The 71,104-nt window shown below is 43.2% G+C and overlaps 2 pseudogenes; both read left to right on the top strand.

Moving 5' to 3' along the window:
- The first annotated feature begins 42,720 nt into the window (after positions 1–42,720).
- Positions 42,721–43,379, top strand: LOC132648552 (sentrin-specific protease 2-like; annotated as a pseudogene).
- Positions 43,380–51,834: 8,455 nt separating this feature from the next.
- Positions 51,835–62,227, top strand: LOC132648701 (ribitol-5-phosphate xylosyltransferase 1-like; annotated as a pseudogene).
- Positions 62,228–71,104: the final 8,877 nt, after the last annotated feature.

Here is a 71,104-nt window from a genome sequence, read left to right as displayed (position 1 = left end):
CGGTTCGTTTTAGGCACCCACGTCCAGTCAGGCCTGCCCCCGACATCTGGTGGATATCTGATCTTCAAGTTACACCCAGAATGTCCTGGATGGGGAGCTGTGGCCATCTGGACCGGTTGCCAGGCACCCTATCTCATACTGCAGGCCTGGACATTCTTCTGCAGCAGGGTGGGTCTTGTCCCCATTCACCCACTTCTCCTTTTTCCTTGTCCTTCTGCTTTCTGGAAAACTACCGGGAGAACTTAGTTTAATTAATATGGGGTATAGAATTCATAAAGAAACCTGTAAAGCTAGCCTGTTCCTTTCACAGATACACACCACAGGGTCAAGAACTTGACTCAGGATACAACTTAAGTGGGGGATGGAAGTGATGGTGAACATTATGTTTAAAGTTACTGTGCTTAAGAGATCTATCAAACAAAAAGCATGTCTAGCCTGTAAGTCCTACTTGTCCAAGGACAGAGGAGGTCTCAGAATGCTAGGCGTTGTTCTTGTGATTGCCTGGTCTTGTTCATGGAGGATACAGACAGTGTGTGGTCACTCCTGTGGACAAGCTTGCTTGCCCTTGACTGCACCTAGATGGAGGTGTCTGAGGACATGCAGGCAGGAAGTCTGCCAGTGTTCCTGCCTCTAGGTGCACAAAGCCAGGATGGGCACAGCCTGTGAGCCTTTATAAACGCATGAGTAATGAACCTTGGGACTGCATCTTGAGAGCACTCTAAGGCACAGTCTTCACACCGTGGGTATCTGGTGCTAGCATCTGAATGAAGTCTCTTCTTTGTTAAAATTTTAATAAATAGATAAACAAATAAAAACATTTTATTTTCTGAAAGTAAGGAGATCTGTCTTTTTGGAAGTTGAGTGAAGTATTTCCAAACGTACATTTTCAACACAGGTATCTTTTAATATAAGTCTCAGCCATATTTTAAGTGCTGTACCGAACTGTTTATTCGAAAAAGGGTACTCAACTTAAAGCTACTTTAACATTTTTGGTACAGGTTAAACTGAAATTAATTTGTTACTCATTAAGAGTATTATTCCCCTTCACATCCTCACTGTGATTTAGTATTTAGCCTCAATAGTTCCAGTTTCAAAATAATCAGTTTTACATGTAATAGTTTAACCTTTTCTGTTCCTTGCATAATTTATAATGGTATTATGAAGTCTTTATTTTATAAAGTCCAGAGATGTCCAGAACATACTTTATAAGATTATGCTCCCACTGTTGCTTTTATGATGCATTCAAGATTTTCTGACACAACCTAGGGAGCAGATAGCTAGGGGATAACCCATCAGCATTCCTGTCATTCAAGCATCCTACATCAAGTCCTGATTACAGCACATAAGGGCTTTGTCGCCTGAAGTTCTCCAATCTTCCACATTTCTTCTGCAACTCACTTCCAAAGTATTAAGAATCACATGGTCAGGGTATTGTAAAAACAGCCCAACTCCCAGTACCGATTTTCCGTATTAGTTCCTTTTCTTGTTTACTATGAAAAAATGTTTTGACAAAGCAAGGAGAGAGTTCATTCTGTATTCCACAATTCAAGGATATAGTTGATATATATAGGAAGACCTAGTTGGTAGCTGGAGCTCAAGCAGTTGGTCACATTGTGAACTGGGACCAGAATAAGTTCCTTTGCGAAGAGGTTTAGTGCCTACATCCATATTTTGACTAACCTGTAGCCCCTGCTCCATTTTTAATTGGATTATTTGCTTTTTTGTTATCTAGTTTCTTGAGTTCTTTACATATTTTGGATATTAGTCCTCCATCAGATGTGGAGTTGGTAAAAATCTTTTTGCATTCTGTAGGGTGCTACTTTAATTGATAGTGTCCTTTGACTTACAGAAGGTTTCTGTAATTTATTCTGTAATTTATCTGTAATACAGATAAATGAGGTCCCATTTATCCTAGTGCCTGTGCGATTGGTGTTCTGTTCAGAAATTCATCTCCTGTGCCAGTAAGTACAGAACTGTTGCCTGCTTTTTCTTCTATCTGGTTCAGTGTATCTGGTTTTATGTTGACTGAACACAGCTGTATCTGTTGGTCTGGACAAGTTGTGAAAGGTATTTACTTGAATAAAAGTACTATTGAACTTTTAGCATGATTTCAGCAGAACCCATTGTAAAAGATTTTAGATCACCTTTTAAATTCCCTCAAGCTTCCCCAAGCATCTATTTTGCCTGTTTCCCTCCTTTTATCATAAATTCAATTCTGAAAAAAGGGATAGACTTGACATCCTTACAGATAAACACTGAAAATCACTCTTTTTTTCTTTTTTCAGCCTGAGATCCAAGGTAATTGGCTGCTGGACTGATGGGACACACAGCAATCACCAGTTAAGATAGTGTTATCAAACCATCTTCTGTAAGAAAGCAAGCAGCAGTAAGCTAACAGCTCCAGGAACATGACCTGTTGCCTCAGGTATTGCCAAGTTGACAACTGTTGGCTCCTAACCTTCCATGCTTACACTACCCTGCCATCTTCCTAGGATGAACACTCACCATCCTGAACTCTACTCACAGCATGGAGTCTGTTCTAAAGGCTGTGGAGCCATTAGAAGGGGACTGGCTGGCAAAGCAAGTCCTGTGAGACTTTTACACACCTCTCTTTAGTCTGGCGTTCTTCTACCTGGTCAGCCGTGATGCAAACAGTTGATGCCTGACAGTTCTGCTAGCCTGGATGCATCCATTCTTGCCTCCTTACTGGCTTTGGTACCCTGAAGATGTCAGAAACTTTGAGCCAAAATAAACTTTCCCCACTTGTTCCTGAACGCTATTTTGTTACTATGTTAAGGACACAAATGCTTTTCATACTGAGAAGAGAGTATGACCAGTTAGTTGGCTTGAGCAAAATCCTCATGGAAACTGAAGTTTTTAATGTTTTTTTTTTCTGACTGCAATAAGCAGTGTTTTAACATATAATGCTGTTTCCCTAAAGTTTGCAATTTCTAATATCGGTACATAAAATAGAACGTGTTATCAAGTGCAATGTTTTGGGACTATATACATTGTATACTAGCCACAACTTGCTAATTCACATACAAATCACCTCAGAGTTGATACAGTTTGTGAAAGTATGTAACATTCACTCAGGCACCTTTCAATTATATTAAAATAATTTCCATGTTGTATAGTAGAGCCATTAAATTCATTTACACTATCTAACTTTGCAGCCATTGATCAGCATATATCCTGCTACTGATATGATCAGATGTCAGCCCTACTAAATAGTACTGTATCAGTTAGTTCTTTATTTTATGTGTCATATGCACTTGTGTGCATGGAAGACAGAAGAACATGTCAGGACCTACTGAGCAATACTTACAGATGGCTGAGTGTGTGCCATGCATGCTGGGCACTGAACTCAGGCTATATGCAAGAATAGTGAGCACTTTCAAACACTGAGCCAGCACTCCAGCCCCTAAAGTGGGTTAAAGTCAGTGAACACGGTCAGTAAATGCTGGATTCTTGATCTCGGTAGAACTGAACCTGAGTCACCTGTCTACCTATCCATCCATCCACCAATCTATCTATCCACCTATTTGATGTGTTTGTGTGTGCACGCTGGTGGGGTGGTCACATGACAGCCCATGAGACTCACTTCTCTCCTACCATGTGGTTTCTGGGGGACTGCACTTAGGTCATCAGGCTTGGCAGTAAGCACCTTTAACCACTTAAGTATCTTGCCAGGTCAGCCTCAGTAAAATATCGCCATTTCTTTGATCTTGTATACAGCAGTAGCCAAAAAGGAGAACATTTGGTCCCTTCTGTGAAACTGAGTTGATGGAGCCACATTATCAAGTGCTGTACATATTCACACTTATGAACACACACTTACAGCTAGGTATGATTAACCTTTATTATTCATAAAAAATGAGCTTTCTAAAATATTAGTAAATTTCCACTTTAGTTCTGTTTTGAAGTGTTGGTACCAGTGAAGTAACATTTTTCTTCTTTGAAACTTTTCTTGAAAAGTTACAGTCTTCTCCTTTTCTAAAATGGCAGGAAGCTCCTTCCAGTCCTTGATGAAGATAAAGGGGGCACCCATGGCCTTGAGTAACTGCAGAGGAGCACTGTGGTGACTGGACATGTTTCCACAGTGGCCAGCTGTCATCACATCTTCTACCACAGGAATGGAGCCAAACGAGTAGGCCTCATATATTCTGTAACATTCTGTGTTCACTCCTACAGGACACAAAGTGAGGTCACTCTGAAGCAAAGCATCTTGGTAATTCTTAAGACTTTCATTTGTCTCCTGAGGCTGGCACCTAGGAAATTAAACAAACAACAAAGAAATCCCTGTAAGGTTTTCTTTCCTATGGCATCTTTTTTGAAGCAAATCTTTTAATGTAAGTTATCAAAAATGTGAACACATCAGAGAGATGATAAATATGAGAGGCATTGAAAATGTTGGACCAAACACATTTCTTAAAACTTCTTTAAGGCTTGGGGGTGTGGGTATAGCCCAGCTGCTAGAACTCAGACCTAGTATTGATCATCATCTATCCATAAACTGGGTATATAATTCTCTAATTCTACAAGTTGGGAGGCATAGGAAGAATCAGGAGTTTAACATCATCCTGGGCTAAATACCGAGTTTGAGGACAGCCTGTGCTACATGAGACTGCCTAAAACAAGTTTTTTGTTTTGAACATTTGAAAATGATCTGAACATTTTATTGCTGTATATTTAAAAACATCCGGTGATCAATCTTCGAATGGGTGTATTCATTCACTCCGTAATTCCCGAGTGTTGAGTTCTCTCGTCTTACTCTGATGCAGCTGTGCTGTATCCAGTGGTGGGCATTAGGTCTTTGAGTTAAGTCAGGACATTTTCTAGAAAGTCTGAAGCCCTGTGAGGAAAAGCACAGAGGGGCTTCTAGAGTTACAGGGCTGCATTTTCGTATGGGTGATTACTGAATGTTTCACTGCCAAGGGCTCAAAATCAAGAGCTGTATGTGAACAGGCAGGCTAGTGCAGACGTGGCTGTGGTCTTGAGAATGGAATGAATATATAGGCCACATACATGCAGAAGCTGATCCTGGCATTCTTTAAGTCTAAACTTATGCACAGCTACGTGAGTATGGATATGGAGTGGGCAGAAAGGGAGACTAGACAGGTAGGGTTCGCTAGATGGGGGAATTAGAAAGGGGAACATATGCTTCTGTCTTCTATTAGGTGAATAGGTGATGTTATACAATGTCAAAAAAGTATAAATATTTCTACAAATGCAGGCTCTTTTCAATAAATACATTTTTCTGAAGGTTGGGTGTACTTACAAAGTTTTTGAAATTTTAAGGCTGGTCCCAGCCTAAACCTGTTCGTCTGGAATGTTGTCCATGTAGAGGTGGGAATACCTGTCCCTGGAATTTCTCTAGTGACATCTATACAGCTAAAGCAGTCTGAATTTACAAATGGTGGTAACCAGTGACATAATAATGAATGTCGGATTTAATTCTATCAGTGAAATGATTCATTTCCTCAACAAATATCTGAGTACCTACTGTGTATAAGCATTATTTTAAAATTTCCTTTTTTTAATGTGTATATTAGTATATTTGTGTGCCTGCTTGTCTCCATGTGTAGCCAAGCACCCACAGAGTTCAGAACAGGGATTCAGAGCCTTGGATGGCTATCAGACACAGCATGTGGGTGCTTAGAACTGAATCTGAGTTTCCTATATGAACAGTAATTGTTCTTAACTGCTGAGCCACCTCTATAGCCCATTTCTACAGAACTATTTTAAATCAGGGAAGAAAACCCCTGACCTCATAAAGTTTATATACTACTGAGAGCCTATCTCTTACTATTAAAAATCTATCCACAGAAAGTTTAAAAAATGTTTTCCATTTTTTTTTAAACTGGAGGATGATTATATATTGAGGACCCTAAACTATCATTTAATTAACCTCTGCTTTTACAGTTGAGATTAACATCAAGTCAGCCAATCACAAACCCAAGGGAACCCTGGTGCTCACTGTCCAGACAGCCTAGCCTAATCAATGAGCTTCCACATAAACCTGTTCTCAAAACCAGCTGGTAGCTGCAGGCTGCCGAGGTGTGTATGTGGGCACACATGTGAACATAAGGTTGAAGGGAGAAGTGGTGGGTTGTACAGAGAAGGAACTGGAGGGGAGGGAATGCAGGTTGGACTGGATCATGTATTCATGATCTAACATGTATTCATGACCTCATGTACTAACATTGTATAAAATATTTAATTGAAGACAAACAGGGACAAGCCAGGTTCGGTGATGTACACCTGTAATCCCAGCACTGAGGAGGCAGAGGCAGGCAGATCGTTGTGAGTTTGAGGCCAGCCTGGTCTTACAAAGCGAGTCCAGGGCAGCCAAGGCTACACAGAAAAACACTGTCTTGAAACAACAATAACAAAAGAAGTAAAACAGCTAATATTTATTTCCATTAAAAGCCAACTGGAAACAGTAACTTCATGATAAAACTATGTTTTTTTAAATTAAAATCATCTTAATTCTATTTGAAAATTAACAATTATACAGTGATAAGTAAGTTAAATAAAAGTAAAATCCTTGAAAGTGTTGGCAATGCACTGGTTTTTTAGAATCTAAAACTCAAAACAGAAACATTTTGAATTTTGGAAAAAAAGGGAGCCTACATAATCAGGTAAATCATAGTAGATATGACATGAAATGTTTTAATAAGTAACAGTTGGACTATGAGTATTTCCAGGTTAACCTAGCTACGAACAAAAAGAAAATCATGAAAGTAATGTTTATTTTCGTCCTCTAAGGCATAGAACATTGTGTTCATTTACCAGTCAAATGTATGAAATGTGGAACATGAAGTTTTCCGTATCATCAGCTAAAACCAAAACAGACATAAGACTACCCAGAATTAATTTACAGACTTTTAATTTCTTTCTTCTCTGCACTGGGGACTGAACCCGGGGCCTGGCACATGCCAGGCAACTGATCTGCCACTGAGGCAGGTCTCCAGCTTTCACTCCAAAATTACCTTGAAATGTCTAATTTAATAAGAAAACGTTTACTAAAGTGTAAGCAGGATCTATTTATTTATTTATTCATTCCCAGGATTGATTTCTGTTTTCTTCCCAAGCCGAAGCATAAAGATATAAAATAGGTTTATAAACGTATAAATATACTGTGCATACTATATGATAAAATATAGAGCATCCTTATGAGAGTATATTCCCTCCGGTAGGTCCATGAGGTGTCACGCGGCAGGCAAGGTCAGTGTTGACTAACAGTACCTGTACTGTGTTCTTCCTACAATCAACTGTCCTTCCCTCCATTGCGCAGTCACGTCTGGGGGATCAAGAGTGCCTTCGAAAACATGTTCCCACAGATACAAACCTGGTAGTCAAAGAACAAAACCAGACACATCTGCTGTCTTAGCCGTTTTAGAATGTCAGGAAAATGTATGTTTTATTCTTTTCTCTTTTTGCTCTGAGCTGAGACGTTTCTCTCCATGATCGGTTGCAGGCAGTGACCGAGACAATCCTCGATCATGTGTGGCAGCTTAATGTATGCGGGGTAGACTTCAGTGGCTGTAGTTGTAAAGATTACAGGACATTTTACTTATACTGAGGAACCCCAAATGTCACTGAACCCTGGCTACCCATCATATTCTGAAGCAAAATGTATATTATAAACTAAAATACCATCATTATTAGAATTAATTTAATTTCGTGACTGGAGAGACTAAGTGTCTTGTGCTGAAGCCACAAGTACACCAAAGCATTCAGTGTGTCAAGAGGATAGATATCACCTCCCCATTTGCTCAGATGTCCTTGAAGGCATGATCCCCTCTGCAAGCTGACAGACACTTCATCCTCTCTCCTAAGGGCAACCAGGATGCTTTGTTTTGTTACATGAGGTAACATTAATATGCAGGCCTACAACCTCTGAGAACCCCTTGTCAGTTATTTTGAAAGATATTCTTTGGTCCATTTCCATTATGCCATGCTCTTTAAGCCACACTAACAACCAGTATGAAAATGTGGGCCATTGTATAAAACATCCAAATGTGTCAGGCTAAATAATGCCCCGCTTCTCCAGGTCATACCCTAATCTCTAGATCCTGTGGCTATTGTCTTACACAGCAGAGTGTCTCAATGTGACCTAGGTGCTGAGATGCAGAGCCTTCCAGAGACACAGACACTCCCGCCTTGAGGAAGGTGGAAGCTGTAACTTTCTCAATCGCTCCATTGGCAGTTCGCTACAGCAGCCTCAGCAAACTGTGCTATGTGGGTAGAACACCTGGAAGGGAGGTGCCACTGTAACAAACAGTTACATGTGGAAGGGGCTTGGAAACTGGGAAATGGGGGTGCTTGGAAGAACTCTGAAGAGTAACTAATTTTTATTTTTATTTTTATAAGCAAAGTCTACTTTAGATTGCCTGAAACAGACTGCAGAATAATTCAGATGCTCACAGTTCAATTAGTGAGCAAGACTCAGAAGAGAGCAAGGAACACAGTAGAGAAAACCTACATTGCCTTAAGAACAGACTCCCTGAAACTGACTTCGTTAAGGGAAATACACAATCTAGCATATTCCATACCAGGACAGGACACAGTTTACACTGTTCAAGCTTTTCCTCTTACACTGACTTACCAATGGCTGCTTTGCCCCACATTTGTACCATGTGTTCATGTTTCTCTTTTGTGGGCTTGTTTAATATTTGCAGATGATCTCCTGGGCTCCTCCAAGGGGCTTGGGTCACTTCTCCAGCCCCACCCCCTGCAGCACACACAGCTTGTCTTCTAAGCTCCAGAAGGCACCATTCCATTGCTGTTGCTCTTCTTGGTGGTCTTCTTATGTTACTGCAACTGGGATTGATTTCCCCAATAGCCTCTCAAAGGCTCTCTGCATGGTCCCTTTAATCCTGGGTCTTCAACTGCTGCTGAGGCTGCACCTTCAGCAGTGGCCTCTCCTGGCTTCTCACAGAGCCAAGTCTCAGCTGATCTCCACACTCCTTCATGCCTTCAAAACCAGTACCACCTGGGTGACTCATACACTACCAAGTTCTGTTGCCAACAGCCTTGGCCACCTCTGGAACACAGCGCCTGTGTGTTGACCCCGAGAAAACACTTTCCAGAAGGCTTTGAATTAATGATGCTGGGCTCCTAAGCACTGCTAGTTACTCAGCTGAGGCTGACCAGCACTGATTGTCTCAGTCACACAAAGCTTCCTCTTCAACGGTGCTGGTCTTTTGTTAATCACAGCTGATTCTTCAGCTCCAGCTGTACAGACACCACAGATTCCTCACACAAATGGCCCAGCAGAGTCTTTGCTTTCCTCTGAAACTTGACAAGCCACGCCTCTGTTGTCAGCACCGCTCTCAACATCCTTATCTTCCAAGCTCCACCAGCTGCCCACTAAGCTGTCAACACTCAATGGTTTTTTCATCCAAATTTTAAGTCCTTCTGCAATCCTCCCAAAACATCACGGTCAGCTCAGTCTCACTGCAACACCCCACAATCCTGGTATCAACTTGTCTTAGTTAGGGCTGCTATTACTACAATGAAACACTGTGACCAACAAGAAAGTCAGGGAGGAAAAGGTTTATTTGACTTACATATCACTGAAGGAAACCAGGACGGGAACTCAAGCAGGGCGGGGACCTGGAGGCAGGAGCTGATGCAGAGGCCATGGAGGGGTGTTGCTTACTGGCTTGCTCCTCATGGCTTGCTCAGCCTGCTTTCTTAGAGAACTAGGACCACCAGCCCAGGGATGGCACCATTCAGGATGGGCTGGGCTCTTCCTCATCAATCACTAATTAAGAATATGACCTACAGCTGTATCTTATGGATCAATTGAGGTTCCCTCCTTTGAGATGACTCTAGCTCAGGTTAACAAAAGACTAGCCAGGACAGATACCAAGGGACGTTGGGGATCTTCCTACCTCTGCCTTTCCATCCCTGGGATTACTGTGTCCTGGGACAGAACTGGGACCTTTGGACCTTGTTCTTCTTTGCAAGCACTTTACTGATCGAGCCTTTTCTCCAGCCTGGATCTTCTAATGTCTTTCATTAAACTCTTTATTTATATGCATATTGGATCTTTTTGTTTCATTTTTTATTTTTTTTCATGTGAACTTAGTTATTTTCTATTGTGATTTCTGAGAAACCTGGGCAGTTTTAGTAGCACAAAAACTTTTATAAATGTTGATAAGAGTAGAAAGGATCTTTAGTCTAAATTTTAAATCATACATTAAAAAATGTTTTCACTTATCCTCTTTATAAAACTACTGGTATTTTGACCCAGAGAACATCTAAAATTCATGATACCATACATTCTATTTTTCAGTACCCGTGGAGTTATTAATCCCCTGTTATTAGTACCTGAGTAATGTTAATTAGTTATTAACATTTTTTCCATCCCCACGGAAGAATCTTATGTAATTGTCCTGTTGTTTGGTCTGATCTGTGGCCATCTAAAATTGCTTTGGTTAAGTTTTGTTTTGTTTTTTGGTCTCATGGCCAGTGTCCAGTAAAACTGACTTGCATCTCTCTTTAGAAAACTGTTGGAATCTGGAGAATGTTCTTAAACACATGTGCAGGCAGCAAGTAGTTATTTAGCATCCTACGTCCTCATCACTTGTTTTAGCAATGTGGCAGAGCAAACAGAACCTTGGTTTTGTCAAAATGCAGTGTGTGGCCACCTCTGTCCTGTAGATGACTCCTGTGTGTACCTGACCGCTACCACGAGCAGGTGCTGGTTAATATTGAGTGGCATAGGTCATCCTACAAACAGGCACCATGCCTGGAAGATGGTAACATAGTCAACCTGGAGAAACATTATTACAAATCATAAATCTTGCGGGTTTTGGCAAAAGAACTCAATCATTGTAATACATTTCTTAGATGCTGTAGCTTCTTAACATAGCAACAAAAGAAGTCAGTAGTACAAAATGAGTAAACTGTAATTGATACAAAAGAAGTCAGTAGAAATAAACTGTCCAAAATTTGCAAAATTTGGCAGCTGAACAGTTCTGCCAAAATAACTTTCTTCTAAAAGGCAGACGGGAAACTGCACTTACCTATAGTTAACAGCAGACGGCACTGCAGGCAGACTTTTAAAATATATGACCATGGTATTAGAGATTTCTGATCTAATCTAACAAATTCTTTAAAAAATAGATTATAGAAGTTGGGTGCTTATGGATCAATGAATTTGTGATGTTTGTTCTGAGTTAAAAAAACAGAATGTTACAAAGAGAATTCTGGGTTTGTTATTAAAGAGATCTGTGTTCTTAAATGTGCCTAATCTTTTATGAGCAAGCTGTTTCTAGGTCACTCCAATTGAGGGAACAAATGGAATAAAAACGATAAAAAGAAAGATTTCTCTGTGTTGGCCCCATCAGCTGTGTACTGAGGCTTGTCCCCTCCCCACTCTTTCTGCTCTCTGATGTTCCAGTGACCTCCTCCTTCATCATGGTTGGCTGTGCTAATGTCTTCCACACGCCACACCTGGCTAAACCCAGACAAATAGCACTGTTCCTCGCTCTGAGAGATGTGTACACTGCCACAGTGATGTGGATGCCAAAGGGCACGTGGCACTGTCAGTTCTTCTGATAAGGCATGCATGCGGCCCTAAGGCGACTTGATATGCTGGCGTGGGTTGGTGATGGTGGGGGCTCCCACTTTCTAAGGAGAAGGGGAGGGGGGCAAGGGAAAGAGTGAGGGGGTGGGATCAGGAGGAGAGGAGGAAGCTGGCTACAATTGGCAGGAAAGTGAATAAATAAAAAGAAACAGCGTTTTTTTTCTTTTTTCTTTTAAACATCAACTCATTTTCATTACAAACAAAACTCTTTAATCTTGTTTTGATGAAGCCTCAAAATGTGCCTAGCCTTGCCTCCATTCTAGAAGAAAGACATTTTGGAATCAAACTTGCAAAGGTAGGGGCCTGTGTGATCTCTTGCCGGTCAGTGGCTTGAGCTCGCTCAGGCAGGTCAAGATGAGAATTAGCACTAGCAGAACATTTCCATGAAAATTTCTGCTCCTTTCATAACAAAGAGGGCTGTGCTACCCTGCACTCAGTCTTAACTGCAGCTGGGCTGTGCATGTCTGGAGAAGCCCAACCTTGAACTCTAGAAGATATATTTATCTGTGTGCTGTGTTCTCACACAATAGGAGTAGGACAGTTGGGATCTCTGGGCACTAATTCACTTTCACACCACACTGCACCAGGACTCACCTTCTTCTGTCAGCTGTTTATTTATTTTTGACACGCTGCTTTAAAAGACAATGGTTTGAAAACTCCCAGGTTGGTGATGCGGCTTGATTTCCATGTTAGTATTCTGGGGCTTCTGACTAAACTTCCCTGTTATTAACCAACATCTAGACTTACGGGTTAGTTCTATAATTTCATAGTGGGCAGGAGAAGTTTCACTTCTGATCCCTACCAAAATGTCGCCAATGTTTGGCGCTCCTAGCTCACACAGTTTGTCTTGTTTGCCCAGGTCTTCTACTAGTGTGACAACATTTCCGGTTCCTTGAACTGTACCTCTTGTGACACAATGTCAAATCATTCCCCTAATACTTTCAGAGAGAGCCACTGTGGAAAACAGCATGTCATTTTCCTACAGCCTGGCAATGTAGAGTTGCCAAAGAAAATAAAGTTTCCATCTTACTATAGTTCCAAAAATGGAAATTAACATAAGTCCAATAGAAGTATGCACAGAATCTTTATGATAAAATACAATGAGAACAAAATGAAAAGGAAAGACCCAAATTGCTGAGGATGGATAGCACATGTATTCATCAGAGAATATGTGCTTGAGGTAACAATTATTCCCTAAATTATTGATGGACTTCAGTAAATCCAAATAGATAACGAATCTTGAGGCTTTAGAAACACGGACAAGCAAAAGCACATGAGGGAAGCACAAGAATGACAACAGTCTGGAAAAGTGAAAGAAATATGGAGGAGGCACAGTACTCCAGACAGATTAAAGCCACAGCGACCAAGGCACTGTGTTGTCAGTGAGCCCAAGCATTCAACAGAACATCTTAATGTCGATGTGCTTGTGAACAGTTAGTTGGTTTTTGACACTGGTATAAAAACAATGAAGAAAAGGTGATTTTTTTTTCAAGAAATGGTGTTTGAATAATTACATATCCATGATCAAAATAGTTATAATTTTCACAGCCTATGAAAAGTTACCTTGAAGAGGACTGTAGATTAAACATAAAATTATTATAAAGTGTTTAAAAGAAATCATAGAAAATGATCTCCATTCCCTTGAGGATTGATGATAAGTTTCCATATATGACTCCAAATCAAAATCTCTGAAAAAAATATCAACAGCAGCAGATTGAAAGAAAATGTTAGCGAGTCATATACACGAACAATGCAAAATGTAGTCTCAGTACAAGAAAACCAATGCCAGGTGGAAAAAATGGGCAAAATACTGGAAGATATTTGTGTCATTTTTTTCTTTGATGTGAAAGACAAACAAACAAAGCAGCGGACAAAAGCAAGCTCAGAGCAGCAAGGTGTCTGTTGGGTCCTGGTCTGCAGGTCCTGGCGAGCGGGAGCCCCAGCCCGCGAGGCCGGCCATGCCAACTCAGGCAAGCGATGGGTGGGGGGTCCGGGGTGGGGGCGGCTCCCGGTCGCTTCCTCTACGGCCGCGGAACGGACGCGGGGACCGCGCCAGCGCCGCGCACCATTGTTGAGACCCTCACAGGGGTCGCGCCCCGCCGGCCGCCGCCGCCTCCTCCCTTCCTGTCTGAGCCCCGGGGCTGGGACGCCGCCGCCGCTGCCGACGCCCGGCAGGCCGAAGGGATGGCCGTCCCCGCGCGAGTCCGATCGGCGGGGCTCGAAGGGCGGCGGCGGCGACGCTCCTCGGACGCGCCCGGTTCAGCGCCGGCGGGGAATGCGTCTCCGGAGCCAGCGCCGCGAGGGTCCTCTGCTGCCTTGGTCGCCCAGCACCTGGGCTCTTTCTCCGCCGCCCACCGCCCGCTGCTGCCCCCTGGCGGCCGCGGCCACTCGCGCACCCGGAGCCGCGCCCCGGATCTGCGGCCGCCCAGCCCTCAGCGCGCGCTCAGCCCTGTGCTCGGGGCACCGGGAGGAAGGCCGCAGCAGCCCCGGCCCCCGGAACTTCGGCGAGGCGGGGCCCTGTCGCCAGATGGGACCGTGCTCCGGGCAAACCCTTTCCCCGCCCTCGCCCCTGTCCCGGCTCCGAGCTCGTCTTGGAAGATGGAGTCCCCTTGTGGCCAACCCGAGTGGGGCCCCCGCACCAGCGGTGACCGCCCTGGGCGGAGCCCGCTGAGCCTTGCTCCTTCACTGGGTGGTCTGCGCCTGGAGACTCCTGTAAACCTCGGGACAGACTGTCTTGCCTCCTTCTGTGTGGGCCCTCGATAGTTTTTTCCAGGGGAGGAAGTCCAGAGTCGGGTGTCCCCCTTAAAGAATCCAAGATGCTAGACCCCAGGAGGCAACTGAACATTGGGCTGTGAAGGACCTGCCTGTCAAAAAGCACAAGAGGGCGAAGCTGTCCAGTTGAGGCAGGGAGGAAAACTGCCTGAGCGCGCGCCATCGCCCTCTCAATCCCAGATGTAGCTCAGGTACTAGGATGACAGGGAAAGAGCGGTATACTTGGCATTGGTCACACTTAAATGTCGCTGGCTTTCATCCGGCTGTGTTTACCCTTTAGGACCTTTTCTGGCTCCTCTCAACCAGTTTAGCAAATGCTGAGTGATAGATAGCAAAGGCGTGTCTCATGCCAAAATGTTTTCACTGCAAGATCTAAGGGTCGGAGAGACTTTTAGACTGCTCCTTAGTCGGTGAACAAACATAAGCCAAGAACGGGGAGTCTGCGTTAGGCAGCTGTCCTGAAGTATCTTAACCGTGTATTGCATGAATAAAGAGTTGCAGGCTGTGGGAATAATAGTGTCATCCAAGTTCAGGACTTGGGGAGATGGACAGGAGGAAAAGCAGACTTGCATGAGGCAGGTTGGGGAAAAAGGTGTTATAGAAAAACAGCTCTTCAACAATTGATTGTTAGTTTGCAGTGGTGGGGAATTAACCAAGGCGTCATACATGCAAGACTATCCCTGAGCCATCACCACCCCTCCTCCACCTCTCTACCCCACCTCCCACCCATCACTCTGCAGCCCCCTGTTCCTGCATTTAAAGGTTGAATAGTAAGTACATGGCCATCTATGAGAGAGGAAAATGCATTCCAGAGAAAAGACAAATTTTACCCTCGGTCACTGCAAATAACTTTTCCAGAGATCCACTCAAAGTTTAGGTATGATAGAAGACAAAAAATATTTCACATTTTTTAAACATATGCAGGTGCACTGAGCTGGCATTTTTTTAACTTGTTATTTGCCTCAATTTAAGTTTTAGCGATGTACTGTTCTATATTAGAATAGGATGTAAGAGTAAGGCTCTTTTATTTTGAAGATTGGGTCTCATGTAGACCAGGCTGGCCTTGAACTTGTTTATTGAGACAAGATCTCATGGAGCCCAAGATGGCCCCAAATTTGCAAAGTAGGAAAGAATGACCTTGAACTCCTGATGCCTCTGTTTTTACCCACTAAATGGTGAGATTATAGGCAGATGCCTCCACAACTGGTTTTCTGTAGTCCTGGGGAACAAACCCAGGCTTTAGGGCATTCTAGCTAAGCCCTCTGGCAGCTGAGCTCCAGCCCAAAGGACTTGTTTTTCTGTATACTGCACATGAGGTTAGACTGTGAGTTTTTTGATGCTAGGACGTGGGGGGGCTAGGACTCACCGCTGATCCCTCTGGGTCTGAAACTCAGTTCTGGGCTGCCCTGATGGCATGTGGATCTGACTAAGGAGCCCGTGGACAGAGGAGCTCCAGAATGCCCAGTGCAGAAGCCAGGAAGGAAGGTCAGAGCCACCCAGGGGAGCCCTCCTGTGCCGTGCAGAGCACCGGGAGTCTTTTAAGCAAAGAAGTGCCATGAAGAGATTGGTGTCCTGTAATGATAACTGGCAGAGAAAGGATGGGTCAGCCTGGAGAGAGCAAGAGCTGACACAGGCAGCCTGAGGGGGTCACAATCAAAGACACATTTAAGTGGGATTCGTTTAAGTGGAACTGGAATTCTTCATTTCGTGTTTTTTTTTTTTTTTAAGGTAATGTGAATACCCCATTTTAAAAAAGATTTATTTATTTATCTATTATGCAGTATTCTGCCTGCATGTGTGCCAGCGACCCAGAAGAGGGCACCAGATCTCATGATAGATGGTTGTGAGCCACCATGTGATTGCTGGGAATTGAACTCAGGAACTTTAGAAAAGCAGCCAATGCTCTTAAACTCTGAGCCATCTCTCTTGACTGGACCTGGGATTCCTATCACCCATGGTGCTGTTGAGGTTTACTCCATATTTGTACCTGAGAAAAGCAATGTGAGAGAAGAGACTGAACTACTAGAGAGGAATTGTTGCCAGAGCCCAGAAGGTACAGAGGGCTCAGGAGTGAATCCTAGCTCTGCTGCTAAATAGGATATTAAAAAAAAATCACTACCTGCCTATGCCTCTGTTTCCTCATCTTTAAAATGTGTTAGTTCCTAGATCCCTGGAATGGAATAAACTCTTATTGAGATGATTATTTAAAATTGCTTAACAGAAGGGCCTCTGGCTTAGGCCTTGTCTTAGTCACTCTTCTGTTGCTGTAAAGAGACACCATGACCAAGGCAGCTTACAAAAGAAAGCCTTTCCCCGGGGGCTTGCTCACAGGTTTGGAGGGTGAGTCCATGGCCACCAGGGTGTCACACAGGGTGGCAGGCAGGCATGGGGGTGGAGCGGCAGTGAGGGCTTCCATACTGAGACAGCAACAGAGAGACAAACAGAAAGAGGCCTAAACACTCAAACAGCAGAGCCTATGGGGACAAATTCAAACCACCTCGGGCCTATAGTTGAAACATCTAGAGGCTAAGAAAGGAGGAGTGCTTCCTCCCGGGGAAGGAAGGAAGAGACCAGCTTAGGTACCACAGGAAGCATCGGCCTACAGCCTCAGCCACAGAAGCCCAGCAGTTTCTACACACCAACTGCATTTGATCATCGCTATACTCTGTGCCTCTTACTGTTCCTGTTGAGAGAGATGCTGTGTGGCTCAGCTGCCCTCAAACTCATGGTGCCACCTCTCCTCGACCACCACACTCAGCTTCAACAGACTTTAACAGGAAACAGTTTAAAAATGAGAGACAATGCCTTACCATGCTTGATTTCACCAGGGTCTCTGTAATGCAAACTTACCTGGAAGTTGTGATAAGGTATCCCGTGAGAAACAGCACAAGAGATAACAGGTTTTATTCTGCATTCCAGTCCATCCTGGGGAAGGGATTTCAGGGGGAACCTGGTGTATTTTGTTCGATCTTGAGAGAATTAAATGCTCAAAGTCAGTTTTGCTTAGCTTTTTATTCAATCCAGGAGCACAGCCTATGGAATAGAGCCCCACACAAGGTTAAGGTGGGTTTTCCCATGTAGGTACTCCCTTACAGGCATGCCTACAGGTTTGTCTCCGGATGCCTCTGGACACCCACAAGTTGACAACATTAACTACTACTGTTTTCACTCAGCAATCAATATGACATGTTGAGTGTTCGTGGCTTAACGTTTCCAAGTTTGGGTATCACTCGCTAAAAGTGAGCATTTTGCACACATTCTCACAAGAACCCTACAAGATGACACCAATATTGCCCTAATATTCCTAAATGGAATCTGAAGGCTAAAGATTCTGTAAATCAGACATAACGAGGATGTAATCCCAGCACACATCTTCCTGCACCCGGATTGAATCTTCTTTCCCACTGTCTGCTGTTTCCTGTGGACCTGTAACTCCTTGCCACTGGGAAGCAGGTTCATGCACGCAAGATGAGCACTTCTGATCATGGCTTTATACCAATGGATCTTGTTCCTCACCTGGCCTTCAGTGCCATCATCTTTCTCAGACTTAAGAACCAAACCGACTCCCAAATTTGAAAATGGTGGACAGCTAAAGTCTGGGCCACCTGAAGTGTGGTTCCCCCATCAGTCCTGTGTGACTTGGCTCCACCTTGTGGTGGCTGTTTTCTTAGCCCTCTGCTCCTCTCTACAGCCTCCTCATTTACATCTTTTCACTCTTCAGAGGTATGTGATGAGAACCTTGCATGCTGGTGAGATTCTAGCCCTCTCTGGATAGTCCAAGTTTCCAGAAGCAGAGCTTCCTGTCCCATGTGACCCTTTACCCCTGGTGGAGGTAGGGGTATTCACCAGGGCCTATGGCCAAACAGTGTCACTTACAGAAGCATTCCTTGCTTCAGTGCTGAGTAATTGAATGGTGTCAGTGTGTGTGTGTGTGTGTGTGTCTGTGTGTGCACTTGCATGTGTATGTATGCATCTATACATGTGAAGGAAATAGGCTGATATCACGTGATCCTCAGCCCCTTTCCACCTCAGCTCTTGATTCAGGGTCTCCCTCCTAACTCACCCCATCACACTGAGGACTTTTTACATTTGCTGGAGATCCAAACTCATGCTTTCACGGTGGGCGCTTGACCAACTGACCCATCTTCCCAGACTCTGAAACAAATTTTATAATAGCAAATGGAAATGCACCATTGGCGCCAAGTTTACATACTTTTTAGCTATAATTGTGGCTTTAATGAATTTCCTGTCTGATGGGCCATCCTGGCACCCCCTTAAATGAAAGGGTACATTCTTTTGCCCCCAAGGGGACTGATTACAAATGAAGCAGGGGAAGCCAGCATGCTCCCTTGTGTTTAGGGATCACTCCGGATCATCACAGCACACATCAGACTCTCAACACACGTCCAGCACTGTCTAGACTCCCAGTGACCCCTGACCTCACAAAGTGCTTGCACTTACACGTTCAGTGATAGTGTTTGGGATCCAGTCCTGGGACATTTCATAACCAACATCAGAGCACTTTAGAGTCTGTCTTAAACTCAGACACACCACTTCACACTTAAGACGACACTTCTCAGGACCAATGTGCATATTGGGCACAGGGAGATCTCCTCCTTCTTAGGAGGAAAGCCTGAGATGCTGAAGTTCCAGTAAGCTCTGAGGAGGTGTGCTAAGAAGGCCATTCTGAGGAGCAAAGACACCATAAGTTCCAAATATTGACTGGAGAAAAGAATTCTCCAGGTGAGTCTACTCATGTGAAGCTCAGAACCAAAGCACATCAAGAGAGTAACCTTATAAAAGTTTTACTGCCTGAGTGCCAGTGACGGTGCTGCCAAGGCATTTTTCATGGAACGCATCTCTAAAAACTAATTGTTTCTTCAGTACACTTTTCCTCTTCACCTGCTCACCTGTAAGAGCATCGGGCTTGTACTCAGGTCCATCTGTTTCCATGCTGCATGAGGAGTCACAGTTCATTATCAATGGATCAGCCTTCTTTCCACTCATCTCAGTAATTCTGAACACATACCCCAACCAGCCTCTCATTAGGATAACTGTTTTCTGCTCTTAGAATCCTACTAAGGTTTCCCATGTGTCTGATGCACAGTGTAGTCAGAATATGAATATTCCAGGAGCCTATACCGATGAAAATATTAAATCCCATCCCTTATTTTAACAAGATGGTATTGGCACTCCAAGGAACACAGCAAGAGTTTGGCCAGACAAGAACTGTCAGATGCAACTCAACAGTCAGGGTGAAAGGTGGGATAGTAAGTATTCAGAGCAAAGAGTGACAAAAAGATCTCTTAGCAGCTACAGATCTCTGCCCATATTCTAGAAGGCAAAGGTCAGGCTCTCTTTTCCTTACACTTCGGTAGAAGGTATTAAGAGGGTGCCTGTTTTTCTAGCCTCTTCCCTAGAGACACAGGCTGTGGCATTAGTCCTGACTTGTTGATAGATATGTGCCCAGGGAGAACAGTCTAGGGTTGGTGAATGGCACATAACCTCCCCCTGAACCCCAGAAAAAGAAGCCCCATACTAACTGGGGCACTGTGTACCCTCACTTGTACAGGCTTATTTGCACTCTTCCGTCACTGACTTTCCAGACCGTTTGATTTTTATACTCATGAGGAGACAACATGGAATTGCACCCATCCCCGTGCAATGGGAATAAGTCCCCGGGAGTGCAAGGGCTGCTAATCCAGTCTCATCCAATTTTGTGGCACTACAACTACAAAGGCAGAGGTAACCTTGCTCTTTATCATTCTTTTAACATGGAAAGCCAAACCTCGGGAGACGAGCCTTGCTCTAGGGCTGCTAGTGCTTGTGTGATCACCACCTTGTCACGTTTTTGTTGGGTTTTGAGTTTGCAGAACAACCAGAGTAAAAAACACTAACCCACAACATAATGCTGCACCAAACATTCCAACCACCACCCGTTCTTTAAAATAAGAAAAGGAGGAAGAAACCCAGGATGATGAGCCATCTGTGAGCAATAAATTCACTCGAGTAGAATTAGTGGTCACCACCGCTGCCCTTAGTTCTTCAAGTAGTTGCAGGAGTATTTGTTGAAAGATCATCTTCAGCTGTAACGAGCTTTCGCGTGAGGCACTCCGGTACCCAGAATGGATTGTTTTCTTGCTGTGGGAAAACACAGACAGCTCCCCTGGATCTTACTAAGATAGGATCAGGGCCTTTCCATTGACCAGTCAAGACATCCTTCCATTTGACCATTTCCTTAGGCCTATCAGGCTCTAAGCAGTGGTGATCAGCCACCGAGTGGCCCTGACTGTCCAAATTTAAAAAATTGAGAGTAAAGAGTGCCAAGGAAACAGTCACTCGTGGCACTGAGGGCAGAGCCTCCTCGACTCCCCCTTTTTGTTTTAAGTAGGATTTTAGAGTGCGATGAGCATGTTCAATAATACCCTGTCCCTGAGGGTTATATGGGAGACCCGTTAGGTGGGTCACTCCCATTTGATGACAAAACTGTCCAAATTTCTGAGAAGTATAGGCCGGCCCATTGTCAGTTTTTAGAATTTCGGCTTTCCCCAGGCACTCCATGCCTCCAGGCAATGTTGAATAACATGGGCTGCCTTTTCTCTAGTCAGGGGAGAAGCAAACATAACTCCAGAGCAAGTATCAACGGAAACATGCAAATATTGAAGTTTACCAAAAGATGAAATGTGGGTAACATCCATCTGCCACACTTGTAGCAGACGGATTCCTCTGGGATTAATCCCAACATGAGGCATAGGTAAGAACTGACAACAGTTTTGACACTGGGTAACAATATCTCTAGCTTCTTTTCTAGTTATGTCAAATCGATGACGCAATGTCTCAGCTGTAACATGAAATTTTTTATGAAACTCCTTAGCCAATTCTAAATTTGAAAGGAGGGCAAATGCAATCATCTTTGTGGCTCGATCTGCCAGGTCATTTCCATAGGACATGGGCCCCGGTAGACCGGAATGAGCCCTAATATGTGTAATAAAAACAGGGGATCTTCTGGTAATTAAGGCAAACTGAATCCTTTGAAAAATTTTTGCAAGCTTGCTAGATGCTTTAATCAATCCAGCAGCCTCTAAGATTTCGGTTGCATTTACCACATAACTAGAATCAGAAACAATATTTAAAGGACCTGGAAATTTTTCCAAAACATTTAGCACTACTAAACATTCCACAATTTGAGGCAAGGTCTCATGATATTGCTTAGAAACAACTTTATTATTAACCACATAAGCTCCCACTCCTGTTTTTGACCCATCTGTATAAACCACCAGTCCATCCCGAAGTGGTTCCTGGGACGTTACATGAGGGAAGACTACCTCTTGAGTTAAAGCAAATTGCAAAACGGGGTGTCGAGGATAATGATTATCAATCAAACCACTAAAGGAGGTAACTAGCACCGCCCAAGTATCAGAGATAGCAGTCAATACCTGAACTTGGTGAGCTGTATAAGGCACTATTAAGAACTTTGGCTCCAACAGAACAAGAAAATTTGAACACAGGGAACTTACCAGAGACTCAATACTCCAACCAAGGACTATTCATGGAGATAACCCAGAACCCCTGCACAGATGTAGCCCAGGGCAGTTCAGAGTCCAATTGGGTTACATAGTAATGGGAAGAGGGACTGCCTCTGACATAATCTGATTGGCCTGCTCTTTGATCACCTCCCTCTGGGGGGGAGCAGCCTTACCAGGCCATAGTAGAGGACAATGCAGCCACTTTTGATGTGAACTGACAGACTAAGATCAGAAAGGAGAGGAGAACCTCCCCTATTAGTGGACTTGGGGAGTGGCATGCAAGCAGAGGGAGGAGGGAGGGTGGGATTGGGAGGGGAGGAGGGAGAGGCTTCTGGGGGGATGCAGAATGAATGAAGTGTAATTGATGACAAATTAAAAAAAAAAGAACTTTGGCTCCTTCCCAAAGTATGTAATGGCTGCTTTTAACCCACGAAGTGCAAGTTGAGCAACTGCATCTGGATACCATTCAATAATTTTTGCAGGAGAAGCATTGGGATGAACCCACAATAAGGGTCCATCTTGCCATAATACAGCAGTTGGTAAATGTTTACTTTTAATGACACACAGGTCAAAGGTCTTAGTTTCATCTACACGTTTTAATTGGGCATCTTGTAAAGCGTTTTCTACCACTTGTAGGGCACGGCTTGCAGCCGGTGTTAAGGCTCTGTGAAGAAATATGAGCATCCCCTTCCAAAATATCAAATAGGGGTTTTAATTCAGCAGAAGGAATCTTTAAAAATGGCCTAAGCCAATTTATATCCCCTAATAATTTTTGAAAATTATTTAAGGTATGCAAATGATCCCTGCGAATTTCTATTTTCTGAGGAACTATTCCTTCCGGATAAATAACAGTCCCTAGAAAGGAACCTACTTCTGAAATTTGGACCTTTTCAGTGGCAATATGCAATCCCCATTGTTGCAGGGTTTTTTGCAACAAAGGATACGCATCTTGCAAGATGGCTAACTCCTCATGGCACAAGAGAATATCATCCATATAATGAATCAGCAACAAGGAAGGAAATTGCTGTCTAACTGGTTCAAGAGCCATCTGCACATACAATTGACACATGGTGGGGCTATTAGCCATGCTTTGAGGTAAAACCATCCATTGATGTCTTTTGTCTGGCTCATAGTGATTAACAGCAGGTAGGGTAAAGGCAAATCTCTGTCTGTCTCGTGGGCACAATGGAATGGAGAAAAAACAATCCTTGATGTCTATTATTATAATTCTCCATTGCTTAGGCAGGGCTGAAAGCAGAGGCAAGCCTCATTGCACTGTTTCAAATAATCGCATCTGTGCATTAATAGCCCTCAAATCATGGAGAAGCCTCCATTTTCCTGATTTCTTTTTTATAACAAAAATGGGTGTATTCCAGGGGGAAGTAGTACAGGTTCCAAATGACCAAGCTGTACCTGTTCTTTAACCAGCCTTGTAGCGGCTTCCCACTTTTCAGAGGAAAGGGGCCATTGAGGAACCCATACGGCTTCCTCTGTGAGCCAAGATATGGGCATGGAACCCTCAATGGCAGCTAATGAAAACCCAGGCCTTGTTTCCCTGTATTACTTTCCTGTGAAATCGGGTGTAATCTCCCTTGTTCCTGTTTACCAAGGCCTTTTCCTTCCTTATAACCCATCCTTTTCATTATATCAACCACTTGTTGAGAGTACTCATTGGTCAATGCTAATCCTAAATCCTGCAAAATATCTCTTTTCCAGAGATTGACAGGGAGAGGAAGAACATATGGTATGAAACTTCCTGTTTGACCTTCCGGTGCTTGCCACATCAAAGAGCGTGAACTAACTGCAGGGCTGGCCTTATATCCCAACCCTTGTAAGGAGTGGGATGATTGTGTAACAGGCCACGCCTTAGGCCACCAGGTGGAAGAGATAATGCTTTTATCAGTCCCTGTGTCCAAAATACCAGTAAAACTTTTTCCTTCTATTTGTATTTGTAGGGTAGGTCTAGTCTTAAGATCAACTACCAAATGAGCAAAATCTGTTCCTGTGGAACCGAGTCCTTTTGTGCCCCTTGGTGTTCCGGTAGATGGAAAACAGTCATGAAGGCTTGGGAGAAGGACTAATTGAGCAATCCTATCTCCAGGAGAAATAGAAAATACGCCTTGGGGGCAGGAACAAAGCACCTGGAGCTGTCCCGTAAAATCCTGATCTAAAATTCCAGAATGGACCATAAGTCCTTTTAAAGTGAGAGAGGAGCGACCCAAAATAAGACCGACACTTCCTTCAGGCAGGGGGTCTTCAAACTCCACTGGGACAGGTCGCACCCCCATGTGTGGCATTAATAAGAATTGGGAGGTGGAATGGAGGTCCAGCCCTGCTGATCCTCTTGTTGCTCTACAGCTGGATAAACCCTCCTGTTTTCTGCCTGTGTCCCATTTTTTGGGGGGCCCTGAGACCCGTTTTTTTTTTTTTAATATTCTTACTCCTCTCATTAGGGGGGGTTTCATGCTGGATAAGTTTTCCCTGAATATCTCTAACTGAATGGCATTCATTAGCCCAGTGATTGCCTTTTCCACACTTAGGGCAAAGACCAGGAACTTTCTTTTGCACAGACACATGACAGTCTCTTTTTAAATGACCCATTTTGCCACAATTAAAACAAACTTTGTTGTTTCCAAAACTTGGGCGGTTATTGATTTGTAATATGGCTGCCGCCAGGCTGGCGTTGGTAAGCGGGCCTCCGAGTCCTTGGCAAACTTTTATCCAATCTGTTAGTCCTTTGCTCTTTCTGGGGGTAATGACTGCCTTGCATTCTGGTGAAGCATTCTCATACACCAGTTGCTCTATCATTGGTCGGACCCTTTCCGGGTCTCCAAATATTCTGCCTGCTGCGTCTGTCATTCTGGCCACAAATTCTGGGAATGACTCCTGAGGACCCTGGATAATTTTTGTTAAATGGCCCTCGGTCCCACCCTTCTTTGAAAGGGCCTTCCATGCTTTAATTGCAGCAGCAGATATTTGGCCGTACACTCCCCAATCATAATCTGTCTGTTGCTGAACATGTGGACCTTGTCCTGTTAGTAGCTCAAATGTCCAGCATCGTTGATTGTCTTCTGCATTGGCATTAGCCCTAGCTTGGGATTGACAGGCATCATGCCATAAGGCTTTCCATTCCAAATACACTCCCATATTAGGGAGGGCAGCTTTCACTACAGTCTGTCAGTCATTTGGGGTCATTGCTGTAGAGCCTAGCCTCTCAAGCTGCGTAATTGTGAAATTAGCATCCACCCCGTACTTATTAACTGACTCTGCCAGTTCCTTGACTAGCAGGTAATCTACAGGTACGTGGACACGGCCTCCCTCCACATCTTCAAATACTGGAAAAGTCTAAAAAATTTTGTGTCTATCTTTTGTTGAAAAGAAGAAATCAGGACAGTGCCTCCCGGTGTAGGGTGGAGGAGCACTAGAGACAACGGGAGTGGCCGACTGAGAAAGTGCGCCCTTCCTGTTCCTCATACTACTTTGCTTCTGATACAACAGTAATGGCTGCTCATCCAGGTGGTATTGTTCTTCCTCATAGTGGGCTGCTTCCCCCTCTAAGTCCTCTTCCTCAGAGGGATTTAGCTGCTCAGATTCAGAGCTATCAAGCCCCAAAGCCTCCAATTCTTTTATCGGATAAAGAGGCTTCTCTTTTGGGTTTCTCCTTCCCTTCTCACCTTTCTCCCCCAGGGCGTTCTTTCCCTTACCTCTCGCTCCTGCAGCTTTAACATCCACAGAAGGGCCTTTTTTCTTAGAGACGTCTCTATTTCTATCCATTGGGGCCCCTAATCTTTTGTCACGTTCTGTTTCTGACATGCCGTCTTGTATCTCCTCTAACACTCCCTTAGTGCCTACTCTTAGCTTTTTGTTAATCTCTTCCCTTCCAAGGTCACCCTCAAGCTTGTACGAAACCAAAAGAAAGAGGACGAGGGCAACGATCACAACAGGGAAAGCAATAAGGGCTTCTGCTAGCTGAAATGAAAGATGAGATAAATCAAGACCAAACATGCCTCTCAGAACTAACCTCGATGCTGCAGTTCTGAATCCTCCCCGCAAACAGGGCTCTCTTGGGCACCGGCGATGGCAGGCTCCCTGCTTCTCGGGTTGTTCAATCCCGGGTTTCGGCACCAGATGTTGCGAGCCTCGTGATCATCTCACCAGCAAGAACGTACACTGACAACAGGATCCTTCTGCAACAGGCTTTATTACAGTCAAGCGATGAAAGGAGGAGAGACCGAGCCCCGAAGTGGTGCTGTTTATATAAGCCCTGGTCCCACCTAAGTGACGTGAAGTGACGTGTCATACCCTGACTGGCTGCTCACTCATCACCCTGTCTGACGGCCCGATCTCGGGCAGTGGCTTGGCGACTTTTCGACTGCTCCCTTAGTCAATGAACAAACATAAGCCAAGAACAGGGAGTCGGCGTTAGGCAGCTCTCCTGAAGTATCTTAACCGTGTATGGCATAAATAAAGAGTTGCAGGCTGTGGGAATAATAGTGTCATCCAAATTCAGGACTTGGGGAGATGGACGGGAGGAAAAGCAGACTGTGCGTGAGGCAGGTTGGGGAATAAGGTGTTATAGAAGAACAGCTCTTCAACAATTGATTGTTACTTTGAAATGGTGGAGGATTAACCAAGGCCTCATACATGCAAGACTATTCCTGAGCCATCACCACCCCTCCTCCACCTCTCTACCCCACCTCCCACCCATCACTCTGCAGCCGCCTATTCCTGCATTTAAAGGTTGAATAGTAAGTACTTGGCCATCTATGAGAGAGGAAAATGCATTCCAGAGAAAAGACACATTTTACCCTCGGTCACTGCAAATAGCTTTTCCAGAGATCCACTCAAAATTTAGGTATGATAGAAGACAAAAAATACTTCACATTTTTTAAACATATGCAGGTACATTGAGCTGGCATTTTTTAACTTGCTAATTGCCTCAATTTAATTTTTAGCGATGTTCTGTTCTATATCAGAATAGGGTGTAAGAGTAAGGCTCTTTTATTTTGGACAGCAGGTCTCATGTAGACCAGGCTGGCCTTGAACTTGTTTATTGAGACAAGATCTCATGGAGCCCAAGATGGCCCCAAATTTGCAAAGTAGGAAAGAATGACCTTGAACTCCTGATGCCTCTGTTTTTACCCACTAAATGGTGAGATTATAGGCAGATGCCTCCACAACTGTTTTTCTGTAGTCCTGGGTAATAAACCCAGGCTTTGGGGCATTCTAGCTAAGCCCTCTGGCAGCTGGGCTCTAGCCCCAAAGGACTTGTTTTTCTGTGTACTGCACATGAGGTTAGACTGTGATTTTTTTTTTTTTTTTTTTTTTTTTGATGCTAGGAAGTGGGGGGGGGGCTAGGAATCACCGATGAGCCCTCGGGGTCTGAAACTCAGTTCTGGGCTGCCATGATGGCATGAGGATCTGAAGAAGGAGCCGGTGTACAGAGAAGCTCCAGAATGCCCAGCACAATGGAGCCCTCCTGTGCCGGGCAGAGCACCGGGAGCCTTTTAAGCAGAGAAGTGCCATGAAGAGATTGGTGTCCTGTAATGATAACTGGCAGAGAAAGAATGGGTCAGCCTGGGGAGAGCAAGAGCTGACACAGGCAGCCTGAGGGGGTCACAATCAAAGTCACATTTAAGTGGGACTCATTTAAATGGAACTGGAATTCTTCCTTTCATATTTTTTAAGGTAATGTGAATACCCCATTTTTAAAAAAGATTTATTTATTTATCAATTATGCAGTATTCTGCCTGCATGTGTGCCAGCAGGCCAGAAGAGGGCACCAGATCTCATGATAGATGGTTGTGAGCCACCATGTGATTGCTGGGAATTGAACTCAGGACCTTTAGAAAAGCAGCCAGTGCTCTCAAACTCTGAGCCATCTCTCTAGCCTGGACCTGGGATTCCTATCACCCATGGTGCTGTTGGTGTTTATTCCGTATTTGTACCTGAGAAAAGCAATGTGAGAGAAGAGTCTGAACTTCTAGAGAGGAATTGTTGCATGAGCCCAGAATGGAGTCGGAGGTACAGAGGGCTCAGGGGTGAATCCTAGCTCTGCTGCTAAATAGTATATTAAAAAAAAAATCACTACCTGCCTAGGCCTCAGTTTCCTCATCTTTAAAATGTGTTAGTTCCTAGATCCCTGGAATGGAATAAACTCTTACTGAGATGATTATTTAAAATTGCTTAACAGAAGGGCCTCTGGCTTAGGCCTTGTCTTAGTCACTCTTTTGTTGCAGGAAAGACACACCATGATCAAGGCAGCTCATAAAAGAAAGCCTTTCCCCGGGGGCTTGCTCACAGTTTCTGAGGGTGAGTCCATGGCCACCACGGTGTCACACAGGGAGGCAGGCAGGCATGGGGGTGGAGTGGCAGTGAGGGCTTCCATACTGAGTCAGCAACCGAGAGACAAACAGAAAGAGACCTAAACACTCAAACAGCAGAGCATACGGGGACAAATTCTATGGGGCCTATAGTTGAACCATCTAGAGGCTAAGAAAAGAAGGGTGCTTCCTCCCGGGGGTTAAGACCAGCATAGGTACCGCAGGAAGCATCGGCCTACAGCCTCAGCCACAGCAGCTGAGCAGTTTCTACACACCAACTGCATTTGATCATCTATAATCTGTGCCTCTTACTGTTCCTGTTGAGAGAGATGCTGTGTGGCTCAGCTGCCCTCAAACTCATGGTGCCTCCTCTCCTCGACCACCACACTCAGCTTCAACAGACTTTAACAGGAAACATTTTAAAAATGAGAGACAATGCCTTACCATGCTTGATTTCACCAGGGTCTCTGTAATGCAAATTTACCTGGAAGTTGTGATAAGGTATCCCGTAACAGCACAAGAGATAAGGGGTTTTATTCTGAATTCCAGTCCATCCTGGGGAAGGGATATCAGGGGGAACCTGTGGTATTTTGTTCAATCTTGAGAGAATTAAATGCTCATAGTCAGTTTTGCTTAGCTTTTTATTCAGTCCAGGAGCACAGCAAATGGAATGGAGCCCCCCACAAGGTTAAGGTGTGTTTTCCCATGTAGGTAATCCCTCACAGGCATGCCTACAGGTTTGTCTCCAGATGCCTCTGGACACCCACAAGTTGACAACATTAACTACCACTGTGTACACTCAGAAATCAATATGACATGTTGAGTGTTTGTGGCTTAACATTTACAAGTTGGGAATTAATCGCTAAATGTGAGCATTTTGCACACATTCTCACAAGAACCCTACAAGATGACACCAATATTCCCCTAATATTCCTATAATGGAATCTGGAGGCTAAAGAGTCTGTAAATCAGACATAACGAGGATGTAATCCCAGCACACATCTTCCTTCACCCGGATTGACTCTTCTTTCTTGCTGTCTGATATTTCCTGAACATCCTTGCCACTGGGAAGCAGGTTCATGCAAGCAAAATGAGGACTTCTGATCACGGCTTTATACCAATGGATCTTGTTCCTCACCTGGCCTTCAGTGCCATCATCTTTCTAAGACTACATGTGAAGGAAATAGACTGACATCACGTGTTGCTCAGCCCCTTTCAACCTCAGCTTTTGAGTCAGGGTCTCCCTCCTAACCTGGGGTGCACCCAATTGGTTAGGTTGAATAGGCAGTGGGGCCCAGGCGTTCTCCTGCCGTCTTCCCAGCTGGGAGCCTACAGACTCACCCCATCACACTGAGGACTTTTTACTTTGCTGGAGATCCAAACTTAAGCTTTCACGGTGAGCACTTGACCAACTGACCCATCTTCCCACCTTGAAACAAATTTTAAAATAGCTAATGGAAATGCACCATTGGCGCCAAGGTCACATACTTTTTATCTATAATTGTGGCTTTAATGAATTTCCTGTCTGATGGGCCGTCCTGGGAACCCCTTAAATGAAAGTGTACATTCTTGTGCCCCCAAGGGGACTGGTTACAAATGAAGCAGGGGAAGCCAGCATGCTCCCTTGTGTTTAGGGATCAGACCAGACCATCGCAGCACACATCAGACTCTCAACACACGTCCAGCACTGTCTAGACTCCCAGTGACCCCTGACCTCACAAAGTGCTTGCACTTACACGTTCAGTGATAGTGTTTGGGATCCAGTCCTGGGACACTTCATAACCAGCATCAGAGCACTTTAGAGTCTGTCTTAAACTCAGACACACCACTTCACATTTAAGACGACACTTCTCAGGACCAATGCGCATATGGTGCACAGGGAGATCTTGTCCTTCTTCGGAGGGAAGCCTGAGATGCTGAAGTTCCAGTAAGCTCTGAGGAGGTGTGCTACGAAGGCCATTCTGAGGAGCAAAGACACCATAAGTTCCAAATATTGACTGGGGAAAAGAATTCTCCAGGTGAGTCTACTCATGTGAAGCTCAGAACTAAAGCACATCAAGAGAATAACCTTATAAAAGAGTTTTCCTACCTGAGTGTCAGTGACTGTGCTGCCAAGACATTTTTCATTGAACGCATCTCTACAAACTAATTGTTTCTTCAGTACACTTTTCCTCTTCACCTGCTCACCTGTAAGAGCATCGGGCTTGTACTCTGGTCCATCTGTTTCCATGCTACACGAGTCACAGTTCAATTACAGTGGATCGGCCTTCATTCCGTTCATCTCGGGAATTCTGAACACCTACCCCAACCAGCCTCTCATTAGGACAACTATTTTCTGCTCTTAGAATCCTACTAAGGTTTCCCATGTGTCTGATGCACAGTGTAGTCAGAATATGAATATTCCAGGAGGCTATACCGATGAAAATATTAAATCCCATCCCTTATTTTAACAAGATGGTGTTAGCACTCCAAGGAACGCAACAAGAGTTAGGCCAGACAAGAACTGTCAGATGCAATTCAACAGTCAGGGTGAAAGGTGGGAGAGTAAGTATTCAGAGCAAAGCATGACAAAAAGATCTCTTAGCAGCTACAGATCTCTGCCTATATTCTAGAAGGCAAAGGTCAGGCTCTCTTTTCCTTACACTTCGGTAGACGGCATTAAGGGGGTGCCTGTTTTTCTAGCCTCTTCCCTAGAGACACAGGCTGTGGCGTTAGTCTTGACTTGTTGATAGATATTTGCCCAGGGAGAACAGTCTAGGGTTGGTGATTGGCGCATAACCACCCCCTGAACCCCAGAAAAAGGAGCCCCAAACTAACTGGGGCACTGTGTACCCTCACTTGTACAGGCCAATGCCACTCTTACAGCATGTTTCCTTCTGATCAATACTATCACTTAGCTTTTGAGGAAAGTAATGTTTGCATGGCTTTAGCTCCTTCTTGAGGAAGAGGCCAAGAACCTGAAAACCCTCGGCCTGGCACCCCAAGCACCAGCAGCATTCCTATCAACTGAGTTGCTCGAGGTGTCACACATCCCACAGGCCATCAGAAGTGGGTAGTGGCAGGGAGACAGAATGCTTGGTCTAAACCCTCCTTTCTGTCATATTCAGTCATGATTATTTCCGTCATAAAAGAATGGACAGACATAGAATATATTTGCATACTATGCTTTGGAAATGGATTTGTGGTGGGTCCTAGAGGAAAAATTGAGTCCCCGATGTAAATTAATAGGATGGAGACACCCTTGATTCTCATATGTAATTCCAGAGCTCAGGAAGGGTGTGGTAGAGGGATTGCCTGGGTTAGGGGCCATACTAGGCTACTGTATTAGTCGGGGTTCAGTGAAGAAACAGAACTAATAGAATGAATATGTACAGGAAAGTGTAAAAGGGATTTATTATGGTGGCTTACAGGCTGTGGCCTGACTATTCCAACAATGGCTGTCTCCAAAGGAGTGTCCAAGAGGCTAATAGCTGTTTCATTAAGGCTGGATGTCTCAGCAGGTCTTCAGCACATTCTGGAATCCTGGAAGAAGTAGGCTCTAATGACAGTGAAGAAGTGGACTTGCCAGTGAGAGTGAGGGCAAGCAGGCAAGGAGAGAGCTTCCTGCTTTCACCTCCTTTGTATGGGCTGCCACCATAAGGAGTGGCCAGATTAAAGGTGGGTCTGTACACTTCCAGTGATTCAATTAAGAAAAGTCCCTTACAGATGTACCCAGAACATCTTGGCGTTTGTTCATTCCAGATGTAGCCAAGTTGACAACAAAGAATAGCTATGGGAGCCACACAGTGAAACTGTCTAAAAAGGGAGAAACTGTGGAAGAAACTGAATTTTTATTTTGACTGTGGTTTTGGGAGACTGGCCCTTTAGAGGAGGTCCTGGGCTATAGCCCCTATGCTTAAACTGGACTGTTTTGTTGTTTTGGTTTTTGTTTTGAATATGGGAATTCACGATGAGATGGGAAGAGATGTTGCCTACATTAACATACTTTAATTTTTTTTTATTATATGTGTATGGGTGTTTTGACTGCATGTATATCTGTGCAGCATTTGTATGCCTGGTGACAGCCGTAACAAGGCATTAGAAGCTGGTCTCCTGGAAGCTGTAGGGCACCATGTGGATTCTGCGACTCCAGTGTGGGTCTCAGAGTGTTTTCCACTACACGGCCATTTTCTAGCTACTTTTGTAATGAATACAATAGATATAAGAGAAGTAACAGGGCCAGAAGATATTTTATATTGATGGTAGAAGACAGAAAAAAAAATAAAAGATAAAGTAAAAAGGGCAGGTACAGATAAAGCTGGGATTACAAGCACCAGGTAGCCTTGCCCCTTTTTCATGCCTTCCTAACTCTTTGTTCCATTGTTGCTGCACAGCAGGCCTGGGGCCAGCAGGATTGTCCACTGAGTAATAGTGCTGGTCAAGTGAGCCTATGAACTGAGATGTAGCCTTGGGATCCAGCATGAAATGAAGCTCAGCTTCTAAAGGTTGTCCTCTGGCCTCCACAAATACACTATGGGACACATTCATGCACTCATACAGGTATGCACACACACACACACACACACATATTGCACACACCTATGCTCTCTACAAACATACTCTGTGCACACACATACTCTCTCTCTTGCTAAATGATAATTTAAAATAGAAAATATTAAAACTAAAGCAGGCTTGTAGAATTGTGGTGTGTCCACCAGGAAAAACTACTTGGACACAGGGTTCAAGCTGATAGAAAATATTAGTGAGCTGGCAAATACACTGAGCACTCAGGATCCTAGGGTAGGCCTCAGCTTTTCTCAAGGTGAGCTTTTAAGCACAAAACCCATAACCTGTGTCTGAGGTTTGTCTTCCCCTCCTTTTGCTCGCATCCCAGACTTGGGAAACCATCATTGTATTCTTCTCTTCCATGAACCAGAGATTTTCAGATTATATTATCTCACAGAGGTGAGATAATACAACATTTACCAGGTTTATTTCACTTGACATACCTTATCCATGTTCAGCCATAATTTTTCTTCATATGAAAATTCTTCCATTGTGTGCATGTCATGTATGATGAGTAATCTTGGGTTGTCAACTTGATCACATCTGGAATCAACTAAAACTCAAGCACCTGGGCACATCTGTCAGGAATTTTCTTTTCTTTCTTTCTTTCTTTCTTTATTTATTTTATTTTAGAACCTTCCTGTTCTTTTTCTTATTCTTTTTTTTTAACTTTCTAAAAGATTTTTGAAATTATACCATAATTACATTTCTCCCTTCTCTTTCCTCCCTCCACACCCTGGCATTTCCCCTCCCTACTCTGCTTCAGATCTATGGTCTCCTCTCCTTTCATTAATTGTTATGGCATTGCAAATATGTATATCAGTATGAATAATCCCAAATATAACCTGCTAAGTCCATAAAACTTTGCGGGTGTGAGGAGCTTCCGAGAGGCTGTTCTGCACAGGGCATCTAATCGGTGTGCGCTTCATGAAGCTTGCCCCCTTCAGACGGGATTTTCCTGGACTGGGTCATTTGAGAGGGATCCTTTGGGGTGAGATGACCCGCACTAAATTTGGGCCACACCTTCCAGTGGAAGCCTGCATAAAAGATCATGGAAGAAGGGAATCTTTGCCTTTTGTCCACTCACCCTCCCTTTCTCTGGTAAGTTCATCCATCTTGCTGCTGAGGCATTTCTTCACTGGCATTACAGCCTACATCTTTGGGATTTCAACATTTACTGAGGACCAGCTTAGACAGCCAGCTTTGGAGACTGAACAAACTACAGGGATCTTGAAGGTGGTAGGGATTAAACCATGGCCTTTGTTTATGCATGGCATACGCTCAGTAATTGCTAATCTACAACCTCCCTTCCTATAGCCTGTATTTTATCATTTGGGGCTCTTTGTATCCAAGGCTGACTATGAAAGCCCTACGGTGCTTAAGATGACCTTGAAATTGTGGTTCTTCTGCCTCTGCTTCCAGAGCGCTAGGAGAAGAGGCATGCCCCATCACATGCAGTTGTGTGTGGTCTGGGAAGCAAACCCAGGGTTCTTATTTGCTAGGCCAAGAGTTCCACCAAGTGAGCTCCACTCCACTCCAGCCCAGCTCTGCTGCCCCACAACTCAGCCCACACATGCTGACTTCTTTGAGAGAGCCTGCACACAGGCACACACACATATGCACACACGTACACACGGGAACACAGACAAACACACACCAGAAGCTACAGAAAGAAAGAACACAAGGTTAAATGTCAAAAATGTCAAACTGTGTCCAGGATATGAAGTGGGGCTTGGAAAGGCAGCTGTGACGGCCATTCTTGACTGTCAACTGGATTCCAGTTATCTGGTATTATGTAAAACCCCAAAATGAAAAGGCACACCTGTGAGGGATTCCTTGCTTAATTTTAATCCTCATCTTTGAACAGGGAAGCCATGCCTCTAATCCAGGCCACACCATCTGCTAGAAGCCTCTATAAAAGGCGCTGGAACTAGGGAGCTTTTGCTATTTGCCTGTTACTGCCTCGCTGAGAAGAAGTCCATTCTTTCACTGTCCTTGCGGTCTACTTGTGTAGAATTCTGGCCTTTACTGAAGACCAGCTGAGACATCCACACTCATGGACTGAAAAACTACTGGACTTTTGGACCTTCCATTCATAGGCAGCCATCTCTGGACTAGCTGGACTTCAGCCTGTAAGTCATCTATCTAAACTCATCTATCTATCTATCTATCTATCTATCTATCTATCTATCTATCTATCTATCTATCTAGTGTGTGTGTGTGTGTGTGTGTGTGTGTGTGTTCTGTTACTCTCTAGACCCCTGACTAAGCCTGCCAGCCTTGTAAACAAGGGGAGCCCAGTTGTCCAGATGCTTTTGTTCTGCCCCTGCGGTTCTCTGCTCTGAGAAGCTCCTTTGGGTCAGAAAGGAAGGCAGGAAAGAGCTGAGAGGCACGCTCTTCTCTGTGGTTTCTCTCTGCCCTCTTCTGGCCGTTGCCTGAATTTGCAGGGTGAGCGGCACAGCCTTTCCACAGTGATCCACTAGGATAAAAGGCCGCTGTCTTAGCTCACCTTTCAGAGTTTATTGCAGTTTGGTCATTTATTTGTGTTGGGGTCCAGCAACTGCTGGCTTGCCGCACCACACGTGGAGGTCGGAGAATAATTCGGGTGAATGGGTTCTGTCTTTTTATCTTGTGTGACTCAGGAATTGCCCTGAACTGGTCAGAGTTGCCAGTGAGCAGCTAACCTGGCTGAGCGATCTCATTGGTCCTCCCTTCTGTTTGGCAACGATCAAATCAAATATAATCTACAAAGCTTCGCCACTGATAAATCACATATTATATGAGTTTTGTGGAGATATGGTTATGTATCTAGAGTTTTGGGAGTGAGAAAAGCAGCTACAAGCAGGTTTAAACACATGGTTTGGTCTCTGTCTTTCAAGGTTTAAGGACATAGAAGCTTCTCAAACTATTTCTAAAAGCTTTTACAAGGGATAACTATCTTTTCATTTATTACATTTTTTTCTAATTTTGTTTTGTACATTTTAGCAAAGATTTTTACTTAGTTCTCTGGTACACTGTTTTTCTGGGGAAAAAATAGAAATTGGCTTAGTACAAATCCTAGCTTTTATTTTTTTAAGATTTATTTTTAATGTGTATGAGTGTTTTACTTTCACATATGTAAGAGCAGTGTGTGTGTGTGTGTGTTTGTGTGTGTGTGTGTGTGCGCGTTTCCTGCTTAAAGCCAGAAGAGAGTGTCAGCTCCCCTGGCACTGGAGTTACAGCTGATTGTAAGCTGCAAAGACAGGGCTAGGAATCAAAGTGTGGTCTTCTAGAAAAGCATCACTCTTTACCACGGAGCCATCTCTGCTGAGTCATCCTAAAAAGATCTCTCCAGCCAAGCAGTGGTGCTGCCGCTTTTAATCCCAGCACTTGGGGGTTTTTACATTTATTTATTCATTATATGTGCTGAACTTCTGCTCCTCTGAGTTCTTACTGATCTTGGGTTTTCTTCAGCCAGCAGGAGTTCCAACAGGAATTCCAGGAATGAAAACAAGCTTTAAGACCCTAGACCTGGTAGATGGTGGGCAGGGCCTCCATTCACCAATGAATGTTGCCCTGGTGCATAAAACCACATCATAACCAGCTTGTGGAAACTGGCCTTCCAGAGCCTTGGTGACAGTGGAGGGAGGCACATAGTAGTCTTGCTTCTAACATGTGTTGACTGCTGTCTTTGGCTGAAAGTCTCTGACACTCATTGTGATTTCCACAATTTCAGGTTCTACAGAGGCTCCTTGTGCCCTAGAGTGATCCTTCTCCCTCAGTAGAGAAAAACAAAACGCAGATTTTGAACTCCACAGAACTTTCTTTAGAGGGACTGAAAAAACGCCACCTGAAAGACAAGATTAGAGAAGATCAGCTATGTGAGTGAAAGACCAAAAGATAAGCAGCGATTGTTAACACTATGTAGAGTAGGCGCGGTATAGCAAGAGCTACCTCGCTGCATTCTTTCCCGCCTTCTGGTTCCGGGTGGGTACGTGACTGGGCTCACAATCTGCCTTCCCGCCTTCCTTGTTCTGGGTACGTGACTTAACTACGGCTTTGTTCAAACCACCCAATCAGACCCCTGTAACTATGCTTCTCGCTTCTGTAACAGGGCCTCCTGCTCCCGAGCCCTATAAAAACCCGTCACCCCAACCAAGAGGCGCACAAGTCCTCCGATAGGCTTGGTCGCCCCGGGTACCCGTGTATCAAAATAAACCTCTTGTGGCTTGCATCCGAAGGCTGGTCTCGCTGTTCCTTGGGAAGTGGGGTCTCCCCGTCTAGATAGGCTCCTGGGAGTCTTTCATTTGGAGGTCCCACCGAGATCTGAGACCCCCGCCCAGGGACCACCGACCCAGCGTCGGGAGGTAAGACCTGCCGGCTTTTTGTTCTGTGAGTCTTGTGTATCGTTGTGTTAAACGGTCTGTCTTTGTGTGAGTTCGTTTCCAGGGGGTTCGAGTCCCCCTGTGGTCTGGACTTGGCCAGGTCATCTGTATCAGACGGAAACTAGAAGGAGCTGACGGGCTCGTACTTCTATTCCGTGCCTCCTGGGAGACGTCTCAGGAGTGCCTGGTAGGGGAATCATTTGCTTCCCCGTCTGAAAGGTAACCCTTCTTGGGTTCCCTCCTGTCTGGAAACACGAGCCGAGTGGGACTCTTTGGGGCGACGCCCCTGAGAGAAGGCTACGTGCTTCATCTGGGAGACGGAGGAACCGGACCTCCGACACGGTCTCCATCTGAATGTTTGTGTTCGCTTTGGCGCTGATCTCGTACCGCGCGGTTTGTGTCTTCTGTCTGCCTGATTTTTGTCATAAGTGTAGTGAGTGTTGTTTGTCTGTCTACCTTTTGTTTTCTGTTCTGAAAGGCCTCACGAAATTTGTTTAAAATGTGTGCCTATGCGCCTTATTAGATCCATAAGTGCATATTGTATAGGCTGCCACGTGGTCTAAAGTGTCTCAGTGTCTCGCCGCCATCTTGACTTCACCATGTGATTTTATAATGTAACCGCCATCTTGGTATGGGTAAAAAAAAGGAAAACCTTGGTCAAATAATTCTCATTTCCTTCTAGGTTAAAAGGATAGCTTATTTTAAATTGGTATTGGTTTTAAAAATTAAATTGCTTGCACTGGTAAATTCTGGTTTTAAAATCTGGTTTTAATTTTAAAGATTATGTTTATGCCTTGTGACTTCTACAAAAGGGGTACTTTGTTTTAATATTGCAAAAACGGGTTTTAAAAAATTGTTTAAAGTTTATCAGACATTTGGGTATGACTATGACTGAGAAAATTGCAGTTTTTGAAATGTATCTTATGGAGAGCTGTTTGTTTGATAAGCTGCTTTGTTTATAAATAACATGTTTACACCCTGTTCTTTATCTTGAGACAAAGAAAAGGGGAAGTTTCACCAAGTTCTTTAAAGCTTGTTCTAAGTTCCTTAGAGTTTGGTTGTTACCTTTATGTTATCAGATGCAGGAAAGTTATTTTAAAAAAATTTGGCAGTTTCAGAACTCCTCTTTATAGTAATGTAACTTGCTTTTGCTTTGCCTATAAAAAGCAAATCGTACGTAGACTCTGGGCTTCAGAAGGATCATGTCAGAATGGGAAGGATTTTAGTGAGAGTTTTTATGTTGTCTGAAAAGCAAGAAAGAGAGCAAAAAAGTAAGCATGTCTGGTTAAGCCAGAAAAGAAAAGCTAGAAATCTGAATGTATAAAGCATGTTGCAGAAGGTTAGTGGATGTGTTATAAAAAGCCAGAGAGTTAATATGATATAAAAAAAAACTGTATTTTAAAATGTTATACTTCATTTAAAAGGCTGGTGATTCCTCATTACAAAATGTTTTTTTATGCTCTTTTAAGGAAAAAATTCTAGCTGATAGGTTTGGTATGGCTAAAATAATTACAGTTTAAAATTGTTCTTTTGCAGTTGGTTCTAAAGCTTGTTCGATTACTGGGAACTTTTGGTTGTGGGGGATTATGGAAGCTCCGAAGTGTTTGCTGTATCATCAGCACCTAATGGCCATGTTTGGTATTGTCAGTCACAGCCTGTGCTAATGCTAGCACATGGCCAGCCGCCATGATGGTTCAGCAATGGAGAGCTCGTAAAGCTGTAGTTTGGCTGCCATATTTGTTTAAGACTTCCAGCTGAGTTCAGTTACACGTGGCCAGCCGCCATGCTGGTCCGGAGATATGTTTAGTCATTAGGGCTAAATGCAAAGCTTTTTAATGTTCAATTTTAATGCAAGTGGTAGGAGCAGCAAGATTAGCTAGCCTCTCTATGAACTGTATCCGATTAAAAGGTTTGCTTTGATTTTAGTTCAGAAAGAACAGATTTAAAGTCATGCTAAATACTGCAGTTGAGCCTTACCTAGTCTCTTATCTATTTGTCTTAAAATATATACTTCTAGGACATGCATCTCGAAAATATGCTAGAATCAGAGATCATAGCATTCTGTTTTAGAGGACACAGTTTAGAGCAGATGATAAAAACAGAGTAACTCGGATATGCTGGCCCTCAAGCTTGTCAGAAATCTGAATTAGGCATTTTAACATATGTAAGCTTATTGTGACAGGAAGTCCCGCAATCCTGGCAGTAGGTCCCCCAAGGTCTCCGAGAAGATTTGGGCACAACGACAGATGAATGCTACTCTGGATTGTGGTATGCTAACCACTGGGCAATACTGCCTCAACTGGCCTACTGTTAGGGCCCAGCCAAAACTGTGGACACCTGGAGTCAATGTTTCACGTTGCTAAGGGCGAGGTGAGGCCATTCTCTCCACAGAAACAGTTTCTCCACAGAAACAGTCTCTCATCTTATGTGCCTGGCAGAACGGCGTCTGTTCAGGATGCTGAAACACAGGAGCCAGGGACACTGCCTAGGTAATGGGCTAACTAGTCATCCCTGTCATTTTGATTGGCACATGGATTGGTATTTATTTAGCTTATAATTTATCCTTCTCAGGTCTCTGAACACCTTGACGGCTATGCTAAGCTTACGGTAGCTTTGCAGCTAGAGAAAAGACAATTAGATCGACTGTTAGCTCATTGATCATTAGCTAGAACCACAGAGTACTAGATACATTATTTAGAAAAAAAAAAAAGACAGGTTTGCCTTGCTCACAGGACTCATGTCTTAAGATAAATAAGTGGAGCTTATATAGGGTCTGAGAATACAGGAGTTTAGGTTGTAAAAATCTAGAGTGTTATTATTTAGTTTAAAAAAAATGTTTCAGGGTTGATAAATTCAAAAGATTGGAGAGTCTAAGTAGTTTTTTTAAGATATAATTATAAGTTATAAAGAGATAAATATTTTAAAGCAGATTAAAAATGGGAAATATTTTAAATTTCTCCCCCCTCTTTGCTACTATTGTGCTTATGTTATAAAATTTTAAAAGTTCAGAGTGTTGACATTGATCAATAGAGTTCTGATAAGTTGATGGAGCAATAACTGCTTATTATTCAGTCACCAGGTTAAGATTTTAATTTCCTTTGTTGGCTTCTGAAGATAGACTAAAGGTGCTTCTCGTTATTTTAAAAACATCTGTTTAATGTGTGTATCTGACCCAAAAGTCATAGCTTTTAGTATGGTATTCTTAATATCTGCCATTTCTGGGGTAGATTTTGACACAGAAATATCCTAAACCTATTCCTTCTAGTTGCTTTGTTAAGGAAAGTCCAAGCATCCAGGGTTTAGCACTAAAAGCCAGTAATGTATTTCTGCCTAACTTTCCAGTGTAAACATAAAAGTAAAAGTGAAAACTAAAAGTATATGCTGAGTGTATAAAAATGGCCAAGCTTCATTCGTGACTAATTACAAACAGCTATGCCCAAAGGAAAAAAATGTGTTACTGTGGACATACTTAGGTTGTGTATAAAGGTTATAAAACAAACAGCTAACTGATACTCATTCAGTGGGATGCAGTTTTACCTGTTCCTCTCAAAATGTTTGATTTGCTGATATGTTACTTTTCTGAGTATTTAAAATTATGTATATTTCCTTTTGTGTACTAAAATTTCATATGAGTTTCAGGGATGTGACCTGGATCTGGCATAGCTCAAAAGGATCGCAGATGAGATTTTCCCTGATCTTACCCATTTAATAGACAAATTTTAACTCCTGTCTCCAGTCTGAATTTGTCTCAGCAGATCTTCACCTGTTTAACTCTGTCCGGGATCAGCTGTGGACTGCAAGCTGAGATCTGGACTTCCTGGAAACTGACAGGATTGCTCCCTGCCTCTTCAGGTGGATCAACGAACCAGATGCTTGGGACTTCCCCATTGCCCAGCCTTTGACTGGCATTTCAGCCTTCCTAGCCCCTGATGCCTACGGTCCAACGGTCAGCTCGAAGAAGCTCCAGAAGACCGATCTACGCCCAAATCCCCCCTAGCAGGCTGAAATGCTAAGTCAAAAGGGGCTCCCTGGCATTAGCTATTGTCTTGGACATCTGCTTAGCTGAAATGGACACTAATATTGCAGCAACTGGGCTAAAAGCCTAGAGAGATCCTGTAATAGTTCTCCTTGGCTTACTACTCCTATATTCACCCTGAAGGAACCCCAGATCCCATTATAAAAAAATAAATCTATAAGATACAAGGGGTCATATCTGGAAGACCCAAGATTGGGTCTTCAAATGATCATAGGAAAGGGGGAAATGAAAGACCAAAAGATAAGCAGCGATTGTTAACACTATGTAGAGTAGGCGCGGTATAGCAAGAGCTACCTCGCTGCATTCTTTCCCGCCTTCCGGTTCCGGGTGGGTACGTGACTGGGCTCACAATTTGCCTTCCCGCCTTCACTGTTCTGGGTACGTGACTTAACTACGGCTTTGTTCAAACCACCCAATCAGACCCCTGTAACTATGCTTCTCACTTCTGTAACCGCGCCTCCTGCTCCCGAGCCCTATAAAAACCCGTCACCCCAACCAAGAGGCGCACAAATCCTCTGATAGGCTTGGTCGCCCCGGGTACCCGTGTATCAAAATAAACCTCTTGCGGCTTGCATCTGAAGGCTGGTCTCGCTGTTCCTTGGGAAGCGGGGTCTCCCCGTCTAGATAGGCTCCTGGGAGTCTTTCAGTGAGAAGTGTTCTTTGACACTGCCACCTCCTTCTGTCTTCGTGGCCTAACTGACCCCAGCTCCCAAAGAAACCTGTGCTCTTCCCCTGAGGTTTCTGACCTTGAACCACCATGTTTGGTGTGGATAAGACATCTCCCAGTAGACTAAGGGACCCTTCAGCCATCAAGGGGACAACCCAAGAACTCCCACAGAACGCCCAGCTGACCTGCACTTTGACTAGGACATGGGAAAGCTGTGTAGCAGCCGGCAGCCAACACCTGAGCAAAGACAATCCAAGTAGTCCCTCTATAAGGCAGCCTTGCAAGCAGGGTAAAACAATGAGCCCTGAACAGCCAGAGAAAGGCCCGAAGAGGAAATGCCAAGAAGAGGAAGAGGATGATGTGTGCTCCGAAGAGCCAGTCCAGTCCTGGAAGAAGCTGAAACAGGAACAGCATGAAACAGAGCTTGGGGATGAAGAGCCTGACAAGAGCCAAATATGGACACCCCAGGAAAAGGGTCCGTTATAGCTAATGGCCCCAGAATGTGCCAAAGGCCCCCCAGAAGAGGCTGTGACTGAGGAGTCTGTGGGTGGAGGCCAGGGTCTCAAGCCCCCCTACAGCAACAGGGAGGAAGAAGTTCAGAAACAACACAATGAAAAGTGCCCAGGGCTGTTGGGACTCCTCCAACCTGACGTCCCCGTGAGCTCTGGCCCTCACAGCACTCACACAAGCACCATGGACACCTCCAAGACTCTCAAAGGTTGTGCTGAAGGGCAAAATCATGAATCAGAAAAACCTCAAATCTGCACAGACAGTGTCAGCAATGGCATGCCCAACAGCAAAGTGTCAACACCTGAGGTCAAGAAAAAGGCTCTTGAAGACTAAGACAAGGGCAGAGGGCTGGACTGTGGTCCTGATATCACAGTGGACATGGAGAAAGAAATCGGCAGTGCACTAGGCCCTGGGTCAAAAGATGAGATCTTGAGCTGTGCCTTCAAACTGCAAATGACTCGAGGAGACCTGTGGACCCTAAGGAACACCCAGTGGCTCAACGACAAAGTCATCAATTTTTACATGAATCTTCTCATGGAAAGAAATCAAAGTCAAGGCTACCCGGCACTTCACGCATTTAATACCTTCTTTTACACCAAGTTAAAGTCTGGTGGCTACAGGTCAGTCAGAAGATGGACCCGGGCAGTAAACATCTTTGCAAAGGAACTTCTCCTGGTCCCAGTTCACCTGGGCATGCACTGGAGCCTGGTGGTCACAGACCTAAGAAAGAAGAGTATTGTCTACCTGGACTCCTTGGGACAGAAGAGACCCGGCATCCTTGAGCTGCTTTTCTGCTATCTGCGGGAGGAGAGCAAAGCGAGAAGGAACAGTGACCTGAGCCCTGCGGAGTGGAAGCAATACAGCATGTTGGCAGAGGAGATTCCTCAGCAGCTGAACGGGGGTGACCCCGGCGTGTTCGCCTGTAAATATGCAGATTACATTTCCAGGGGCCAGCCCATCACCTTCTCCCAGCAGCACCTCTGTTCAGGAAGAAGATGGTGTGAGAGATCCTGCACAAGACCTTACTGTAGCAGCGGCCCCTGGCGGCCACTGCGAGGCAGCTGCTCCGAGTTCTTTCCCAGGTGAGGCTAAGGACTGCAGGTACTGGGTGTGGAAGAGCCTTGAACAAGTTCTGAGTGTAAAGACTGCGGCCAGGACAGCCACAGCTGCACAGAGAAACCCTGTCGGGACAGAAACAACAACAGAAGACAAGTGTGGACACCGAAAGTTAGAAACTATCCCAGCCTGCAGAGTGCATGCTCACAAGCATGCGGCTGTCAAGATTTATCTGTGACTGAGGTCGATGCTGGATTGAATTTTGCTGTTCTTGTTCACAAGTTTTAGCTAACTGGCAGTGGATGGATTCCGGTGCTTTTCATTCTCGACTGCTTGTTTGCATTAGTTATTTCTGAAAGGAAGGCCACCAGTTGCCTGTCTCTGAGTGAATCTCCGGGGTTGCCTACCGGTACTGTGTGCTACCAGAGAAGTATCACAGTGTGCTGCTCTTCATGGGACCCGAGCAATCCAGGAGAAGTAAGAAACGCGCTGGAGGCATCCCAAGATACTTCCCAGCCTGGAAGTAAACACATCTATTTTATTCTCGGGAGAGGAGTAACTAATGCTAGATGTGCATTGTAAACCCGGGACTCCTTGAAGCCTCACCCTGCTGAGGGCTGTACAAAACTGTTTATTCCAAAAAAATAAATATATATATATATATTAAATAAACAAATATTTATATATAAATAAAAATATATTTTACATATTATATATATATTCTTAAGCTATTTTTGAAGATGTTTATTTGTATATATTAAGCTGAAATTTAATATGTCATGTTAATATTTATATTCTGTCACCTTAGCCCCACTATTGGTATAGACTTAATATATTTAGTGTGAATATTGCCAACTACATGATAATCTATTTTTATACAGGAAACTTTAATTTTTTATTAGTAGTAAATCTTACGTTTGTGTTGTTATTCAATAAAGTTTTTATTTAATAAATTTTGGAGTTTTTTGAACATACTTTGCAAGATCCTGTGCCTGCTGTTCCTTGCATGGTGTAGTGAGGTTGTCCAAGAGAACTGGAAAGCAGATGTCCACGACAAGATCCAACAGTGTAAGCCGGAACCTGTTCATACATCTGCATGCTGAGATTGCTCTCGTTCCAAACTTCTGACGTGAAGACAGGGCACTTTAGCCAAGACCTGTCCTCATCCTGGGAGAAGCTCAATATCGCAACCAGGGCTGCCTTGAAAAACCAAACAGAACAACCAAAACAAAAAAAAATATGTGATATCAAGACTTCAAAAATTCAAAGTTTTAACATAGTAATCAATGGAGTTCTGATACCTAAAATTACTTCTCATCATGTTAAGACCACCTCTGTCCAGACCTCTGGAGAAAGAAAAGAATGTTGAAGTTTTTAACCCCAGATAATTTTTTTTTTAATCCCCAAGCTTTTATTATGACTTAAAAGTAGAAGGCTCCAGAAGTTCATCTTTTGTAACTTAAAAGAATTCATGTGAGCCTCACGGAGTTTGCAACTTGGATCTATCTACCTGTCACAGGTCAATTGAACTCCAATCAACAGACTAAGATTCCACAACTTTTGCCTGTTCCTGATGGAATAGGTGTGTGTGTGTGTTTGGGGGGGGGCTCCAAATGTAAGAGTTTCCTTTAAGTTCCTTAACTTTAGCTTCTGTCCCTAGTCTGAATATGTCTCAGCAGATTTCCACTCACCTGACAGTCACCACCCAGGAACCAGAATCAGACAACAAAGCACTCCAAAAGTGATCTACAGCACCCAAGCCCCAGGCAGTCCTACAAAAGTGGAGAGCCTGGGCTTGCTAGGTGATGTGCTCCAGTCCAGCTACTGTGATTGCTTCCTGTCTTTTACCTTGATCAGGAAATCAGATGCTTCTGATGAGTGCCCCATTTCCTGAATGAATCCCCTCCCAGGCTTTGGTTAACATTCCAGGCTTCCTGGGCCCCTACAATGGCATCCTAATTTCAGTTGAGGCCCATTTACAAAATCATCTATGCCACCCCTTATCCTCAACAAAAGACTGAAAAGGTTCAGTCCAAAGGAAACTCTCTGGCAAGGAAGACAAATGGCTACTTGGAGTGCCTACCCAACAAACCAGGCTAGCTCATACTGACCTCCAGGCTCCCTTGTTTGAAAAAAATAAAAGGTACCTGTAAAAACCAACTAGATCAAGAGCCATCAGCAGGTTGATCCATTAGCTGAAGCAGTTTTGCAACATGATAGAGCACTCACCATACTCTGTGCAGAACAAGGTTGTGATTGTTTGGCTGTAAGAGAAAAGGTTGTTCTATGCAAACCACTCAGCAATCATTAGAGATTCCTGTACTCTCAGGAAAACAAAAACAAAAATAAGCAAACAAACAAACCCCGTACACTGCAGACAGAAAAATGACCCAGAACAGGGGAAGCCCATGGTTGCCATTCTCATTTCCTTGTTTTTCCGGGTGATAACTCTGTCTTCAGCTATTGCAGAACACCAGACACTTCTGTTTCTGCTGATCATCGCTGGCTTGTCCATCGAATATGTCTTAACTAGATACAGAAATTTTGTTCTGGGTGCCAGTATACTGATGTTTATTAAATCCCAGTGTGAACAGGTGTTAGGCCCACCGAGAGCCCAATTACTGGAGAGACAGATGAAGGTAGCTTGGATATGGATTGCCTCAAACAGAAGAGGTTTATTCAGGCCAGTGAGTGATGGGGCTGCTTTGCAAGTCATCAGGGAACAGCCCCAAGAGACAAAGGCATGGGGTTTTTAAAGGAAAAAGCAAGGGAGGCGTGGGGGTTCCAAGCTTGGCAGTACAGGATTGGGTGAATGGGGTTATGGAGTAGTTGACTTTTAATATCATTGGTTTATTTTAGGCACCCACGTCCAGTCAGGCCTGCCCCCGACATCTGGTGGATATCTGATCTTGAAGTTACACCCAGAATGTCCTGGATGGGGGAGCTGTGGCCATCCGGACCGGTTGCCAGGCGCCCTATCTCATACTGCAGGCCTGGACATTCTTCTGCAGCAGGGTGGGTCTTGTCCCCATTCACCCCCTTCTCCTTTTGTCTGTGTCCTTCTGCTTTCTGAAAAACTACCGGGAGAACTTAGTTTAATTAATATGGGGTATAGAATTCATAAAGAAACCTGTAAAGCTAGCCTGTTCCTTTCACAGATACGCACCACAGCGTCAAGGATTTGACTCAGGATACAACTTAAGTAGGGGATGGAAGTGATGGCGAACATTATATTTAAAGTTACTGTGCTTAAGAGAACTATCAAAGAAAAAGCGTGTCTAGCCTGTAAGTCCTACTTGTCCAAGGACAGAGGGTGTCTCAGAATGCTAGGCGTTGTTCTTGTGATTGCCTGGTCTTGTTCATGGAGGAATCAGACAGTGTGTGGTCACTCCTGTGAACAAGCTTGCTTGCCCTTGACTGCACCTAGATGGAGGTGTCTGAGGACATGCAGGCAGGAAGTCTGCCAGTGTTCCTGCCTCTAGGTGCACAAGGCCAGCATGGACACAGTCTGTTGGCATGCCCGGCCTCACCCGCTGGGGCTCCTGCTCGACAGGACCTGCAAACCAGGACCCAACAGACACCTCGCTGCTCTAAGCTTGCTTTTGTCTGCTGTTTTGTTTGTTTGTTTGCTTGTTTATTTTTTTTTCACATCAAAGAAAAAATGATACAAATATCTTCCAATATTTTGCCCATTTTTTTCCACCAGGCATTGGTTTTTTTGTACTGAGACTACATTTTGCAATGTTCGTGTATATGACTCGCAAACATTTCCTTTCAATCTGCTGCTGTTGATATTTTTTTCAGAGATTTTTTTTTGGAGTCATATATGGAAACTTATCATCAATCCTCAAGGTAATGGAGATCATTTTCTATGGTTTCTTTTAAACACTTTATAATAATTTTATGTTTAATCTACAGTCCTTTTCAAGGTAACTTTTCATAGGCTGCAAAAAGTGTAACTATTTTGCTCATGGATATCTAATTATTCCAACACCATTTCTTGAAAAAATTTACCTTTTCTTTATTGTTTTTGCACCAGTGTCAAAAACCAACTAACTGTTCACTTGCACATCGACATTAAGATGTTCTGTTGAATGCTTGGGCTCACTGACAACACAGTGCCTTGGTCGCTGTGGCTTTATTCTGTCTGGAGTACTGTGCCTCCTCCATATTTCTTTCACTTTTCCAGACTGTTGTCATTCTTGTGCTTCCCTCATGTGCTTTTACTTGTCCGTGTTTCTAAAGCCTCAAGATTCATTATCTATTTGGATTTACTGAATTCCATCAATAATTTAGGGAATAATTGTTACCTCAAGCACATGTTCTCTGATGAATGCATGTGCTATATGTCCTCAGCAATTTGGGTCTTTCCTTTTCATTTTATTCTCATTGTATTTTATCATAAAGATTCTCCTGCATGCTTCCATGGACTTAAGTTAATTCCCATTTTTGGAACTATAGTAAGATGGAAACTTTATTTTCTTTGGCAACTCTACATTGCCAGGCTGTAGGAAAATGACATGCTGTTTTCCACAGTGGCTCTCTCTGAAAGTATTAGGGGAATGATTTGACATTGTGTCACATGAGGTACAGTTCAAAGAACCGGAAATGTTGTCACACTAGTAGAAGACCTGGGCAAACAAGACAAAGTGTATGAGCTAGGAGCGCCAAACATTGGTGAGATTTTGGTAGGGATCAGAAGTGAAACTTACCCTGCCCACTATGAAATTATAGAACTAACCCCTAAGTCTAGATGTTGATTAATAAGAGGGAAGTTTAGTCAGAAGCCCCAGAATACAGACATAGAAATCAAGCTGCATCACCAACCTGGGAGTTTTCAAACTGTTATCTTTTAAAGCAGGGAGTCAAAAATAAATAAACAGCTGACAGAGGAAGGTGAGTCCTGGTGCAGTGTGGTGTGAAAGTGAATTAGTGCTCAGAGATCCCAACTGTCCTACTCCTATTGTGTGAGAACACAGCACACAGATAAATATTGCTTCTAGAGTTCAAGGTTGGGCTTCTCCAGACATACACAGCCGAGCTGCAGTTAAGACTGAGTGCAGGGTAGCACAGCCCTCTTTGTTATGAAAGGAGCAGAAATTTTCATGGAAATGCTCTGCTAGTGCTAATTCTCATCTTGACCTGCCTGAGCGAGCTCAAGCCACGGACCGGCAAGAGATCACACAGGCCCCTACCTTTGCAAGTTTGATTCCAAAATGTCTTTCTTCTAGAATGGAGGCAAGGCCAGGCACATTTTGAGGTTCATCAAAACAAGATTAAACTGTTTTGTTTGTAATGAAATGAGTTGATTAGTTAAAAAAAAAGAAAAAAAAGGAAAAAAAAGCTGTTTCTTTTTATTTATTCACTTTCCTGCCAATTGTAGCCAGCTTCCTACTCTCCTCCTGATCCCAACCCCTCACTCTTTCTCTTGACCCCCTCCCCTTCTCCCCTTCTCCTTAGAATGTGGGAGCCCTCACCATCACCAACCCACGCCAGCATATCAAGTCGCCCTATGGCCGCATGCATGCCCTATCAGCAGAACTGACAGTGCCACGTGCCCTTTGGCATCCACATCACTGTGGCAGTGTACACGTCTCCCAGAGCGAGGAACAGTGCTATTTGTCTGGGTTTAGCCCGGTGTGGCACGTGGAAGACATTAATACAGCCAACCATGATGAAGGAGGAGGTCACTCGCACATCAGAGAGCAGGAAGAGTAGGGAGGGGACAAGCCTCAGTGCACAGCTGATGGGGCCAACACAGAGAAATCTTTCTTTTTATCATCTTTATTCCATTTGTTCCCTCAGTTGGAGTGACCTAGAAACAGATTGTTCATAAAAGATTAGCCACATTTACGCACACAGATCTCTTTAATAACAAACCCAGAATTCTCTTTGTAACATTCTGATTTTTTAACTCAGAACAAGCATCACAAATTCACTGACACATAAGCACCGAACTTCTATAATCTATTTTTTAAAGAATTTGTTAGACTAGATCAGAAACCTCTAATACCATGGTCATATATTTTAAGAGTCTGCCTGCAGTGCCCTCTTCTGTTAACTATAGGTAAGTGCAGTTTCCCATCTACCTTTTAGAAGAAAGTTATTTTGGCAAAAGTGTTCGACTGCAAAATTTTGCAAATTTTGGACAGTTTATTTCTACTGACTTCTTTTGTATTAATGACAGTTTACTCATTTTGTTCTACTGACTTCTTTTGTTGCTATGTTAAGAAGCTACAGCATGGAAGAAATGTATTACAAAGATTGAGTTCTTTTTCCAAAACCCGCAAGATTTATGATTTGTAATAATGTTTCTCCAGGTTGACTATGTTACCATCTCCCAGACATGGTTCCTGTTTGTAGGATGACCTATGCTAGTCAATATTAACCGGTACCTGCTCATGGTAGCCGTCAGGCACACACAGGGGTCATCTACAAGACAGAGGTGGCCACACACTGCATTTTGACAAAACCAAGTTTCTGTTTGCTCTCCCACATTGCTCAAACAAGTGATGAGGATGTAGGGTGCCAAATAACTACTTGCTGACTGCACATGTGTTTAAGAACATTCTCCAGATTCCAACAGTTTTCTAAAGAGAGATGCAAGTCTGTTTTACTGGACATGAGCCATGAGACCAAAAAACAAAACAAAACAAAACTTAATCAAAGCAATTTTAGATGGCCACAGATCAGACCAAACAACAGGACAAGTACATAAGATTCTTCTGTGGGGATGGAAAAAATGTTAATAACTAATTAACATTGCTCTGGTACTAATAATAGGGGATTAATAACACCACGGGTACTGAAAAATAGAATGTATGGTATCATGAATTTTAGATGTTCTCTGGGTCAAAATACCAGTAATTTTATAAAGAGGATAAGTAAAAACATTTTGTAATGTATGATTTAAATTTAGGCTAAAGAGCCTTTCTACTCTTATCAACATTTATAAAAGTTTTTGTGCTACTAAAACTTCCCAGGTTTCTCAGAAATCACAATAGAAAATAACAAAGTTCACATGAAAAAAAATAAAAAATGAAACAAAAAGATCCAATATGCATATAAATAAAGAGTTTAATGAAAGACATTAGAAGATCCAGGCTGGAGAAAAGGCTCAGTCAGTAAAGTGCTTGCAAAGAAGAACAAGGTCCAAAGGTCCCAGTTCTGTCCCAGGACACAGTAATCCCAGGGATGGAAAGGCAGAGGCACGAAGATCCCCAAGGTCCCTTGGTATCTGTCCTGGCTAGTCTTTTGTTAACCTGAGCTAGAGTCATCTCAAAGGAGGGAGCTTCAATTGATCCATAAGATACAGTTGTAGGTCATATTCTTCATTAGTGATTGATGAGGAAGGGCCCAGCCCATCCTGAATGGTGCCATCCCTGGGCTGATGGTCCTAGTTCTATAAGAAAGCAGGCTGAGCAAGCCATGAGGAGCAAGCCAGTAAGCAGCACCCCTCCATAGCCTCTGCATCAGCTCCTGCCTCCAGGTCCCTGCCTTGCTTGAGTTCCCGTCCTGACTTCCTTCAGTGATATGTAAGTCAAATAAACCTTTTCCTCCCTGACTTTCTTGTTGGTCACAGTGTTTCATTGTAGTAATAGCAGCCCTAACTAAGACAAGTTGGTACCAGGATTGTGGGGTGTTGCTGTGAGACTGAGCTGACGGTGATGTTTTGGGAGGTTTGCAGAAGGACTTAAAACTTTGGATGAAAAAACCATTGAGTGTTGACAGCTTAGTGGGCAGCTGGTGGAGCTTGGAAGATAAGGATGTTGAGAGCGGTGCTGACAATAGAGGCCTGGCTTGTCAAGTTTCAGAGGAAAGCAAAGACTCTGCTGGGCCATTTGTGTGAGGAATCTGTGGTGTCTGTACAGCTGGAGCTGAAGAATCAGCTGTGATTAACAAAAGGCCAGCACCGTTGAAGAGAAAGCTTTGTGTGACTGAGACAATCAGTGCTGGTCAGCCTCAGCTGAGGAACTAGCAGTGCTTAAGAGCCCAGCATCATTAACGTAAACCCTTCTGGAAAGTGTTTTCTCGGAGTCAACACACAGGTGCTGTGTTCCAGAGGTGGCCAAGGCTGTTGGCAACAGAACTTGGTAGTGTACGAGTCACCCAGGTGGTACTGGTTTTGAAGGCATGAAGGAGTGTGGAGATCAGCTGAGACTTGGCTCTCTGAGAAGCCAGGAGAGGCCACTGCTGAAGGTGCAGCCTCAGCAGCAGTTGAAGACCCAGGATTAAAGGGACCATGCAGAGAGCCTCTGAGAGGCTATTGGGGAAGTCCATCCCAGTTGCAGTGACATAAGATGACCACCAAGAAGAGCAACAGCAATGGAATAGAGCCTTCTGGAGCTTAGAAGACAAGCTGTGTGTGCTGCAGGGGGTGGGGCTGGAGAAGTGACCCAAGCCCCTTGGAGGAGCCCAGAAGATCATCTGCAAATATTAAAGAAACACACAAAAGAGAAACATGAACACAGTGTACAAATGTGGGGCAAAGCAGCCATTGGTAAGTCAGTGTAAGAGGAAAAGCATGAGAAGAGAGTGTAAAGTGTATCCTGTCCTGGTATGGAATTTGCTAGATTGTGTATTTCCTTTAACGAAGTCAGTTTCAGGGAGTCTGTTCTTAAGGCAATGTAGGTTTTCTGTACTGTGTTCCTTGCTCTCTTCTGAGTCTTGCTCACTAAATGAACTGTGAGCATCTGAATTATTCTGCAGTCTGTTTCAGGCAATCTAAAGTAGACTTTGCTTATAAAAATAAAAATAAAGTTACTCTTCAGAGTTCTTCCAGCCACCCCCATTTCCCAGTTTCCAAGCCCCTTCCACATATAACTGTTTGTTACAGTGGCACCTCCCTTCCAGGTGTTCTACCCACATAGTACAGTTTGCTGAGGCTGCTGTAGCGAACTGCCAATGGAGCCATTGAGAACGTTTCAGCTTCTGCCTTCCTCAAGGTGGGAGTGTCTGTGTCTCTGGAAGGCTCTGCACCTCAGCAGCTAGGTCACATTGAGACACTCTGCTGTGTAAGACAATAGTCAAAGGATCTAGAGATTAGGGTATGACCTGGAGAAGCGGGGCATTATTTAGCCTGACACATTTGGATGTTTTATACAATGGCCCACATTTTCATACTGGTTGTTAGTGTGGCTTTAAGAGCATGGCATAATGGAAATGGACCAAAGAATATCTTTCAAAATAACTGACAAGGGGTTCTCAGAGGTTGTAGGCCTGCATATTAATGTTACCTCATGTAACAAAACAAAGCATCATGGTTGCCCTTAGGAGACAGGATGAAGTGTCTGTCAGCTTGCAGAGGATGTCTGAGCAAATGGGGAGGTGATATCTATCCCCTTGACACACTGAATGCTTTGGTGTACTTGTAGCTTCAGCGCAAGACAATTAGTCTCTCCAGTCACGATATTAAATTAATTCTAATAATGATGCTATTTTAGTTTATAATATACATTTTGCTTCAGAATATGATGGGTAGCCAGGGTTCAGGAACATTTGGGGTTCCTCGGTATAAGTACAATGTCCTGTCATCTTTACAACTACAGCCACTGAAGTCTGCCCCGCATACAGTAAGCTGCCACACATGATCGAGGATTGTCTCGGTCACTGCCTGCAACCGACCATGGAGAGAAACGTCTCAGCTCAGAGTAAAAAGAGAAAAGAATAAAACATACATTTTCCTAACATTCTAAAATGGATGAGACAGCAGATGTGTCTGGTTTTGTTCTTTGACTACCAGGTTTGTATCTGTGGGAACATGTTTTCGAAGGCACTCTTGATCCCCCTGACGTGACTGCGCAATGGAGGGAAGGACAATTGATTGTAGGAAGAACACAGTACAGGTACTATTAGACAACACTGACCTTGCCTGCCGCGTGACGCCTCATGGACCTACTGGAGGGAATATACTCTCATAAGTATGCTCTATATTTTATCATATAGTATGCACAGTATATTTATACTTCTATAAACCTATTTTATATCTTTATGCTTCAGCTTGGGAAGAAAACAGAAATCAATCCTGGGAATGAATAAATAAATAAATAGGTCCTGCTTACACTTTAGTAAACGTTTGCTTATTAAATTAGACATTTCAAGGTAATTTTGGAGGGAAAGCTGGAGACCTGCCTCAGTGGCAGATGAGTTGCCTGGCATGTGCCAGGCCCCGGGGTCAGTCCCCAATGCAGAGAAGAGAGAAACTAAAAGTCTGTAAATAAATCCTGGGGAGTCTTATTTCTGTTTTGGTTTTAGCTGATGATATGGAAAACTTCATGTTCCGCATTTCATACACTTTACTGGTAAATGAACACAATGTTCTATGCCTTAGAGGATGAAAGTAAACATTACTTTCATGATTTTCTTTTCGTTCATAGTTAGGTTAACCTGGAAATACTCAGAGTCCAACTGTTACTTATTAAAACATTTTTATGTCATATTTACTATGATTTACGTAATTATGTAGGCTCCTTTTTTTTCCAAAATTCAAAACTGTTTCTGTTTTGATTTTTAGATTCTAAAAAACCAGTGCAATGCCAAGACTTTTAAGGATTTTACTTTTATTTAACTTACATATCACTGTATAATTCCTTAATTTTCAAATAGAATTAAGGTGATTTTAATTAGAAAAAACATAGTTTTATCATGAAGGTACTGTTTCCAGTTGGCTTTTAACGGAAATAAATATTAGTTGTTTTTACATGTTTACTTCATTTTTGTTATTGTTGTTGTTTCAAGACAGTGTTTTTCTGTGTAGTCTTGGCTGCCCTGGACTTGCTTTGTAGACCAGGCTGGCCTCAAACTCACAACGATCTGCCTGCCTCTGCTTCCTCAGTTTTGGGATTACAGGTGTACATCACTGAACCCGGCTTGTCCCGGTTTGTCTTCAATTAAATATTTTATATAATGTTAGTACATGAGGACATGAATACATGTTAGATCATGAATACATGATCCAGTCCAACCTGCATTCCCTCCCCTCCAGTTCCTTCTCTGTAAAACCCACCACTTCTCCCTTCAACCTTATGTTCACATGTGTGCCCACATACACACCTCGGCAGCCTGCAGCTACCAGCTGGTTTTGAGAACAGGTTTATGTGGAAGCTCATTGATTAGGCTAGGCTGTCTGGACAGTGAGCACCAGGGATCTGCCTCTCCATCACGACATCAGCCTTTCATCTTAGTTCAAGAATTGTCCTTAGGTCCTCATGCTCACGGCACAAGCACTTTGCCAACCCAGCTAGCTCCCTAGCCTGTCATTGCTGACTCTCTCAAAGGAATCATGCATGCAGTGTAAACAAGTATTTAGCCTCATTGTTCTAATCTCATTGTAGGTTGTGTGTATACTCCTAAGCTTCACACTAGTTAGATTTCACTGCTTGAAAGAGTAAGTGGATCTTAGTGGCAGGAAGGCTGTCATAGAATGTGCACCACCTTGGGTTCAATGGCCAGTACAAAAAAAAAAAAAAGTGAATGCCTATTGCATGCATAAATTGCTTTCTGTGTTTATAGTTGAGCAGTGAACATGTCAGTGGACTAACATTGCAGAGACGTTTCTGGAATTCAACTAGTCTATAGAATGGAATATGTGAGACTCTCATTTCTTCCCTGAAGGCACAGTCATGCGTGTCATCCTTAAGCTTATAATTACTTGGTATTACCACAGTGATAGAAAACATTGTTAACTACCACGAAGAAAGTCTAAGCCCAGTTTTCCTTTCTGAGGTTTGTACGCAAGATTTTACAATCATGGAAGAAACCTTGTTCTTTCCTCTTAGAGAACTTTGTAGTCAAGTTCTGTGACAGACTTTTAAAATACCTTATTAAAAAATGAAAAGTAGTAAATAATGTATGCAAAGTGAATGAAGTCTCATGGAATCGCAAGTTGTAGTCTCAGTCAAGTTACACTGATGCTAACTTAAGTGAGTTTCAAAACTCTACTGTTTGCACAGTTACTTCGACTGAAATGATTCCTCTGGGCTCGCTATATGGAAGTGCTTACTCTGAAGACATTTTTCAGTTGAAGCAAGCGGTAGAAAAATATATTGAACATTGTAAGTTCTGATGCTTACACATATGCTGAGTAACCCACAAGAGCAAATTAGAATTCTGTACATGATTATTTTCAGTTAATGGATTTTCAGTAATAACCTTAGATAATTAGAACACAAAGAACACAACACTCATTCTGTACATTATACTACTCATACACAAGCCTTATTTTTATAATGTTAGTGTATGGTAGGAAATTTTCGTGTTTTAAGCTAAGGGTTGGAAATACAGCTCAGTTAATAGAACTCTCACTGAACATGCGCACATCTGGGCTTGGTTCCCAGCGCCACATGGACAGGGAGTGGGGCGCACATTCTTATTCCTAGCACACTGAGAGTAAGGGCATCTGTAATTCTCTCCCTTAACTAGATGCGCAGGCATCTTTACCCCTTCTCTCTCAGGCCTTCCCTCACCCTGAGCTCTCTAGGAGGTGATCTCCCTACTCCAGGATGTTCTGCGCATTCCATCCTTCTCTTCTCAGACCATGTTCTGTCAGGTGCTGCCTCTCTCCTTCATTTTCCTCCCCCACTACATTCTGTTGATCCTCATCCGGAATTTCAGAATGGTTGTCCCCACTCACTGTTTTCACTTCCCAACTGCTCATTCCCTTGCACTTTGACTCCCAAAGTTCAGAACACTTCGGCGGCAGTGATTGCTTGGGGCAGCAGATGACAGTGTGAGTTTTGGAGCATGTCTATTCCTTTTATGAAGACTCTTAAAAATATATTGCAAAGAAGAAAATACAACATTCTCCAACTTGCTAACCATTCAGACTTAATATATCTCAGCTGTCAGGAATTCTCTATGTTTAACTTTCCTCCTAACAGAATAGTTTCCAATAAAACCTTTTCTTTGTTTCTTACTCTTTTTATTCTTCACTAAAGAATTGCTATTAGGAATTTAATGTATAATCTCACTCAGATTTTTATATTTCTACTGATGGAAGATATATAAGTATTTTTCCATACTTATTTTTATGTACTTTCATATTTACATAAAATTATCCTTTAAGGGCTGGTAAGATGACTTGCCAGGTAAAAGTGGTTGCCCTTAACTCAGACAACCTGAATTCAACCCCAAGGTCTGCATGGTGGAAGGAGAGAACCAACTCCTCCAAGTTGTCCTCTGGCTGTCACAAGCACGCCTTGGCACGCATGCACATAAATCCTTTTAATTATGCTCAGAATCTCCTGAAGCTTGATGCATTCCTTTACATTGTATCTTAATGCCTTGCCTTCAGTGAAGAAATGAGAGTCCACTCTCATATACTAGCTGAATTTCTACATCCAAAGCTTTCTATTATTCTGTCCCACTTGCTCAGAAGAACTTGCATTATACAAATTGCACTTCCAACAAGAATATTAATTAAATCTTATTCTAGATTTTATATAAAACGATTGAAATTTTCTTTGTTCAGTTTTGTTTATCTCTTGCTTGTGGTGTGTTGTTTTCAACAGCTTCATCACTGGCCCGGGTGTGGTTCCAGGGTACTTCTCCATAGACGTGGACAATGTGGTCCTTGTGTTAAATGGAAGAGAAAAAGTAAAGATCTCCCATGCCACCCAGTGGTTACTTTATGCACAGAATTTAATGCAAACCCAGAAACTGCAGCATCTGGCTGTTGTCTTGCTTGGAAATGAATACTGTGACAATGACTGGATAATGCAGTTCCTCAAAAGAAATGGAGGCTTTGTGGACCTACTTTTCATAACATACGACAGCCCTTGGATTAATGGCGCAGATGTTTTCCAGTGGCCTTTAGGTGTAGCAACGTAAGTACAAGATAAGAAAGGCATCCCTTGGGTGTTCTGAAGAGAACAGGGAAGATGGTGTTTTATTTTATTTTATTTTTAAACTCATAATGTGAATTTGAATTTATTTGGAATTTGCAAATTTGTTTGTAGATTTTATACAGACTTAGATAATAAGTAATGTGCTTGACAATTTGGCATAATAGAATTTATGACTTTAGCCTCCCCATGTGCTATTAAGCAGAAATCCAAATCTAGTCAGTTATCTTTTCCTCTGATACACTGTTATATTTGATTATGAAATATTTGCATATTTGAAAGAAAGTGGTAGATTTAATGCATCACACATGAAGATGGTGTTTTAAATGGCAGTAGGTTCACTGGTGATGAGGCAGGCCTATCTTTCCTACCATCAAAAAGAGTGGCCTAGAGCCTCAGTGGCAATAGTAACTACTTTGTTGTATTTTACCATCTTCTGAGGAGAAATGAAAAGTACTTGTTTGTTCTAAAAATGGATATAGGATAAAAATTTAAGCTTAATAGTGCCCTGAAGAGAGGTTTAGCAGAGAATGAACAAAGACAGAGCCATAATTCTAGTTTAAACAAATACTGTTGTGGCAATATTTTTATATACTGTATAGACTTCCCTTGGGTTTGTGATTGGCTGACTTGATGTTAATCTCAACTGTAAAAGCAGAGGTTAATTAAATGATAGTTTAGGATCCTCAATATATAATCATCCTCCAGTTTAAAAAAAATGGAAAACATTTTTTAAACTTTCTGTGGATAGATTTTTAATAGTAAGAGATAGGCTCTCAGTAGTATATAAACTTTCTGAGGTCAGGAGTTTTCTTCCCAGATTTAAAATAGTTCTGTAGAAATGGGCTATAGAGGTGGCTGGGGCAGTTAAGAACAATTACTGCTCATATAGGAAACTCAGATTCAGTTCTAAGCACCCACATGCTGTGTGTCTCATAGCCATGTGTGATTACAGTTCCAAGGCTCTGAATCCCTGTTCTGAACTCTGTGGGTGCTTGGCTACACATGGAGACAAGCAGGCACACAAATATACTAATATACACATAAATTTAAAAAAAGTAAATTTTAAAATAATGCTTATACACAGTAGGTACTCACATATTTGTTGAGGAAATGAATCATCTCACTGATAGAATTAAATCTGACATTCGTTATTATGTCACTGGTTACCACCATGTCTGAATTCAGACTGCTTTAGCTGTACAAATGTCACTAGAGAAATGCCAGGGACAGGTATTCCCACCCCTATGTGGACAACATTCCAAGCGAACAGGTTTAGGCTGGGACCAGCCTTAAAATTTCAAAAACTTTGTAAGTACACCCAACCTTCAGAAAAATCTATTTATTGAAAAGAGCCTGTATTTGTAGAAATGTTTATACTTTTTCCACATTGTATGACATCACCTACTCGCCTAATAGAAGACAGAAGCATAGTCATTTTGGTGTTGCCAACCTCACCCTGTTCCCGATGAGGAGACATTGGGTAGCATCCGGAAACCTTTTGGTTGTCTCAACTGAAGAGGGGGAATTATAACAACTGGTGTCAAGGGGGTAGAGCCGAGGAATGTTATTAAACATGATGCAGTGTATGGCACTCTTTAAAACAAAAAGTTATTTGACCCAAAATGCCATAATAATCTTGTGTACAGGATAGACTACAGGCACACATTTATATGCAAACCAGTGCCCATGGAATGAGCCCCCTCTGTAGAATAACAGGTTTGTTGTAAGCAGTGATTAATATATCTTCTAGTAAACTGCTGATAGTCCTAACATCTGTATAACCAAATCACGACACAGAGACTGGCTTTATTTAGTTAACCTAGAACACAGTGCTGGGCAATAATTACTCCATCCTAAACATCCAAGCCCTCATAGTTTCCTAACATTTAGATTTCCCATGTTATACTTGCTTTTTGTGAAATATTATGTCCAGGCCATCTCCACGTAGTTCCAAGATCTCTCCTCCAGCTCTCTCTCCTAGCTCTCCTCTCCTCCCACTGCCCTCTGGCTCCTCCCCTCTTTCCTGTCCTCTGGCTCCTTTCAGCTCAATATTGTGTCTAATTTCTTTATTTTGGGATGTTTGCACACAGTTGAGACAGTATGCTTAAAATAAGTATCACAAGGCAATATCCAGATTGAAACCAGACAGATGGGGGGGGGGGGGGGAATCAGCATTTGAATGAACAAGGGTAAGGTGTATACATTTCAAAAGAATGTTATACCAACACAGGTTTTATTCATTGTTTTATTCTTTGGAATTTTTTTGAAATTAACTCTTCAGAGATCATGATTATAACAGTATATTTTCTTTTTAGTGGACAAATAGGACTGTTTATGTCTATGGTGTACAATGTGCTTAGAAATCATTGTCCTTAACAGATGGCTTAACAAGCCAAGCTGAGGGGCATCCTACCATATAGTAATTCATTACTTGCTTTTATAGATACAGAAAGTTTCCCGTGGTTGAAGCCAGGTGGTCGATGCTGCATGATGAGAGGCCCTACATATGTAATTTTTTAGGAACTGTCTATGAAAACTCATCAAGAGAAGCACTGATGAACATTTTGAAACAAGATGGAAGTGATAAACTTTGTTGGGTTTCTGCAAGAGAGCAGTAAGTTCAATGTTTGCATGGTTCCTTCCTGTTGCTCTCCAATCCGAATGTCACCTTGTGTACAAATAGGTTTCCAGAGAAACAGTGGTAACTGCTTATTCCAGCCTCCTGTCTAAAGGTACAGTAGTAACTAAAACTTAGGAAACTGGCTTTTCTCCAGTCTTTCCCATTATAATCAGGAAACAAGTATTGATGGAGTAATGAAAGTCATTTTGCAATAATTTCTTTTGCTATTAAATAAACACATGGATTATAAAGCTGAGTGGCCAGGGAATGGATGCCTAAAACATATGCTTCTAGATCTAGAAATGTATTTTTTAATTGTGACAGAAATTGCCTTCTAGATGGATATCACTAATTACAATGAATTTAATACAATTAATGTTAATGTAATTGTATTAAATTCATTTACTCTGAGTTACCAAACAACTGCCAAATGCCAGAAACCATCTTACTCTTAATAACAGTGAAAACAAAACAAAAACAGTGCCCTCATGGCACTTGTTGGTGGAGACAAGTAAAACAGTGTGTGTCAGGAGATGGTAATGCCTTGGAAGAAGAGAATTAAAGACAAGAAGGCCACAGAGAGGACTGAGGTGGAGGGTAGAACATTTGTTTTCAAGGAGCGAAAGAGAGCACCAGGTGGAGGGCTACATTATATACAGGCCTGAAGAGGGCACAGGAGTCAGCAGGGTCCATTTAGTGAGGGGAGCCAAAGCAAAGGACATAAGGCATGGGGGGTGCTTACATAGCAGCTGAAGGGCTGGTGAGTGAGAGGTTGTATGAGAAAGGAAAGTCTTACTGGAGGAAAAGGACTAATAAAATGGTTCTGGTTGAGCTGAGTTAGAGGTCAGGTAGTACCCTCTGCTTCTGCTGCTTCTAGACCATTCTGTCCTAACCTCTTGACACCTCCTCAGTCTCCCTTTAGAGACTGGTGCTTATTTCACTAAGAGAATACAAATGGAAAAGAATGTCAGGCTCAGCTTCTGCATGTAAGTGGCCTATATATTCATTCCATTCTCAAGACCACAGCCAGATTGAATGATAAAATGTTTATTGCTTATGTTGTTCCCTCATCAGAACACTACAGGTGAGTCTTCTGTGAGCAGACTTTGTGGTTTTTGACTGCTCACCTCAGTTCCTCTATTTCCACCTTGCTGGCCTCCCGACCAGTTCTTGGACATAGCAAGCACAAGCATGACCTTCATCTTTGTTTATTCTCTACTCTTCCCCATGTCTGCACTAGCCTGCCTGTTCACATACAGCTCTTGATTCTGAGCCCTTGGCAGTGAAACATTCAGTAATCACCCATACGAAAATGCAGCCCTGTCACTCCAGAAGCCCCTCTGTGCTTTTCCTCACAGGGCTTCAGACTTTCTAGAAAATGTCCTGACTTAACTCAAAGACCTAATGCCCACCACTGGATACAGCACAGCTGCATCAGAGTAAGACGAGAGAACTCAACACTCGGGAATTACAGATTGAATGAATACACCCATTCGAAGATTGATCACCGGATATTTTTAAATATACAGCAATAAAATGTTCAGATTATTGTCAAATGTTCAAAACAAAAAACTTGTTTTAGGCAGTCTCATGTAGCACAGGCTGGCCTCAAACTCGGTATTTAGCCCAGGATGATGTTAAACTCCAGATTCTTCCTATGCCTCCCAACTTGTAGAATTAGGGAATTATATACCCAGTTTATGGATAGATGATGATCAATACTAGGTCTGAGTTCTAGCAGCTGGGCTATACCCACACCCCCAAGCCTTAAAGAAGTTTTAAGAAATGTGTTTGGTCCAACATTTTCAATGCCTCTCATATTTATCATCTCTATGATGTGTTCACAATTTTGATAACTGACATTAAAAGATTTGCTTCAAAAAAAATGACATAGGAAAGTAAAACTTTACAGGGATTTCTTTGTTGTTTGTTTAATTTCCTAGGTGGCAGCCTCAGGAGACAAATGAAAGTCTTAAGAATTACCAAGATGCTTTGCTTCAGAGTGACCTCACTTTGTGTCCTGTAGGAGTGAACACAGAGTGTTACAGAATATATGAGGCCTGCTCGTTTGGCTCCATTCCTGTGGTAGAAGATATGATGACAGCTGGCCACTGTGGAAACATGTCCAGTCACCACAGCACTCCTCTGCAGTTACTCAAGGCCATGGGTGCCCCCTTTATCTTCATCAAGGACTGGAAGGAGCTTCCTGCCATTTTAGAAAAGGAGAAGACTAACTTTACAAGAAAAGATTCAAAGAAGAAAAATGTTACTTCACTGGTACCAACACTTCAAAACAGAACTAAAGTGGAAATTTACTACTATTTTAGAAAGCTCATTTTTTATGAATAATAAAGGTTAATCATACCTAGCTGTAAGTGTGTGTTCGTAAGTGTGAATATGTACAGCACTTGATAATGTGGCTCCATCAACTCAGTTTCACAGAAGGGACCAAATGTTCTCCTTTTTGGCTACTGCTGTATACAAGATCAAAGAAATGGCGATATTTTACTGAGGCTGACCTGGCAAGATACTTAAGTGGTTAAAGGTGCTTATTGCCAAGGCTGATGAGCTAAGTGCAGTCCCCCAGAAACCACACGGTAAGAGAGAAGTGAATCTCATGGGCTGTCATGTAACCACCCCACCAGCGTGCACACACAAACACATCAATTAGGTGGATAGATAGATTGGTGGGTGGATGGATAGGTAGACAGGTGACACAGGTTCAGTTCTACCGAGATCAAGAAGCCAGCATTTACTGACCATGTTCACTGACTTTAACCCACTTTAGGGGCTGGAGTGCTGGCTCGGTGTTTGAAAGTGCTCACTATCCTTGCATATAGCCTGAGTTCAGTGCCCAGCATGCATGGCACACACTCAGCCATCTGTAAGTATTGCTCAGTAGGTCCTGACATGTTCTTCTGTCTTCCATGCACACAAGTGCATATGACACATAAAATAAAGAACTAACTGATAGAGTACTATTTACTAGGGCTGACATCTGGTCATGTCAGTAGCAGGATATATGCTGAACAATGGCTGCAAGGTTAGATAGCATCAATGAACTTAATGGCTCTTCTATACAACATGGAAATTATTTTAATATAATTGAAAGGTGCCTGAGTGGGTGTTACGTGCTTTCACAAACTGTATCAACTCTGAGGTGATTTGTATGTGAATTAGCAAGTTGTGGCTAGTACACTAAATATATAGTCCCAAAACATTGCACTTGATAACACGTTCTATTTTATGTACCAATATTAGAAATTGCAAGCTTTAGGGAAACAGCATTATATGTTAAAACACTGGTTATTGCAGTCAGAAAAAAAAAATATTAAAAACTTGTTTCCATGAGGATTTTGCTCAAGCCAACTAACTGGTCATACTCTCTTCTCAGTATGAAAAGCATTTGTGTCCTTAACATAGTAACAAGACAGCCAGCAGGAACAAGTGGGAAAAGTTTATTTTGGCTCATAGTTTGTGACATCTGCAGGGTACCAAGGCCAGAAAGGAGGCATGAATGGATGTATCCAGGCTAGCAGAACTGTCAGGCATCAACTATTTGCATCATGGCTGACCAGGTAGAAGAACGCCAGACTACAGAGAGGTGTGTAAAAATCTCACAGGACCTGCTTTGCCAGCCAGTCCCCTTCTAATGGCTCCACAGCCTTTAGAACAGACTCCATGCTGTGACTAGAGTTCAGGACGGTGAGTGTTCATCCTAGGAAGATGGCAGGATAGTGTAAACATGGAAGGTTAGGAGCCAACAGTTGTCAACTTGGCAATACCTGAGGCACCAGGTCATGTTTCTGGAGCTGTTAGCTTACTGCTGCTTGCTGTCTTACAGAAGATGGTTTGATGACACTATCTTAGCTGGTGATTGCTATGTGTCCCATCAGTCCAGCAGCCAATTACCTTGGATCTCAGGATGAAAAAAGAAAGAAAGGATTTTCAGTGTTTATCTGTAAGAGTGTCAAGTCTATCCCTTTTTGCAGAATTGAATTTGTGATAAAAGGAGGGAAACAGGCAATATAGATGCTTTGGGGGAGCTTGAGGAAATTTAAAAGGTGATCTGAAATCTTTTAGAACAGGTTCTGCTGAAATCATGCTAAAAGTTCAATAGTACTATTATTCAAGTAAATACCTTTCAAAACTTGTCCAGACCAACAGATACAGCTGTGTTCAGTCAACATAAAACAGATACACTGAACCAGATAGAAGAAAAAGCAGGCAACAGCTCTGTACTTACTGGCACAGGAGATGAATTTCTGAACAGAACACCAATCGCACAGGCACTAGGATAAATGGAACCTTATGGAACTGTAAACCTTCTGTAATACAAAGGACACTATCAATTAAAGTAGCACCCTACAGAATGCAAAAATATTTTTACCAACTCCACACCTGATGGAGGACTAATATCCAAACTATGTAAAGAACTCTAGAAACTAGATAACAAAAAAAGCAAATAATCCAATTAAAAATGGAACGGGGGCTACAGGTTAGTCAAAAAATGGACGCAGGCACTAAACCTCTTTGCATAGGAACTTATTCTGGTCCCAGTTGACAATGTGACCAACTGCTTGAGCTCCAGCTACCAACTAGGTCTTCCTATATATATCAACTTTACCCTTGAATTGTGGATGACAGTATGAACTCTCTCCTTGCTTTGTCAAAATATTTTTTCATAGTAAACAAGAAAAGGAACTAATACGGAAAATCAGTACTGGGAGTTGGGCTGTTGTTACAATACCCTGACCATGTGATTCTTAATACTTTGGAAGTGAGTTGCAGAAGAAATGTGGAAGATTGGAGAACTTCAGGCAACAAAGTCCTTAAGTGCTGTAATGAGAACTTGATGTAGGATGCTTGAATGACAGGAATGCTGATGGGTTATCCCCTAGCTATCTGCTCCCTAGGTTGTGTCAGAAAATCTTGAATGCATCATAAAAGCAGCAGTGGGAGCATAATCTTATAAAGTATGTTCTGGAAATCTCTGGACTTTGTAAAATAAAGACTTCATAATACCATTATAAATTATGCAATGAACAGAAAAGGTTAAACTATTACATGTAAAACCAATTATTATGAAACTGGAACTATTGAGGCTAAATACTAAATCACAGTGAGGATGTGAAGGGGAATAATACTCTTAATGAATAACAAATTAATTTCAGTTTAATCTGTACCAAAAATGTTAAAGTAGCTTTAAGTTGAGTACCCTTTTTCGAATAAACAGTTTGGTACAGCACTTAAAATATGGCTGAGACTTATATTAAAAGATACCTGTGTTGAAAATGTACGTTTGGAAATACTTCACTCAACTTCCAAAAAGACAGATCTCCTTACTTTCAGAAAATAAAATGTTTTTATTTGTTTATCTATTTATTAAAATTTTAACAAAGAAGAGACTTCATTCAGATGCTAGCACCAGATACCCACGGTGTGAAGACTGTGCCTGAGAGTGCTCTCAAGATGCAGTCCCAAGGTACATTACTCATGTGTTTATAAAGGCTCAAAGGCTGTGTCCATCCTGGCTTTTTGCACCTAGAGGCTGGAACACTGGCAGACTTCCTGCCTTCATGTCCTCAGACACCTCCATCTAGGTGCAGTCAAGGGCAAGCAAGCTTGTCCACAGGAATGACCACATACTGTCTGTATCCTCCATGAACAAGACCAGGCAATCACAAGAACAACGCCTAGCATTCTGAGACCTCCTCTGTCCTTGGACAAGTAGGACTTACAGGCTAGACACACTTTTTGTTTTATAGTTCTCTTAAGCACAGCAACTTGAAACATAATGTTCACCATCACTTCCATCCCCCACTTAAGTTGTATCCTGAGTCAAGTTCTTGACCCTGTGCTGAGTATCTTTGAAAGGTACAGGCTAGATTTACAGGTTTCTTTATGAATTCTATACCCCATATTAATTAAACTAAGTTCTCCTGGTAGTCTTCCATAAAGCAGAAGGAAACGGACAAAAGGAGAAGTGGGTGAATGGGGACAAGACCCACCCTGCTGCAGAAGAATGTCCAGGCCTGCAGTATGAGATAGGGTGCCTGGCAACCAGTCCAGAGGGCCACAGCTCCCCCATCCAGGACATTCTGGGTGTAACTTGAAGATCAGATATCCACCAGATGTCGGGGGCAGGCCTGACTGGACGTGGGTGCCTAAAACGAACCAATGATATTTAAAGTCAACTACCCATAAGCCCATTCACCCAATCCTGTACTGCCAAGCTTGCAACCCCCACGCCTCCCTTGCTTTTTCCTTTAAAAACCCCATGCCTTTGTCTCTCGGGACTGTTCCCTGATGACTTGCAAAGCAGCCCCATCACTCACTGGCCTGAATAAACCTCTTCTGATTGAGGCAATCCATCTCCAAGTTACCTTGATCTGTCTCTCTGGTAATTGGGATCTCGGTGGGCCTAACACCTGTTCACATTGGGATTTAATAAACATCAGTATACTGGCACCCAGACCAAAATTTCTGTATCTAGTTAAGACATTTATGATGCATAATCCAGCAATGATCAGCAGAAGCAGAAGTGTCTGGTGTTCTGCAATAGCTGAAGACAGAGTTATCACCCGGAAAATCAAAGAAATGAGAATGGCAACCATGGGCTTCCCCTGTTCTGGGTCATTTTTCTGTCTGCAGTTGTAGGGGTTTGTTTGTTTGCTTGTTTTTGTTTTTGTTTTCCTGAGAGTACAGGAATCTCTAATGATTGCTGAGTGGTTTGCATAGAACAACGTTTTCTCTTACAGCCACACAATCACATCCTTGTTCTGCACAGAGTATGGTGAGTGCTCTATCATGTTATCGTGTTGCAAAACTGCTTCAGCTAATGGATCAACCTGCTGATGGATCTTGATCTAGTTGTTTTACAGGTACCTTTTTTTTTTTTTTTTTTTTTTTTTTCTAACAAGGGAGCCTGGAGGTCAGTATGAGCCAGCCTGGTTTGTTGGGTAGGCACTCCAAGTAGCCATTTGTCTTCCTTGCCAGAGAGTTTCCTTTGGACTGAACCTTTTCAGTCTTTTGTTGAGGATAAGGGGTGACATAGATGATTTTGTAAATGGGCCTCAACTGAAATTAGGATGCCATTGTAGGGGCCCAGGAAGCCTGGAATGTTAACCAAAGCCTGGGAGGGGATTCATTCAGGAAATGGGGCACTCATCAGAAGCATCTGGTTTCCTGATCAAGGTAAAAGACTGGAAGCAATCACAGCAGCTGGACTGGAGCACATCACCTAGCAAGCCCAGGCTCTCCACTTTTGTAGGACTGCCTGGGGCTTGGGTGCTGTAGATCACTTTTGAAGTGCTTTATTGTCTGATTCTGGTTCCTGGGTGGTGACTGTCAGGTGAGTGGAAATCTGCTGAGACATATTCAGACTAGGGACAGAAGCTAAAGTTAAGGAACTTAAAGGAAACTCTTACATTTGGAGCACCCCTCAAACACACACACACACATATTCCATCAGGAACAGGCAAGAGTTGGGGAATCTTAGTCTGTTGATTGGAGTTCAATTGACCTGTGACAGGTAGATAGATCCAAGTTGCAAACCCAGTGAGGCTCACATTAATTCTTTGAAGTTACAAAAGATGAACTTCTGGAGCCTTCTACTTTTAAGTCATAATAAAAGCTTGGGGATTAAAAAAAATTATCTGGGGTTAAAAACATCAACATTCTTTTCTTTGTCCAGAGGTCTGGACAGAGGTGGTTTTAACATGATGAGAAGTAATTTTAGGTATCAGAACTCCATTGATTACTATGTTAAAACTTTGAATTTTTGAAGTCTTGATATCACATATATATATATATTTTTTTTTGGTTGTTCTGTTTGGTTTTTCAAGGCAGCCCTGGCTGCGATATTGAGCTTCTCCCAGGATGAGGACAGGTCTTGGCTAAAGTGCCCTGTCTTCACGTCAGAGGTTTGGAAGGAGAGCAATCTCAGCATGCAGATGTATGAACAGGTTCCAGCTTACACTGTTGGATCTTGTCTCGGACATCTGCTTTCCAGTTCTCTGGGACAACCTCACTACACCATGCAAGGAACAGCAGGCACAGGATCTTGCAAAGTATGTTCAAAAAACTCCAAACTTTATTAAATAAAAACTTTATTGAATAACAACACAAATGTAAGATTTACTGCTAATAAAAAATTAAAGTTTCCTGTATAAAAATAGATTATCATGTAGTTGGCAATATTCACACTAAATATATTAAGTCTATACCAATAGTGGGGCTAAGGTGACAGAATATAAATATTAACATGACATATTAAATTTCAGCTTAATATATACAAAGAAAACATCTTAAAAATAGCTTAAGAATATATATATTTATATATATAATATATAAAATATATTTTTATTTATATATAAATATTTGTTTATTTAAAATATATATAAATATATATATATATTTTTGGAATAAACAGTTTAGTACAGCCCTCAGCCGGATGAGGATTCAAGGAGTCCCGGGTTTACAACGCACATCTACCATTAGTTACTCCTCTTCGGAGAATAAAATATGTGTCTTTACTTCCAGGCTGGGAAGTATCTTGAGATGCCTCCGGCGGGTTTCTTACTTCTCCTGGATTGCTCGGGTCCCATGAACAGCAGCACACTGTGGCTCTTCTGTGGTAGCACACAGTACCGGAAGGCAACCGGAGATTCACTGGGAGACAGGCAACTGGTGGCCTTCCTTTCAGAAATAACTAATGCAAACAAGCAGTCGAGAACGAAAGGCCGAAAAGCACCGGAAGCCGTCCACTGCCAGTTAGCTAAAACTTGTGAACAAGAACAGCAAAATTCAATCCAGCATCGACCTCAGTCACAGATAAATCTCGAAAGCCGCGTGCTTGTGAGCATGCGCTGTGCAGGCCAGATAGTTTCTAACTTTCGGTGGGCACACGTGTCTTCTGTTGTGGTTGTTTCTGTCCCGACAGGGTTTCTCTGTGCAGCCGCGGCTGTCCTGGCCACAGTCTTTACACTCAGAACTTGTTCAAGGCTCTTCCACACCCAGTACCTGCAGTCCTTAGCCTCACCTGGGAAAGAGCTCGGAGCAGCTGCCTCGCAGTGGCCGCCAGGGGGCGCTGCTACAGTAAGCGCTTGTGCAGGATCTCCCACACCATCTTCTTCCTGAACAGAGGCATGTGCTGCTGGGAGAAGGTGATGGGCTGGCCCCTGGAAATGTAATCTGCATATTTACAGGGGAACACACTGCAGTCGCTCTGGTTCAGCTGCTGAGGAATCTCCTCTGCCGACATGCTGTGTTGCTTCCACTCTGCAGGGCTCAGGTCGCTGTTCCTTCTCACTTTGCTCTCCTCCCGCAGATAGCAGAAAAGCAGCTCAAGGATGCCAGGTCTCTTCTGTCCCATGGAGTCCAGGTAGACAATACTCTTCTTTCTTAGGTCTGTGACCACCAGGCTCCAGTGCATGCCCAGGTGAACTGGGACCAGGAGAAGTTCCTTGGCAAAGATGTTTACTGCCCGGGTCCATCTTCTGACTGACCTGTAGCCACCAGACTTTAACTTGGTGTAAAAGAAGGTATTAAATGCGTGAAGTGCCGGGTAGCCTTGACTTTGATTTCTTTCCATGAGAAGATTCATGTAAAAATTGATGACTTTGTCGTTGAGCCACTGGGTGTTCCTTAGGGTCCACAGGTCTCCTCGAGTCATTTGCAGTTTGAAGGCACAGCTCAAGATCTCATCTTTTGACCCAGGGCCTAGCGCACTGCTGATTTCTTTCTCCATGTCCACTGTGACATCAGGACCACGGTCCAGCCCTCTGCCCTTCTCTTGGTCTTCAAGAGCCTTTTTCTTGACCTCAGGTGTTGACACTTTGCTGTTGGGCATGCCATTGCTGACACTGTCTGTGCAGATTTGAGGTATTTCCGATTCATGATTCTGCCTTTCAGCACAACCTTTGATACTCTTCGAGTTGTCCATGGTGCTTGTGTGAGTGCTGTGAGGGCCTGAGCTCACGGGGACATCAGGTTGGAGGAGTTCCAACAGCCCTGGGAACTTTTCATTGTGGTGTTTCTGAACTTCTTCCTCCCTGTTGCTGTGGGGTGGGTTGAGACCCTGGCCTCCACCCACAGACTCCTCAGTCACAGCCTCTTCCTCAGGGCCTTTGGCACACTCTGGGGCCATTAGCTATAACGGACCCTTTTCCTGGGGTGTCCATATTCGGCTCTTGTCAGGCTCTTCATCCCCAAGCTCTGTTTCATGCTGTTCCTGTTTCAACTTCTTCCAGGACTGGACTGGCTTTTCGGAGCACACATCATCCTCTTCCTCTTCTTGGCATTTCCTCTTCGGGCCTTTCTCTGGCTGTTCAGGGCTCATTCTTTTACCCTGCTTGCAAGGCTGCCTTATAGAGGTTCTACTCGGATTGTCTTTGCTCAGGTGTTGGCTGCCGGCCGCGACACAGCTTTCTGATGTCCAAGTCAAAGTGCAGGTCAGCTGGGCATTCTGTGGGAGTTCTTGGGTTGTTCCCTTGATGGCTGAAGGGTCCCTTAGTCTACTGGGAGATATCTTATCCACACCAGACATGGTGGTTCAAGATCAGAAACCACAGGGGAAGAGCACAGGTTTCCTTTGGCGCTGGGGTCAGTTAGGCCAGGAAGACAGAAGGAGGTGGCAGTGTCAAAGAACACTTCTCACATAGCTGATCTTCTCTAATCTTGTCTTTCAGGTGGCATTTCCTCAGTCCCCCTATAGAAAGGTTTGTGGAGTTCCGACTCTGCCTTTTGTTTTTTCCCTACTGAGAGAGAAGGATCACTCTAGGGCACAAGGAGCCACTGTAGAACCTGAAATTGTGGAAATCACAATGAGTGTCAGAGACTTTCAGCCAAAGACAGCAGTCAACACACTTTAGAAGCAAGACTACTGTGTGCCTCCCTCCACTGTCACCAAGGCTCAGGAAGTCCAGTTTCCACAAGCTGGTTATGATGTGGTTTTATGCACCAGGGCAACATTCATTGGTGAATGGAGGCCCTGCCTACTATCCCCAGGTCTAGGGTCTTAAAGCTTGTTTTCATTCCTGGAATTCCTGTTGGAACTCCTGCTGGCTGAAGCAAACCCAAGATCAGTAAGAACTCAAAGGAGCAGAAGTTCAGCACATATCATGAATAAATAAATGTAAAAACCCCCAAGTGCTGGGATTAAAAGCGGCAGCACCACTGCTTGGCTGGAGAGATCTTTTTAGGATGACTCAGCAGATATGGCTCCGTGGTAAAG

The sequence above is a fragment of the Meriones unguiculatus genome, chromosome 17 (genome assembly GCF_030254825.1).
Source record: "Meriones unguiculatus strain TT.TT164.6M chromosome 17, Bangor_MerUng_6.1, whole genome shotgun sequence".
In the NCBI taxonomy this organism is placed as follows: Eukaryota; Metazoa; Chordata; class Mammalia; order Rodentia; family Muridae; genus Meriones; species Meriones unguiculatus.
Note: the sequence above shows the minus strand (reverse complement) of the source record. Positions and strands in the feature narration are given on the sequence as shown.